We start from the raw sequence: 72,089 nt of genomic DNA on the forward strand, positions 1-72,089 counted from the left end.
ATTATATTTGATGTCACTCTATGTGTAAGTGTGCAAGTGAAATCATTGATTAAATGGAGTGTCTACGAAGTTTTGGTTACACAGTGTATGTGTATGAGTGTTTACCCTGTGCAGTGAAAATTCAGAGATGTTTCAACATCAGCACAGTGGGGCTACAGGTAGTGTCACTTTTACACGCCAGGGTCCTGGGATTTTGAGCTTAATCCTTGACTGGGTCACTGTCTGAGAGGCGTTTGGTGTGTTTTCCCTGTGTCTGTGTGTGTTTCCTCCAGTTAGTCCTGTTGGTAAGGGGATTGTCTGTGCAAAAAATGTGCATAAGTGTGAGTAAATGTGGGAGAGATAGGATAAGTATGTGACCCTGTAATGAACTGGCACTGTGTTCAGAGTGTGTTCCTGCATTGCACCCAAAGATTCCAACGTAGGCCATGGATCCACCGTGACCTTGTACCGGATGAAGCAGATACAGAGAATGAATGAATGAATGACTGAATGAATGAAGGAAGGAAGGAAGGAAAGAAGGAAGGAAGAGAGAAATTAAGACTGGCCTTGCTCCAAACTACAACCCTCTGTGGAATATTCTTACCGATGAATGTCTGCTGAGAATATGAATAGCTTTCTTTTAGGCAGAGCGATCAATCTTTATCCTACCATTCAACAGCATAAATCATGTCCAAGACCCTTAAGGAAGTGCAAAATAATGTCTGATTGGAGCACTTGAAATGCACTGAAGGGGAAAAGAAAATATCTACTATATTTAATATCGAGTCCCTCAGTGATTTATTTCAGCACAATCAGTGCACACTGAGGCGAAAATCTGAAAATGCTTCAGTAAAATGGGCTTAAATCTGAGGCAATTTAAACTGGAACAGTACATCGCCAATTCTGTTGTAGAGGGAAGCAGGTCAGCGCATACATCTCAAATTCACATGGGCCCTGTGACATTCACAACTATTAAACAGTAAATTCACTTTACATTCTATGTTTCAGTTCAGGGCTGGACTGAGGGATTTATGGCCAAATTAATTTCAAGCAGAGAGCACCTTGAACTCTGGGGGCTACCTGCAGTTAATTTGAGTGCACCGGAGTCACAGGAAATGATCTGAGTTTGTGTGCATTAATAGAATTACAACAAAAGGAGCACACGCTTATCATGTAATGAACAAAGTCAGTGAAACAAAGATGATTAATCACAGTTAGACACAGACACAGGTCTCTGATTCTCTACACTTACTAATGAAATCATTTCATAACTGTAACTAAAGTAAAGAAACAGCGAATTAGTCGTGTACCATTTTTTTGGTTGCATCTACTAATTTAAATTACACATGGTTCTCAGCGCCCTTTCTACAGATCTGTAAAAACTAAATGTTGAGTTAAAGAGGAAGCTTGTCTTACTTCATATTTGAGCTTTTCTAATCTTGTATAGTGTTATTTAAAAGCCCTTCAGGCAGATAATGTTTAAATGCAGCTTTTCTACATCATCAGAATGAATTGGAGGCATTGTTTTGGTCACTTAGCAACATCAGAGACATCACTTCTGCCACAGCCGATGATTACCTTTGAATGATGCAGGCATGTAAAGTCAATTAAAATGATTCAATCCCCTAGCCTCCTAGAACGACTTTTCATGAAAAAAGTAAGATGCTGAAATCATTACAAGAAACATCTGAATCACTTGATGATGGCGCGTGTGTGTGTTTACAATGGGTGTATTTGGTTATAGTTTAATTAGATTCAAAGAAATTATAAGACAACTCATAGGCCAAGGAATTCGTTCTAAGCATTCATCACTAAAAATAAATAATGAACTGACTTAATGTCCATCACTGATGCAACAATAGAACAGCAGCACAATTTTTAGACCAGTACACCACGTAGGTTAATATCTGTGGACACCTGCTATTCCAGCATTCTGAAATGAATGGTATTAAACTTGTTTTGACCCAAGTAGCTACAGTAAAATCCTCTATTCTTTTGAGAAGGCTTTGCACCAAATTTTGATGTATACATCATGCAGAGGATTCAGCCACATTTACATATGCATGAAGCCACATTAACATTACTCTAGTCAGGAACTGATGTCATATGTACATTTTTTTGTGTAATTCACGTATACAGTCGGCATGCAGTAATATTTCCATATTACCTTCACTATCTTTTCTATTCTACCCTCAAACCCATATTTAATATGTAATATCCCTGTATTGAAGTTCAGGATATTTTCTAAACTTCCATTTGTTGATCTGTGATCCATCTTAAAGTAACTCCAAGCACTGCTGCCAGACCTCCACTCTCTTTATTTCTCTCTCTAACCTGCTCCATAATTCAGACTGAGACATAAAGCATAAAAAGCATAAAGCAGCTATAAAGTCTGGAGTGCTATTCCTGAAGTGTGAAGGTTTAAGTGTTATTTCCGGAGAGAGAGAATGCAGTGAAGGAGAAAGGAGAGACAATGATTTATCTACAACCCTAGTTATTCACTCATAATGGATTTATTGATTTCCTGCTTTAGACTGTTTGAGTGAAAACTGGTCAATATCAATGCAAAGGACTGTTGTGGACAGTTCTTTTAGCTCTGTGTTACATATTAATTCAAGAATTGTTGCTTCATGTTTTGATGTGGTAAGTGATAAATAGTTTAAAGCATTTCATTAGCTCCATAGATTTAAATGATAATGTCCCTGATTGACAGGAGTGCCTATATCTGAGGTATAACTGATGGGAAATATAAGGGCAAAGGTAACATCCAATCACCTCACCTGGAACGTCCTGAATGAATTCCTTTTTATTCCCAGAAAAGCACAGCCTTGGGAGTTCGCTGCCCTTTTGCTGGATGGTGAAAGTCATGCTATTTCAGTTGCTTTGGGACCAGTTGGAAATAAGGCCTGGACAGTAACTTTTAAAATGATTAGAGCAGCTTATAGAGACATAATCAGAGGAAAGTATGGATGGACATAACATCTAGAAAGGTCCTGTCAGTGTCTTTGGCCATCTGAGATTTATTGGGACTGCAAGAATTTTTATGTTTTAAAAAGCACTAGAATATATAAGATTGCGATGCCTGAACATTTTCAAACCTCTCCTTGAAGTATTTGCAATTAGCAACCAGGAAATAGCTGGCAAGTACAAGTGGTTCCATTGTAAAGGTGAAGGCCATTTCTTTAACAAAAACTGACCTTTGAAATAGTGAAAGACAGTATCTTTGTAGTGTTCGTGTCTGGCTTCTATTCCTTGTTTGGCTTCTTATATTACAGGTGTAATTTTTAAAATCCTGTCTGTACAATACCAATATTTTTTCTAAGGAGTCAAAAGAACAAGAACAACCTCAAATGTTATACAGTTCTGCTGAGATTTAAATGATTAAAGGTAATATTTATGATTGTATATTCATTCATTATCTGTAACCGCTTATCCAATTCAGGGTCGCGGTGGGTCCAGAGCCTACCTGGAATCATTGGGCGCAAGGCGGGGAATACACCCTGGAGGGGGCGCCAGTTCTTCACAGGGCAACACACACACACACACACACACACACCCCTACGGACACTTTGGAGTCACCAATTTACCTACCAAGAGAATTGGCACCTGGAGGGTTTGGGACTGTGGAGAGGCCTCCAATGCCAAAAAGCTTGAAATGTGTTGAGGATGTTGGTATATGTATATAATATTGATTTATTTTTGCTGTTACAAATGACTTGAGGTGGAACAGACTTGAAATTCAAAAGACTGCGAACTGCATGAAAATAAACACAGACCTAAAGTGCTATAAAACTAAACAAGTTACAAATGTAGTCTATGTGGAAATTCAACTGGATAAAAACTTACAGTTCAGCTTCAGCCATGTACAGGCTATTGTCCTCATTTCATACTCATACATCCCATTGCACTTTAAAGATGTGGAGCTTCTGAATGACAACAAACAGTAGTGTCTGGAATGAATAAACTCATGCAGTGTTTGAGTGCCGTGGCAAGTCAAAATAAATAAATAATTTTTTATACACACACATGCACGCACCAGACTTTTGCACTATACTCTGTAAGAGAGTTGATTCTATGCGTCAGAGGGTCAAGATTCCTGTGTGAATTTGCATAATAATCCCACAAGCTTTCAGCACCTCTGCTCTCACTGTTCACTGTGTGAACGTATTATTTATAAGACATCTGATGGCTGATTTTAGGGTGGACACATCAGAATGTCACCTAAAGGAAAGCCCTCTGGACCTGCTCTCAGGATCTAAACAGCATCACTCCACCTGTCAGTTTCTCCATAGCCATTCATTTGCCAGTCTTCAGTGAGATTACATTTTCATAGAAGCTTTCGGTGCTTTGTGTGGTCTGTATTTAATGTGAGTCATAACTCTCTAAAAGGCACTCATCAGCTGTTGGCCAAGACAGCTTGAACTGCTCACCGTGCTGGAAACGTTGACATTTGCTCTTTCAGCCGTCCCGCAAATTGAAGGCTGAAGATGAATTTACTGGCTTCAGGCTCATTCATCAACTTGGAGGCTCAGCTTTAGGATTCCACGCGATGGAAGGAAGAGTAAATGCAAGGCTGAACAAACTGATGCCGAGCTTGGCTTCGTCTTATGATCCGTGAGTCTATATGTGAGTTTAGGCTGACATTCAGAAAGAAGGAAAAGGACAGAGAATGGTTACTGGCCACTGGTTTTCAAAATGTCTGCAACAGGAGAAAATGTTCTTCCTGAAATGCTTTTTTTCCCCCCCATTATATATATTGACTTCTATTATAGAGATCTGTGTGCTAATTAATTAACTATTTGCGGTATCTACAAATCAGGGTGGCATGGTGGTGCAGCAGGGAATGTCCTCAGAGACATGCTTTAGCAGAGTTTGGCATGTTCTCCCTGTGTCTTTGTGGGTTTACTCTAGCTGCTCTGGTTTCCTCCCATCGTCAAAAAACAAACACTGGTAGGTGGTTTGGCGACTCAAGTGTCCATAGGCGGAGTGTGTGTCACCTTGTGAAGAACTGGCACCCCCTCCAGGGTATGTTCCCAAGTTAAGCCCAGTGATTCTGGGTAGGCTCTGGACCCACCGCGACCCTCGACTAGACAAGTGGTTATAGACAATGAATGAATGAACGAATGAATAAATGAATATACAAATCAGTGGCAGATATGTCTAACCAAAAATATATAATAGGGCACTCATAAGGCCCTGTTAAGAAGATCACCTAGAGTCATTCATTCATTATCAGTAATAGCTTATCCAGTTCAGGGTCGCGGTGGGTCCAGAGCCTACCTGGAATCATTGGGCGCAAGGCGGGAATACACCCTTGGGCGCCATTCCTTCACAGGGCAACACACACACTTTTGAGTCGCCAATCCACCTACCAACGTGTGTTTTTGGACTGTGGGAGGAAACCGGAGCACCCGGAGGAAACCCACGCGGACACAGGGAGAACACACCAACTCCTCACAGACAGTCACCTGGAGCAGGAATCAAACCCACAACCTCCAGGACCCTGGAGCTGTGCGACTGCGACACCTACCTGCTGCACCACCGTGCCGCCTCACCTAGAGTCACTACCAGATATTTAAGCTTTCCTATTTGAGAGAGACAAGAAAATCAAGCTCTGCCATTGCTTCAGATATGAAAAAATTCACAGATGTCTCTGTTCATCCTTCCATTCCATGATGCGCATTCAGTGCCATATCTCCGTAAAGATTTCAAGAAAGCATCATGGTGAAAAAGCATCAGCAAAACAACTCAAAATCAATCAAAGAAGCTCCTGGTGTTCCTCTTATTACACTAAAAAGACTTCAGAACGCAACACCACTGAATATGTTTGGGATTATTTGGATTGTGTGGACCACAAAAAAAATAAAAAAAAGCAACCAACTTATTAGACTGAACTCGGGACTGTAACACACATGACCCTGCACAGTTCTCTGAAAAACTGAAAGCAATGGTTGTTGTGCAACATTATAATTTTTTTTTCCTTTACCTGAAGCTGAAAAATGAACAGTGTTTTCTTAATTGCTGTTCTGACCGGCAATGAAATGAGTGAAGGTTATTCTCTGCCTTTTGCATAGCAGTGTAAATTAAAATCTTTGTGCTAAAAATTAATTGCAGGCTAGGTCATGTGAATTGTTAGTTCTTGCTCAGGGAAGCTGCAGAGCAGTAAAGAACCATTTATCAAAAGAAGGAAGATTCTTTTGATATCTGTAATGAGTCAAATATTCTTAATTAGAAGCAGGGCATTAGAATAAAACATGCTACATGAATATAATAAAAGTTCATAGTCTATTTCATACCTGGCGGGAAGCAACAGCAGATGTTTGGGAGGATTTTAAAAAGGTATTTGTACCTTGCAATTTCAACCTTTTTTGTAATATCGTTGTTTTGGGTGGTGTGTCTAAAATGAAGCATCCAGAGGCAAACAAAAATAATACGAACAAACAGGCAGAAAAAATACTTATAGACCCCAGGCCCCATGATAAGATAATCTCATATTGTGTCTTTCATTTTAACCTGACTATGAGCAAAATGGACTGAGAGATATCAGACATACCATAAGCTGAGGCAAACACTGTGATGTCCACATAGATGTAGATACACCTTGTGAATTTGGCTATTTTAAAGTGCACCTACTGCAGACACCGATATTCACACATATTGTATGAAATATGAAAAACAAAAAAATACTTTGACAAAAGACAATCTGGAGCAGTCACAAATGTCTCAGTCACAGACGCTGCGCCCAAAAGTCGACTAAGAGACTTGATAATTTCACTGTGTTAAATTAGGGTGACCAGATCTGAAATGCAGAAAAAGAGGACACGTCTCGGGGGGGGATGGAGTGATGAGCTCTCGCCCCTCGCTGCTGTTGTATGCTTAGCTGAACCTATGTGTGCTTTTAGGTGCTTTACACCTTTATTTGCTACACAAAACATGGAAATTTCTTTTTTAATTCATCCGAGAACTTACATTTATGTTTCGGCATAGCTGCTCCAGATGAGGGTAGGTACATGAGCTTTGCCTGACGTAAACAAGGACTACTGACGTGCAGACTGACCAATTAAATGTTTACAGAGAAGGTTATCGACCAATAACGGTAGCTCTACAGGCAGACCGTCCAATCAGAATATTTTAGGCTACTTCACCACGCCCCCTTCTCACTCAAGCGAACCAATCGGAGTAGGGGAGGGCGGGACTAGTTTGTGAACGAAACGTTTCTCAAAATTCTATGTAAGCTCTAGAAAAACAAAATCCCAGACGTTTGTGAAATTCCGCCCGGACATTTTTTTAAGTCTAAAAAAGAGGACATGTCCGGGTAAAAAAGGACGTTTGGTCACCCTAGTTAAATTGTCCTCAGGGTTAGGAATCCTCCATGGCACTGGCATTTTGATTGGCTCTCTGCCTCCTTCTGCATGTCATGCCAAAATAGTGATTTGTGATAGTGAGCTTGTGATTCTTTCAAGACCTTTCTCATGTCGGTCAAATTTCTTTTCCTGCAGTACTAGGTGGTTCTTGGCCACGTTAAGCGATGAAAGGTACCAGTTAGAAGAAGGGGATGACTTCTCCTGACACTGAGCTATGGAGGAGTCAGTGGTGTAACCAGAAATTGAATTTTAGGTGCATCTGGGCATAATTATTCTTCCAAAAATATCAGACAAATGCAAACATTAGGGGTGAGGAGGAATTGATTTTGGCACTGGTTTTGGTGTGCAGATGTGTGTTTTACACAGCGTCTCCTGCTCGTGTGCCTTGCGATCCCATTATGTCTTGGGTTGTGAACTTTCTGTAATCGAATTAAGGAATGCAAGGCCCAGGGGGAGCCTTTCTGAACAGCGGCAAAGCAGAATCTTTCCATGTATTTTACAAATACTGTATAACTATTGCACTATTTTAAATTTAAAAATGAGATCTGAACTGAAAACATCTTATAGGTTTAAGACAAGTCTAAAAGACAGTCTCATGTTCACTTAATTACAATATTTAACTTATACATCCAGTAAAAGTGTCATATAATTAATGAGGTGAAAACACATTTTCTGCCATTCCTGGATTCCTATATTAGTCGATATTTGTCGCAGTTTGTCAATGTTACTCTTAGTCTAATATTAAATTTACTAATGTGATTTTTGTGTGTAAAGGGTTAGTTTTAAAGGTCAGTCAGTTTTATTGTCATCAAAGTGAAATGAAATGTTTCTTCTCCATAACACGGTGCTAAAATTATTTCTATCTAAAAGCAAAACTGTAAGTTCTCTTAGATCCGCTGCAAAACAAAATACTGTAGGAGGACCAAAAGGAGACCAAAATACTGTGACTCCACTGACTGCAGAACTAAATGATGGACAGCTTACTTTGACTCCTGCTTGGCTCCATAAAAGTGACGACCAATGAGAAGTGCATTCTCCGTTTGGCAGTCGTGGAGTATCTGCCCCTTTCTCTGGCTGAGGGAGAGCTGTGCGGAACAGTTAGAAAGGAGCGCGTTACCACATGTGCACTCACACACAAGGAATTATCTCTGGGTGGTTGCAGAGTTGTGTTTTCTCCAGGCCTCTAGGAAGAGTGGAAGAGCACAAACTAGTGTCTTTAGGAAGAGCTGCAAGTTTTCTGATCCAAATTTAATCCTTCAATAACAGAACCTGACCTCAATAATGGTCTTGTGGGTGAATGCAATCAAATCCTCACAGAAATGGTCCAACATATAAAAAAAATGCAAATAACTTAAATAAATATATAAATCAGTATACACCAAATTGGGTCTCTATTATCAATATATAAGTCTTCCTTGTACAATTTAAGTAGTTCACAGCAAAGATGTCTAATGCTCAAGAGGAAAGGCTGCTTCTTTTGAGCAAATGTAATAAGAGAACCTATGAATCCTAGAGAAACTTTACATTACAGATTCCAAAACCACACGTGGAGCCATATCGAGTTCTTTTCAGAAACCATTAGTCAGTGTACATCCTACATTAGACGCGTTGTTCTCTAGAGACCAAAAGCTCCATTAGCATACTGCTCTGCCTACGAATGCCATAAGGACCAATTAAAATCGTATTATTTACTTTAAAGTAATTACATGCATCTGTTGAATGGAAAAAAAATCTCTTCGGTCAAAATTAAAAGATATTAAAAGGAAATTTCAAAAGCGAATGGGAATGAATGAACCCTTTCATGTGTGCTGCCCACATACTGCGTGCAGACAGTTGATTAAAGGCTATTATAATTAAAAAATATATGTACAGCTTTGATCTCCTTGCCGCAATAAAACCGACCATTGTTAGCTTCACAATGACATCTGAAATCAGTACAGTCTCGCTGCGGAGCTGAACGGAACGATGCTGATTTGTAGAATATTTCGCAGACAAGAAAATGAAGGCAACAGATTTCAGCTTGTCACACTTTTAAAACCTGTTTCCTGGAGGAAAATTACGCCTTTGAAATGTTCTCCCTTCCCCTGAATTCCACTGCCATGCTGCTATCTGTTCAAGTGATAGGATCAACTGAAAATCGACGCCATTGACCTCAGAGTCATTTGGGACAGATTCTCCAGACCCTTTTACTGTGGGGTTACACAAACCTGCATCCTGAAGGTCATATGTCTTTATGTTTTTCTTTAAATTTGAGATGTGGAGGATCCAGGAAAGGCATTAAGTGTCTGCCTGCGAATTCTGTTTAAAGCAACCATATCAGGTCAACACAAAGAACATACTACCAGCCACATTTGCATTCAGCAATAGCCATCAGCTACTGTGGCCTACGGTTCAGCTAAAGCATATCAATGAAGACCATAAAAGGCATAATGATCTTAGCTTACTTATCAGGCGAATACGGCCATTTTTTCCCCTTAGCCCCTTTTTCCCCCAGAAATAAACTGAAATGAAATAAGGGCATACATGCCTAACCTCACTAGCATTTAATACTATTATTTTAGGCAGTTTCTATTAGCCAGTTGACCAATCCCTTTAATACCGCTCAATTCTTCTTTTCCATTTTGGTAAACCCAGAATGCAAATAGACATAGCACAAATACGACATAGCCAAAACGTTGAGGTTAACATTTCCCATGAAATTCTGGAATGAAGAGTATTTATTGAGAGTGTGTCTTCGTTTTGGAAAGGATTTAAACTAAACAGTGAAAGCTTTTTTGAGGAACTGATTGCATTCAACCACATAAACGTTTGCAAGGTCAGGTACTAATGTCGGTGGGATACTTCCAACTCATCACACATCTATGGATGGTAAACAGCTACATCACTGCAGAGAGCATAAATCTCCTGCTCTCCGGCCTAATATGTCCCTCTAGATGTATCTTGAAATTGAGAATACGGGCCTTGTGCAGCTGATCCACAGCTTCCCTTTCTATTGGCAGTAACTTTCAATGGAACCCTATGTGCACAGCAGTGAGTACATGTTGAAACAAAAGGCATGACTCATTAGAAGAGACAAAGTAGTAGTAATAAAGACTCAAATGTTGTCATAAATACCCTGTTAAAATGACACATTTCTCCTTTAAATACAGCCAAATCAAATCTGCTCCACCTATGTGGAAAGCAGCAAGTGCGGCCAGCTGTCAGTCAAACCATCAGTTGGTGTCAGTGACCTATGTACTACATTCTTTGCTTAAGGAAAGGCTGCTCAATGGAGACATTTGGTATTTAACCTTCAAGAGCAGCGCAGCACTAAGGGAGCCGGGCAGTAAATGCCTTGACCTTAAAGTAAATAATGCATTCCAACACCAACTTCCAAGAAAAGTAACAACTGATGAATATAACATTATCTTCACTGGACTTCCCTGCAGTTCACTCACTGGGGCAGGATACCCGAGACCAGAGGGGTCAAAGCAGCACTTTATTTAGAGGCCTTTGCTCTCATCCCATTTAACCCTGAGCCACCCGACCACTAGGCTTCTTTACATTGAGATAAAGAGCAGCGCTAACAGCATTCCCACAGTAATCACTCACAGAGCCCCACTGGACCACCCCCTGTCAATACCTCCACTTATCCTCACCCACCGCCTCAGTGACCGCTGAAGCAGCAAGTTCATTAACTGATCAATACCCCTGCAACTGGGACGTATGCTAAAGACCCATTCTGTCATTCCGGATTGAGGACCGGTCTAAAGTTTCTAAACTCTTCATCCGTGAGAAAGAGAAAAAAATAATCTGTTGTGCATTATTTTCCCATCTTCACACTCATAAAACAATTCCTGCAAAAAGTCTAATCCTCAGAGTGACAGAGGCCTCAATTACCAGCTGCTTTCTTTTCTTATTGATCTCCACGACTCCCACCTGGCAATGTTTGCTGCATTCCTATTATCACAAATACATCTCCACACAAACCCTGGCCTCGGAAATAGGAGCCCATCTCTATAACCTCTGCACATGTTTACTGTAACTCTGTGTAGGAAGAGACAAAGACAAATAGCAGCTATACCAATACATATCTACAGACGGGCAGAGCTTGTGTAATTGAAGAGCACACAAAAGCGGTTCCTTGTGTAATTCAAGAATAAACTTCTAGCCATTTGGTGGCTGCTTATTTCAGCCTTTCTGGAGATTTATTTGGTTAAAAGGGGTTTAGCAGTTTTTTTCCCCCGTTTGCTTTGCAGATTGTAAATTTGGATTGTAAATCATTTGATTCACCAGTTTGTCGTTCAACTGACCAGTGCTTGAGCTTGCTTTTGTTGAAGGGTTTCCTATCTTCTGTTAATATACTTTTTGATTAAATGTAAGCTGTGTTGGAAATATATTCATAACTGACCAGAGAAGTTCCAAACATTGCACTTCACTCCATTGCATTCTTCATTTACTCGTCTTGGCTGCATTTCCGCTGTTGCGTTTACGGAGCTACATTCAGGAATTCCAGAATGTCTGTTCTGTGCCATGATTAGTGTTTCCATGTCCTATAAGTACAGAAATGTCTTCACACACATTTAATAACACAATGTACCTTATTCCCCATGACCCCTTTCAACTGTTTCTTTCTTCTGGATTTGTGTTAGAATTTCTGGTAACTACTGGCACACAATACTAAAGTGTAAAGTCTGTATTGTGTATTTAAAAAGACGAGAAATGATGAATAACTTTAAGATTAAAGATGTAAAGTCTGTGTTTTATACAAAGAAAACCAGGCATAACCGAGGTATTAAAAGGATAAAATCTGTGCGTTTTTATTTATTTATTTTTAAGTTAGGAATACCATCGTGAAAGGTGTGTTTTATGTGGTTTACACGAAGAGAGTGATGAATAAAAGCGGTATTAAAGGTGTCAAGGAATCAAACGTGTAAAGTCCATGGCTGGTGTGAGGAATGTTTGTTTGTTTTTTCCAAATGCTAACTTCAGCCTGGCACAATCGCCTTTTTAAGGTGGAACGGAAAATTCCAATAAGAGACAACGCCAATACAGGGGGTCCTCGATTTACGACGTTGATCCGTTCCTACGTCGCGTCGTAAACCGATTTTTGGTGTAAGTCGGAACATACGTACATACTGTACGTAAATAACATACTGTAAGCACTTATCGTATCCTAACACCTATCCTCCTCGGTCCCGAGCCGCGTAACCGTGTATTCTTCCGCCGCGCACACCACACACGAAGTTCGCGTTACGCCGTTTACGACGCAAAACCACTTACGTCGAAACAAGGCTTACAGTAAATGGGAGATGTGTCGTAACCACGAAACATCGTAACTCGGGACTGATGTAACCCGAGGACCTGTATTTGTTTCGTAATCTGACGCAGTAAGATGGAAATAAAGGTTTGAACATGAAAAATCAGTATAAGAAGCAAACATCCGCCTCCTAAAATAACAAATAATGTGGAACGGAAAGCAATCGATTATGAAGATAATATCAGCATATAGTGACTAGTGACCAACTTTACTCAACGCGCCCTGTTGGTTTGGTGTGGGAGAGAAGGCAGCGCGGCGCTCAGAGTCAGTCACAGTGGGTCAAATACCTGTGAAGCTGTGTAAATAAGAGGCTTGTAAATAAGCTTAACTTTTGTAGTACCTTCTTTTGTGTTCTTCTCCATCCGAAGAGGAGCCAGTTACTCCTCCACCTATACGTTACTGCAACTCTTCTGTTAACTTTTAAGAAAAGCGTGTATTATTGCTGTGGCATCAACGGTCTCACCGGAAGTTCTATTAAAAAAGCCGTTCCTACGAAAATTCTTAGTGAACACATATTAAACTCATTCATGCAACCAGATAATGATATCACGTAACGTTAATTTTTGTAATAGTAGCGTATAAGTGGCAAAAGAGTTTAGAGTTAATTTTGAGACATTGTAAAGCATGTTATAACACATTATAATGAAGGATTCCAAGGATATGTCACTGTTGATTGTTTATTTGCTCTCTCTCTCTCTCTCTCTCTCTCTCTCTCTCTCTCTCTCTGTTTTCTAAATGAATTTATCTCAGCTAAACCAACTGCCAGTTATTATACCTCAGAGTCATTTTCTCCTTTCAGGACATTGAAATTGCCAGTATTTTAATTATGCCATCCCCAAAATAATATTCAATGCTTCTTTTGTATTCTTTTCTAGTATCTTCCTAAATACTTGGCTTTCTTGTAGACAGCTTCGTACATGCTGAGGTTTCTCCATGTTGACACAACAAAAGCGGAGGCATGCTAATATCAGTGGGTTGCAAGAATGCTGTAATTATTGAGTGAGAGCCTGAAAGGGTAACTTCAGTATGTCCAAGTCAGTGTTATTTTCTTGCTTGTGTTTAATGATAAAACTTAACAAGTCATTAACACATAAACAGAGGTTTTAGAGCAGGCAGATTTCAATATGAACAGGCATCAGAATTGCAGGGATTGGAGCTGGATTAGGATCCTATTCCCAGTAAGTAAATCAGTTAAAAAAAAAAAACAATAAAAAAAAAAAAAACAATATGTCAGTCAGATATCCACTGACATGTATCTAACACCTTCCTGGAGAACTGTTCTGTTGAATCTATTGGATATTTAAACTAATATCAGGCCATAAACTAACACACGTTAGTCTGGGTATTAAAGTGTGATGGCAGTTTTTAATTTTTTTTTTATTCATTTCATTTTTTAAAATTTTAACTCTGAAACGAATCAGTTAGAGCAATGTTTGTCAACAAATGTGCTGACTTTGTGATACATCGGATGTCCTCGGGCCTATGCAGTGGTAGGCAGTATGCTGGTGATGCTTGTATTTATCATAAAATATCTCTCTAAATTAGTAGACTCAATAAAACAGGAATATTTTATGTTTTCAAATTGTAAACAATATTAACGCCAGCGAGCTTCATCTACTTCTTCACTGACTCTAAAAGTGAATACACACCCCTGCCAATATCACTCTTCAGCTTGGAGTAGTTTTGTTTTCTTGTGGGCTTTCACGGTTCTTAATGATATATTTAACGGGTTCTGAGGTGGAAACTTTAATGCAAACGGAGTAAAACGGAAACATATTTTATCCTAATAAATAATTCAAATAATTTTAAATATATCATTCATTATTTATTATTATTCTTTAATTTAGCGACATTTCAGTGGACATAGGCTACCCCCAGGCAGTCGATCAAATCACACAGATGGCGGCTACAGAGCACTACTTTAGGCAAACTCTCTTTTATATTATTGTTTCAGTAATATTACCACATAGCTGAAACATTTACTTTCACAAGTTCTTACTTCATTAATGCATATGATTTTCCATCCAGACCATCCTAGTTTTGCTGGACTGCCATCAGCTGCAAAACACTGGTCATAAAAGTATGACAGATATTTCAGTAATAGGGAGGTAGTCATTCATGTGGGTCCATAATACACATACTTCTTATCCTTGAGAAGTCCTTAAGAAAAATGTTGATTTGTGGGTTATACCATGTATTTTGAAAAGTGGCAAAAATATGGCATCTGTTAAATTTCATGTAACATTTTATGTGACGCTGTCTAATAAAGGACACAAGGACTCTTGCATTGTCTCATCCCTCAACAGTGAGGTGCCACTGACTAGTCATGTGTGTGTGTGTGTGTGAGAGAGAGAGAGAGAGAGAGAGAGAGAGTTCACTGCCACAGAGAGGTTACATGCTGAGGCACAAATCCCTTGTATATAATGCAATTGGAATTAATATACTTTTTTTTTTTTTTTTTTTTTTTTTTTTTTTAAAGAGGTTCATTTGAAGAAGTAAATACTGTTGTTTTCTCTTAAACTGTAAACCACTTATTCATATTTAATTAGAATTATTCAACAAAGAACAGAGGTTTACGTTACAAAATTGGAAAAGAGATCCATTCATTAATTAAGTGTGTGTGGGGTGAAGTTGTAAATATACAGTAACTTAACACTAGTGCTGTAAGACTAATGACCCAACATTAAAGTTTGTAATGCTAGTCCAGTGTTTAATGTCCGGCAGAATGGTAAATATGAAGTTCTAGTGTGGTTAAATACACTCTAACTTGTCATCAATGTCTTCTACATCTCATTCACATAAAAGCACTTCCCCATCTGCCATTTTCTGCAGTAGCACCAGTGATCAGCGAGCTTCTCTGGTGTATTAAAAAAATTTCTTATTTCCATTCCTCGAGCTACCCAGAGGTGGTCTGCATAGCTACTCTGGAGTTATAAAGCCTTTATCGGTATATGTGTAACTTGCCTGCGAACCCATGTCTGGCCAGAGAGACATGTTTTAAAAATCTAAGTCTGTCAATCAGGCTTAAATGGCTAGGAGGTCAGGCCAAAAATGTATTGGCGGCTTTAAATTAAGGTGTACTGAAAGCATTTTCTTCAAGCGTATTGGCTTTGGCTGCAATTAGCAACAGCCTGATGGACTGAGCACCATTGACTGACTGAGCATTATTGTCTTAACCTTCTGTCAAGACCACAGTCTCTCAACCACACTTTCATCAAAGACTGAGACTTTGCAGGGAAAATGGGAAAAATAAATAAATAAAAAAACAGAATTGGGTGTACAGTGAAACCCTTGTGTTTTATCTGTGTGCTTCTGCTCTCTTTGTCCTCACTTAATACCTCTTTGAACTAAACCAATTCTCATTAGTCTGCAGGTCAGCATCCCTGACCTTTCTAGCTTCCTCCTCACGAACGTGTGGCACAGTGGAAGTGAAAACATGCCTCTTTTCACAGCATGTTTATGTAGCTCTGGATAGCTTCTGTTTAGTGAGCATGGCCCCGCTTTCACTTAGAATTTGTGCCTAATTAACTGACGTGCTTATTTAATGCTGTTATTGTGTCAAACGTAATTAAGGGTTTGGATACTGATTTGGTTACAGTGAAGAACAGAAAGAATAGTAATGCCCAATATTGCTATGAATAAAATCCAGACATGGATATTAAACCTCAAATATTCAGCCTTTTAATTTGTTGCTGCATTTATATTTTTTTAACTTAAACATAGTGTACATCATTAATTCTCCAAAATAATAACTTTACAGAAGGTAAAAATGCTCTTAAATTTCAATGCATGTAAATATAAAGATAATTCTACTTGTATAGTTAGAGATTTTATTTCTACAGTTTAATTTACCATTGAGTTATTAAATAATTTAAAATGTATGAATTCTTCATACATTTATAGACATGATATTTAAACCACCGTCCTACACTGTGTTGTTACACCTGCATCAGCCTCACCTCACACTGATCACTGCTTTACTGGAATCTACTCTTAATCAGGCCTGCTAAACATCACTGTAAATAGTGTAAAACTTTCCACAAGGACTTTGCAGAAGTCTTGCATTTGAATTGCTAAGCATTTCAAGTCTGTTTCTAGTTTTCCAGCTACTGTGATGTCATGTTTTCACTGTCCTAGTTCTTTATCAGCAGTTTTCCTCTCCACAAAATACCACACAGAACAAAGTAAAATAATCTGTGTGGCCAGAAAATGGGAACTGGCCTTTACTGACTGGCCATCAGTCCCGTTCCAAAGGTTTTTGGTACAGGTTCCAATGAATCAATAGAACATAGTTAAGCCTGAGACACTTTTGTGTTTGATTATTGTTGCAACTCAATCCAGTAAAAGTCATTAATTCATTATCTGTAAGCGCTTATCCAGTTCAGGGTCGCGGTGGGTCCAGAGCCTACCTGGAATCATTGGGCGCAAGGTGGGAATACCCCCTGGAGGGGGCGCCAATCCTTGACAGGGCAACACACACACTAAAACCTACGTACACTTTTGAGTCACCAATCCACCTACCAACGTGTGTTTTTGGACTGTGGGAGGAAACTGGAGCACCCGGAGTAAACCCACGCAGACACAGGGAGAACACACCAACTCCTCACAGACAGTCACCCAGAGCGGGAATCGAACCCACAACCTCCAGGCCCTTGGAGCTGTGTGACACTAACTGCTCTGCCACCGTGCCGCCCTCAGTAAAAATCATCAGATTCTTAATCACCATCATTATCAACATCATCAAGCATTATCACATCAATACAAACTGCAGCAGAAAAGAAATTAATGTGGAAATCACACATAATTTACAATTCAAGATGTTCAGTATTAAAATGGGACATCTAATGAAAGATACTCTTAGTTTTTTCAGTGTGTGTGTGTGTGTGTGTGTGTGCGCACGTACTTGCATATGTGGGTTAGGGTGAAATAGGACAACCCAGACAGAATTTGTTGGCTGCTTATGTCAGAAAGCATGAGCTCAACAAGACTTTCAGATTTGTCTCCCTTCCTGATGTCAGAAGAGGTTTCATTAGAACCGCATTTTCTCTGATTATCTGCAATTACAGAGATTTTATGTGAGACTGTGGAGTCAGGGTTAAACTGCACAAAACAACAAGAGCAGAAATATGAGAGCTAAGGAAAAACTGTAAAAATGATTTACATTTGTGAATCTCGCTAACGCTCACTCAGGGGCAGAGCTGAGCAGTGGCTCCTAATCATTTAAAGTAACAGGCTTTAAAACCAGATATTCTGAACAGGGCTGTTTAGTTGGTAAAATATAGTGTTATCCCAGAGATTAACTCCATTTCACTGCTTGGATGGTATTTAAAACCACACAGCATCATTCTGAATCTTTCCTGTATGTTTCATGTTTTTGTAACAACAAAATTGTTCACTTTAACTCAACCTTAAAAATGCCATTATTTTTTACATAACCATTACAATAATACAGTTCCTGATCCAATGTTACACCAATGTATGTCAAATAGATAAATATTTCCCTCACAGGTTATACTGCATAGTCAGACACATTTTCAGATTTGCGAAGAGCATTTCACAGCAACCATATGACATTCACTCTTTTGCGTGACAGCTGACTGTTGCTGAATCCATTTATTCACATTCCCTAGCAAGCCATATACTGTAAATATAGATGGAAATGAAAAATACAGCAAGATACATCAAAAACTAACCCTTATTACCATATCCATGTTCAGAACTCCCTGTTATCACTTTGACCAAATTAAATTTTTTCACACTGTAGTCACACATAAAAGAAACCGGGTGTTGTACTTATTAAATCCCAGATGAATCCCTGTTGTTTTCCAAAAAGGAAACTACAAGTGTGGCTTTGAATGATTTGCTTTGTGCTTTGAGTTTTTCTCTGGAATATTTCAGCATTCCTGTCTTTTAGGATTCAGACAAAAGCAGCCTTGTTGAGGAGCACATTATTGATAAATTCATCTCTCCTAAGGCACTGGAGTTGAAGTAAGAAGAAAGGCAAATAAGAGATGGCAGATAATTCCTCCCCTGGCTATTTTACTGTTCTCATTTCTGTCATTCCTGGGGCAAGAGAATATATTCCCACAGTACCACAGTGATCAAAAGAAGAACAAGTTTTAGATGTCACAAGGGGGCAGATGAAATTGTGTTCAGTAGAGAATTTTTGGTGTCTCTCAGAATCAGTTACAATGAAGGGTAGAAGGAATCAGACTGTGTGGATGAGAGCCACAGATATGTACAGCAAAACAAATCAATACTTTGGGCAGATAAGTCAAATCCCTGCTCATCAGTGCAATCCTGGGGGATCACTGAACGCTTCCCGACCCTCGCCACCCATTACCACCTGATTCTTCCCAAATCCCGCTCAATGCTCACTCATCCCAGCACAAAGCCTCACCCGCCAAGCCGAAGACCATCCCTTAGAAAGCTTGCAAAAGCTTGCGTAAGCAACGTCACTTTCACCCCAGTGTCCTATTATGAGGTGAACAATGCACAGGCATGGCATGTTCACTCTTCACACTCTCCAAACTGTCCGCTTGAAATGGATTTAAACCATTCCATTCCAACCTGATCTCATGTCCCAAACATGACTGCGCTTCCAGGTTGTTCCAGTCTATTTATCATTGCAGCAGGACTCTCGGATGTACATGGCACCTCTTACAATTAGTGAATTCAGATTCTGTAAGGTGCATTCACTGTGGACAAAATAAGTTTAAAGCTTTTCAGATCCATCATCTGATTTCAGTACCTCACCTGACTTATGTTTATGTGCATGAATTCCATTAAATCCTCCTCTGAGTAAAACTGTTATTGCAGCAAAGGGGACAAACTCCTTAACATCAGTCTGACCTCAGACAAAAATTCTGAAGAATTTCTACCCAGAAAGTAGCACAGTGAAAGACAGGGGGAGAAAGAGAGCAGAATTGAGAAGGACCAATTATGTTCTGTTGGACTCCAGGACACGGATGGCTGTGGTTTCATTGGGATTTAAGCTGAAGATAGGGCCAACCCTTTAAGAGCTGCATGCCTCTGGGGAGCTGATTATAGCACTTTTTAAACCAGTTCAGTGAACAAGTCGTATGACCTGGAGTAGATTGCATTCTACTTGGACTAGCAGAGATCACTCTTCTTTCAACTAATTTACAGTCAAAAAGGCAATTACATAGAAGTTATTTGTTTCTCAGCAGATCATGCTGATGAGATTAGATAGAGATCACTAGCCTAAGGAAGAGGGATGTCAAAAAAAAGAGATGTGCAAAATAAAGTTTCTTAAACTGGTGTTAAAAAAAGACAAGAAAAATGAAACTCATAACAAGACACAGGAGGAATATCAAATCTACAGGTGCCCAGAGAACAAATCAGCGCTATGGGTCTGCAAGCATTTGTAGCAGTCATGATGCAATTTATTTATCAACACACCCACCCAGTCACTCACACACTTACACCTAAAGGCTAAATTGCATACACAACCTACCTACCTGTGTAAGGAAACCTGAAGAGTTGGAGGAAACCCACAGAGAAACTGGGAGAACCCTCAATCCTCACAGACCTTGACCCAAAAAAAAAAAAAGATCCAACCCAACTCGAGACCACAGGACAGTGGAGTTCTGTGGCAGGGACATTACCTGTACCACCACACTGTTACCCTGTTAAACACCTATATTCTTTTCCTATACACTACACACTTTTCTCCTCATTCATTATCTGAAACTGCTTATCCAGATCAGGGTTGTGATGGGTCCACAGCCTACCTGGAATCATTGAGCGCAAGGCGGGAACACACCCTGGAGGGGGCTGCAGTCCTTTACAGGACACATACACCCATATATACACACACTTTTGAGTTGCCAATCCACCTACCTGTTTTTGGACTGTGGGAGGAAACCGGAGACACAGGGAAAACACACCAAAACCCTCACAGACAGTCACCCGGAGCGGGACTTGAACCCACAACATCCAGGTACCTGGAGCTGTGTGACTGCGACACCAACCTGCTGCACCACTGTGCCACATAACCTTTGAGTAATTAATATAGATAAAATACAGAATAAAAAAGGTTTCACATTCAGTATACATCTCCCACCAGCACTGAAAGAAAGTAGATACATTCAAGTTTTCTCTCATCAGATTTTCCATTTGTGATTGTGGTGCGGAGGTTGCATTATTATTAATGGACTCAACAGAATAAACTTCTTGTACTACACAAAAGGTGAAGATATAGTTGAACCTACCTTATGTAGAGTGTTTGCACGGTGATGACGTTTCACACATTGTTCTGTTGTGGATTCAGAAACAGGCACAAACTTACTTTCTATATTAAATTTCTTAGATTACTGTCGGAGTTAGCAGACACTAGTGCTGATGTCAAAGGCTCAGCGATCACAAAATTAAAGACTTATCAGTTGTGTTAGAGGATGTGAATAAGGACACACTGCTTTGATAAAGTCCTTACATAAACCTCTGAATGACTTCTAGCCTGTGTCGCTTTGGAGTGATATCCTCATTCCAATAAAACTGTAGATTCAAAAGACAGATATACTATCACATTCCCCAATTACTTACAGTGTAATCTGAACTCTGAACAGACGGGAGAGCGCCTTCTCCGAGCGTTAAACGCAACCGACTTCTAGCGAGTTCAAATGTGCCAGACTTTCATTAGCCATTCCGGCACTCTACATCTGCCTGCAGCTACTGTCTTTTAATCAACTCTACAGTCCTTATGGACTGATTTAAGTGCATCAGGCTGATGCATATTTAGACCTGCTTCTTCCAGAAATCTGCTGTGTGCTGTATGGCTCCTCACCAATTTCACTACCAAGAAAAAAAAAAAAAAGGAAAGCACAATACGGAGGAGACATAATTGATAGAGGTTCAGCACTAGAGGTCAGTGTCATTTGTGAGGACAGTTGGTGGTATCTACATGCTCATAAGACACCACTCTGGCCTTGACTTTGCATGATTTATAGTGGAGAAACATGATTATATTGAAAATCGCTGAACTTTGAACACAATATTATGGTGCGCCTGCTTAATATGGTGTCTAACAGCTTTGTAGATACACATATATGCCACAACAGTATAGCTACTGGAGGGTACACTCTGTTAGGTATAAAATATATGGCCATGTGTTGGCACTTCTCAGTGCATTCTGACATGATAAAATCTAAAAGAAGCACAGGGAGGGGGAACTATTCTGCCTTTCAATTCTATTTTTAGCTTCACCAGCTTTGCCTCACCATTTCCCCTCGGGGAAGCCTTGACCTCATCTTAAGGGCCGTTCCATCCCTGTATGAACTGAAGTGAGTTGAATGAGCCCACAGAGCAGCAAGGGAACGAGTCAACACTGATGTCCACTTAAAAAGCAGCACTTGCCCAGAATGCATTGCAGTGTGACTCAGTTTCCATTGCTACAGTGAATACAGGGTTGAACAAAGCAGTTGATAACTGTAGAGCTGAAACGAAATGATTCATAATGCTTAAAATGTAAAAGAAAACAAACAAACAAAAAAACCCGTAATACATCATTACAAAATATTTTACACTGCTGTTAGATTGTAACTGAAAAATCAAAAAATCACATGTTGAAATCTTGGCCTTTTTGACAGTGTAGACAATCTGTAGAAGACAATGTGAAAATCACCAAACGAAATAGATTCAGCTGGATACAGGTTTGTTTTTGTTGCTGTGGGTGAGTGTGTTCTGACTGAAAAACCCATTCCTCCTGGGCCTCCTTCTTCCCTTTTATGTGAGTCGCCATTTGTGTGATGTAGGTGCAACGAACTTCTGAGTGATCAGTGGAAGTGTGAGAGGAAGTTGGGTAAAATTGGAATTGGAACACAGCTCTAGTTTCACTCTGTTTGTGTTTACTCTCCACCCTTAAAACTCACAGTACTCTGATATTTGACAACAGCTACAATGCTTCTGAAATGTATATACTTTGTTGCCAATATTCTTTCTTTACTTATTTGTGACATAACTCCTACAGATTCAATTTTATATATTGTAACTACATTTGTGTAGATACAAATGAATTTGTGTGAAACTGCACAGTCACTGGAGACAATCACTGTATGTGATCATTCTGGTTTTGTGATATACTTTAAACATGGATTTACTGATCTAAGACTTCTAAGATTGGTGTTGCATTTTGTAGTTGCTTACATTTCTACAGGGCCATTACCTTCCAGGAAACATCAAAATAGCTCATCCAGCCTCACCTGCACCTCCTTGGTCTTGTGTGTGGGAGCTGGTAAAGGGGAAACGGGAGAGTTCCTCTCTGTGTGGCTGATATCAGGGAACAGACACCTGCTCTTGCAGCGGAAAGACCTTGACCAATTTGTTACATGCTGTTCCACCACAGAAAGCTGGCTCTATTGTACTCTGTACCAGCTTGTTTTCTGATATGCTTTTGTAGTACAGGCCTATTGGGAACCCTTCACAAGGTCTTTGAAGTCCAGAGTATCAAATTTTTCTTCATGTTCTCACACCCTCATCGGACCATCTGTATTGCAGCATGTTTTAATTGCTACAGTGATCGTATGATGGGAGATCAGTTGACTGGCAGCTTCTTTATTTTTCACATTTTCATCCAGTCTTTTCCCCAGAGTTAGTTATAGCCAGTTTCCACCTGCTATCTAGGGCATGAACGGTTATGGCAGAGCAGGGACTCTAACTCTGGTCCTGGCGATAGGATGCAATACCCGTAGCCAGTTGCACCACTCTGGGGCTCGTGATTGGCAGCTTTCAGCAAACCATTCCATCTCTCACTGGCACTGACAGCAAGGTTCGTAGACTTTTCTGACAGCTTCATGCAAAAGAGGGAACTATGTAGAGTACCACGTACACAGACGTATGTGAATATTTTTATTGCTCCTATACATTACTTATACACTTTATAATTTTTTAAAAAGATATTTTATTAATATTAACACCAAAAACTTTATTTCTATTGTAATTCCACAGGAGACGGGAAAACAAGACGTAGCCTTTACTGCAACCAGGAAACTTTATTAAGCGTCTTAACAAGAGCGCTTAACAAAGAGCAAGTAAACAGGCAGCTAAATGGGCTTGCTTTGTAGCAAGATGCAGAGGTACAACGTGCCTGAAGACGCCTTCTCTGGTATGATGAATCCCAACACAACACTACATTTCGCCGCACACAAACACCTGAAGTCGTTAACTTCCCTAAAATAATCCCTAGACATCAAACAGTGTGGCCGCTGAGCATGCTGGGAGCTCCCCCTGTATTTAAGTGCTTCCGAAAATATCACAACAGGTGATATCGGTCCGGTTTACACTTGGGATTTAAATGTGCCCAGCATAGCTATTGTCCCCCAGGTGTCAGGGATGGTTGCCTGCTGCTCTGGGTGTATGTTCACTGCCCCTAGTGCACTACTGTGTGTGCATGCATGTGCGTCTTTACTGTCACAGGCTGGTTAAAGGTGGAAGACACATTTTGTTGTACATAGTACAATGAAAAATAATTTCACATTTGTATTTGCACTTAAAAAGAGAAGTGTAACCACATTTGTCACCGGAAAGTGTTGGGATGTAATTGAGCTTCATCCCCAGTGCAGAATATGCATTATCAGCTGTGAATTATCTGTGTGCATAAACACACTGTGATCAGTGCTCAGCCCTCATTTTCTAGGACTGATCCCGCCCTCTGTTTGTTGCTGAGAAGAAAATCAGCCATGAAGCACACGATTTAATCTGAACACTGGGGGAGAAAGTCAGGTCCAATCAGTATCTGGATGCCGAAGCTGCATTTGGAAGTTCAAGTGTGAACTCGCTGTGTCTTCATGGGATGATAGTGCTCCGATCATGGTGAGCAGGTGTTAAAACAACAAAATGTGCGAAATTACTATCCAAAATGGTTTCGGAGGCAGCGCTTCTTTCGAGGCCGAAGGAATGTAATTGGTTAATAGCCAAAAGGCAGAGAATGTGATGGGTTAAAACGGATTGGGCGGAGATTTTGTAATAAACCAGTAAAGTTCTACATAGACCCTCGTCTTTGCCTGCTCTGACCGTCAGAAATGTCTTTGAAATAATAAATGCGCAATACATTTTTATTTTGTTACTATATTTTTTACTGCTGTAGACTTAGTTCTGTTTCATACTTTTTTACTGCTTCCATTTAACCAAAACAAAATACTGACATTTTTGCAACACTCCTAATGAACTATGACAGAGAACTAAATGTGCAGTATATTGCACGTAAATATCCTCCACTTCTGACAGTCACAGCATGCAAAAACAAAGGTCAATGTGGAGATTTACTGGTTTGTAGTGCAGTATTTGAAAGAATCCACCCAATTCTTTTTACCCAATCACGTTCATCCCCACCTGTTGCCTGGTACCATTTCTGTTTCTTCTGCCTTGAAGGCAGAGCTGCATCCAGAACCATTATGAGTAGCACTTTTGCATGTGTGTGTTAAAACGGTGTAAACAGGACCTGTAATGGCTGTAGTTTTAAGCTTTTCTGACCTAAATAAATAAGCAATAGCTCGCAATATCTACCGATCTAATGAACAAAGCATATAAACAACACACTCTACATTTAATCATATTTATTCAGTCCCTCTTTTTTTCTAAAATTGTAAATAAATAGCTCCAAATTTCAAGATTTTTGGTTACTCTTTGCATAGGTTACACAAAGGCATTAGGGAGGAAAGATGAGGCCTCTCCACTGCTCTCACATTTATGCTAATGTGTGATCTGAGCTATTTCCCAAAGTTCTTGACTGAGCACAGCGTTTGCTATGTTATGTAAACTCTGCACATGAATATGCATCTCATCCAACCTTGAGGATCAGCAGCTGCAGCTACTTTGCCTCCAAATTGATTGGGTTACTGGAATCCCAGAAGCATCATGGCCTTGAATATGAGGGCATCAGATGCACAGTTCTGGATCATCATCACACTGGAGCATTGAAGAGAAAGCATAAGCAAAATTTCTCATTAAATATCCATATGTAATTGCACAGCAGCACAGTTTATTTGAGTTCTGGCTCCAGCATTTTAAACTATGAGGTTAAAGAATACAGATGGTGTGGTACAAATTCAGCTCAGTGGTATATACATTTATATTGGGAAACCAGTATTTTCATTTGTTTATTATATTTTAACAACTGTTTTTGACTAGATTTGGTCTCATATCCAATGAAGCTAACGTCCAGAGTTGATTCCAAGCATTTACATTTGGAGATCAGACGTGTCAGTTCCAGGAAAATCACTAGGAAGCTGAAAATCAGAATAGCCAAATCAGAAGCAAGGTGCATCACCCATAAATATCAGCTAGGGTTAGGGTTGGTCTTGTCTAGTGTAAATTTTTCTTTCTTTCTTTTTTCTAATCAGTGAGAATCCGACTGAGTAGCTGACATGTCAAGCGTAAAAAATTTCACTTAGACCTGAAATACACCACTAAGTCACTCTCTTGTTCTTCAGCGCTTCAGGCACATCAACTTGACATTGAGGGACTAACAATAATGATGGCCAAACATCACCTTCCAACACTTTGTTGTCACTTCAAATTGTTTGTGAAAATTTGCACAGAATAAAATCACAAAAACAGCTCATGGCTAATGTACAAACACTTAACGTGCTAGTGTAAAAATACACTCCTTAACAAGAGGTGAGAGAAGTCTGAGTTTGTAGTCTGTCAGAAAGGAAAGAAAGAAAAACTAGAGGAAGCTGGGGGAGGGAGGAAAGAAAGGATATCTGGAATTTGTTTTAACACTAAAACATTTAGGGGTGGTTTCAGAAACACCTAGTCCTGGACTATACAGCATTATGAAATGTGATGGCTGACTCGAGACACTTTGCACTGAATTAAACCACAAAAACAGTCCATGGTTGACACAAAACTACTGATGTGCCAGTGCGAAAATACTACTGTTGAAAGCAATTTTAAATTACATATCCAGACTATCTAAACAGCCAAGCGGAAATCTTCCACTTTGCAATCTGACAGAACTAATTGAACATACATCAAAACTCAACATTTTTTTTTGTATTTATTTTAAATTTCACCTGTTTTCATTCTCTCTCCCTCCCTCTTGCTCTGTTTGTTCTCTGCAGGTTTTACGGGAGGAACTCCTCGTGTTCACGGCTGTGTGGATGGCAGTGGGATTCTTCATTCAACAGCTCTGAACAAAACTGAATAGAGCCACTGGGGTGTATTTTCAATATGCATTATTTTTAGCATCTGTCACTGACTGATCATTACAGGGGGCTGCCATCAGTTTGTTGCACTCAATTTTAAAATTTGGTTAAAAATATTAATATTGAGAAAGTCAAGAGTCAAGTTGCTTTCAGTTCTTGCCAATTTTCTCTGGCTTTTTATGGTTCATATTGATATCTGAATTATATCGGATTGACTAATATTAAGAAATATATTGTGATATAAATTTAGGCCGTATCGTCCAGCTCTAGGCGGGATACATTGCAAAATATGATAATCAGACACTTAACAACTACCTGGTATTATGTTTTGTCTGACAAGAGGAAAAGTCCATTTAACTAGCACTCTAATTAGCCACAGAAACAAATTACAACTTTAAAACAGAGAAATACAATAATCTTGGTTCTATTTTTAAACAAATATATTTCATTCAGTTTCATAAGCTTGTGTATATTTCATTTCGATAATTCAGACTCTTTATTATACTGATTAAGTTACATTATTATACATTGTGCAATGAATGAATAACAACAGCTCAAGTATAAAAAATAAGAACCCTATTGTTTAAAGAATCATTGCTTTTTTTTGTCCTCCTGTAAATATTTCACTTTCCTTAACTTTGTCTGACCCCAGTGAACTGCGAGTTTCACTGAAGCTTGCTGCACTACAGTAACTCACAACACATCTCTTCTACATTCATCACTGGTCCTCACTTTTGAGTCTCAGCTTAAAGAAGATTATTTCAAAAATGTCTACTTTCAGATGAGTCTGAGCATTTGTAAAAGCTTTATAAGCCCCCTGTTACAGTGCGATGACTCAGGGGGTTCCAGAGATGCCCCAAAAACATCAAAACGGGCTGCTTTACATTTAGTGATTTAATTAATTGTGTCAGTTTTAGAATCGCAGAGTAAGTCTGAGCCATGTGAGACTCACCTTGCGCAGTGCAATAGTCTGAGAAAGAAAAGGTGGCACAGTCTCTTGGCTAATTTTAATAATGTGCAACATCAAGTTGTGTCTGCCCAAGGCTTCACCTGTTCTCTTCACCTTACAACAAATCTTTCTTTCTCACTGCCAAGGAATTCTGCTGAACCAGGGCACACCGGAGGATACTGACACAGAGATAATGCAAATCTTCTCATGTGTGTGACAACTTCATTAATGAAGCATCGAGAAAAGGATCCCCGTTTGACAGGAACGTGTTATAAGTGAATGCCTCATCTAATTTTTCACTCAAGGCTTCAACGTTGGCAGTCCCATGAAATCTGAGCAAAAAAGTGAATCTCCTGTAACAGCTGAAGTATTACATTAATATGCAGACACAGAGGCAGACTGCTCTGAGTGATGAGTCCTCCACTTCCTCCCTTCAACATCTGATGCAGGGTTTCCAGAGACACGCCCAATCCCACCAGTACAAAAGAAAATATATACCAGCATTGATGTTTTTGTGGTATCCAGGTTTCAGATCCATCCCTGGCATCCATAACAGAAAGATCCTGTATGAGCTTATTGATTAGTGATGTCTTAGCCAGCCCCATTTCTATTTCATCCTCACTTAACACCCTAGGCTGATGTGATGCTATTCTTACGCGGCATATCTCTGTCCTCTGACATTGCCTGCTCTCCTTTCAAGTTTATGAATGACAGTTTCAGATGCAATAGAGTTTGTTGGGGTTCCTGAAGGTGACTTTACAAGTCGGATCCTGAGGAAGCTCTAAATTTAGTTCTGACAGAGAGTAAAGGTCTCTCTTTATCTATTGTCTCTTATTCTTACAGCTGTTTGACAGGTTTAAGGGAAAATACAAAGACAATATATCTACTCCAGGGCTAAAGTTTATGCCAGTTTAAAGTCTGAAAAGCTGGCATCTACACGGAGGCAATAAAGCGAGGAATGCAGCACTGATCAAGGCTGTAGGTTGACAAGAGTATCTCAAAACGGAGCCGTGATCAAAGACATAAAGCGTGAGTGTCCACGAAATGTTGACATGCTGGCGAACATCACAGGCGCATACTCGCGAGTGCGTGACACAGCAGGATCTTGATACAGCGCTGCTGTTAAACTGATGTAGGCTGATTTAATTTAAGATGGATTTTTATTTGAAGATGGGTGCGTTTCTCCCTTCTGTGAGTTCAAGCCCATTTCAAACCGAAACGGGCGACAATGCCGTCTCTCTAAGTTTAATATCCTGTTGGAGAATCAGTTCAGGTCCTTCTGTTCGAAGTCAAAGCTGTTACTGACCTAGAAAAGCGCTCAGACCTCCATAACCGGTCCAGCTGTGAAAGAGGTGCACCCAGAAGGAACTCATGGTCAAGGGTGAGAAACCAACTAGGACAGGCAGGTAATTTTATAAAGAAACAAACATTAAGGAAGATGGGTGGAAGGATAAAGAAAGAGGAGGAGAGGATGTTCAGCCAAGCTTCAAAGTCAGGAGGAAATACGCTCTGCAAAGGCCAAGCACAAAGAAAGAAAGACTTCACCTCAAAGACATGGGGAGACCAAAGAGAAATAGGAATCAAAGAGGAAAGGTAAGTTGTGATGAAACAGGGGAATCGACCCTAAAAGCACAGATACGCTTACCATCAGCTGACCAGCTGAAAGCCAGATTTCTGCCCTCACAGAGAAAAAAAGGGACGATTGGTCCAGGCATGTTTTATGCTTGTGATTTCACTGTATCAAATCCAAGAGCCACTATATGGTACAAAGCTTAAATGGACTGGCTCTGAGAATGCTTAGAGGTGTCTTTCTCCAGGGCGTTTTAGGGGAAATGGCTTGGACTTCACCCTCAACTAGATCTAGTCATTAATTTTACAGGCTTTTAACTCCGCTCATTACTCTGGATGCAGTTTTGATGTATTATTTAAATGAAGAAGTCTTAGAAACCATTCCAATTTCCTACAACATGGTTCCTCTGAACACCTAGCAGAACATGTAAATGGAACAGATGATTGGTACTGAATTCATTCTAATGTGACTAATAAGAAAACCAAGAAACCATAATTTGAAACAATTTACCTTCATTGTTTACCAATGTACCTATTATTAAGCAATTCATTAATGACCTGCATCTGCATAAGAGCAAAGCCGATGGGATTAAAAACTTGTATTTAGCCAATGCACTTGTAGCGTACACAGAAATCACTTCAATACACACCATGATACACTTACGGGGCGGCACGGTGTCGCAGTCACACAGCTTCAGGGACCTGGAGGTTGTGGGTTCGATTTCCACGCCGGGTGACTGTCTGTGAGGAGTTGATGTGTTCTCCACGTGTCCGCGTGTGTTTCCTCCCACAGTCCAAAATCACACGTTGGTAGGTGGATTGGTGACTCAAAATTGTCCGTAGGTGTGAGTGTGTGAGTGAATGTGTGTGTGTGTGTCTGTGTTGCCCTGTGAAGGACTGGCGCCCCCTCCAGGGTGTATTCCAGCCTTGCGCCCAATGATTCCAGGTAGGCTCTGGACCCACCGCGACCCTGAATTGGATAAGCGCTTACAGATAATGAATGAATGAATGATACACTTACAAAAGAAAATATCACTGACAAATATGTAGCATGTTATTAGTAACAGCTCACTGTGGCAAACTGTTTTTTTATTTTGTTTTTCACATACAGGAAGCCAGTTCTGAAATATTCTGTTTTTAGATTCCCTAACTGATTTAACTGTCATATGATTCCTTAACTGTCATAGATTCAGTTTCACTTCTTTATTATCTTTCTTTATGACAAACAAGAGGGGAAAAAACAAACACAAACAAACTACACAGAGAAAAGTTAAGGAGAAATTAGTGAAGGCACCTAATTCTTCACAGAGCAGAGTGGCAGTGCAGTATTCAGCGATCAATCTCAGGGGGAAAAATGTTAATTGTTTCCTACAGAAACCAATTAGCTGTGTCAGGGAAGCATGGCAGCTCTACACTAAAAATAATGAACAGCAGTTCACTTAACTACCTTGTTAAACCATCAATTGACAACCAAACTGTTAAGGAGTAATGAGTCCTTAAAAATACCATGATATATGTATGTATATATATATATATATATATATTTAAACACCACATTATGCAAAACGAGCCCTCGGAACAGCAGAACATCATTAGGTCTCCAAGTACAGACAAGTTTTATATTGAATGTCAGTTTATGTTAGTCACGGAATGAGTTTAATTTAACTCTGTTTTAATCACAACATGCTATGATCCAAACGCAATGCAAACATGACGTGATCATATTTCAAAAGTTCTGACTGACTTACAGAGTTATTATTGGAAAGTGGAGTTCTAAATATATGTGGCCTTTAGTCTCAAAAGAGTAACTTTTATTAAACCGACCCAACCCCTGCTGCAAAAAATCAAAGTGAAAATCAGCATGCTACTGTAAGATTGTAGGACTGTCACCTGTGAATCTTACAAAATCCGACCCACACGTTTATTCAGTGTTCCTAATTAACGTTCACACGGGTTTTACAGTTTTCTTGTTCTGCAGGTGAGGTTTTACACTTTCCTGAATGTGAGGTAAACCACTTTCTTATTATCTTCTTGCCATTGTACACAAGTACAACACATCTGATAGAGAAAGCCTAGTGATGTCACTAGTGAGTCTTAGTATATGGTCATCATTTAAATAGACACTGCATAAGACCTAAGACCAAGTCACCAGCCTCATCACACACTGAATTGTGTTATCATGCATTTATAGCTATGGCATTTTATGGTGTTTACGATTGTGGGAAAACACATTCTCTCTGTTTTGTTCATGTTCTGAAGTTCTGTGTCTTTTAAGGTGGAGTTATATGTTTGAGAAGAAAAATGACACCCACACACACAGAGGCCTGGAAACAACTGTTTATCAAATATCCAGGCACTTTCTGTAGAAGGATTTAAAGGAGAAGTCTACGATTGAAGGCAACACTGTTGTCTCGGGTTTACGTTCAAATTCTCCACTTCTTGTAAGGTGGGACGGTATGTTTAAGGACAGTTCAGCGATCGCTCCACCTTAATTGATCTGATACAGCAAAAATAGGTCAATATTACCCTCCTACAGAGCGGGAGTAGAGCAATATCTTCATCTCTGTTTGTTTGGAGTTCTCTCCATTGTCTAAAAAGTGACAGATGCCTTTTCTGTGCCATGAGCCGAGAGAGAAAGCCGAGCATACTGGACAGAGGCAGCTTGTTGCTTTACATGTTTATTGAAACCGGGGCTTTGTCAACACATTAGACTGGGTACAAGCTTGAAAATAGACTGGAGAGATCACAATTGGCGAGGAAACATTTTCTAAATTTGATAAAAACGTTTTTTTTTTTGTTTTTTGTTTTTTTTTTGCATTTTTGTCAGATAACTACACAAAGTAACTAAATATATTTTATTAAAATTTTCATTTTGAAAATCTGCAGAAATATTCTTGAAGAAAACACTAAAAAAACTGTACAAGGCAGTGAAAAGAAAGCAGCCAAGTGTCAGTCTAAGCACTGCACACACACCAACGTCCACTTTGTCAAGAGAGAGAGAGAGAGGGACGGATGAAGGAGAGGAGAGTAAGAGAAACAGAGTGTGAGAGAAACATTTACTTGTCTGTTTCATTTTCTTGCCATTGTCTTTTTGAAAGCTACACACCCTTTCAGGCCCACAGCATCAAGATGTCCTCTCACAGTGATTAGATGTGAGCTCATTGAAGAGAAACAGCGACACTTTTAGGAGAAAGTCACAGCTGTAGCTGGTTTAACACTAGAATTGCCAGGAGTCCGTAACTACTAGAATGAACAACATGGTCATTTTGACCTTCTAATATATGCATATTTGTGTATTAATGATATCATACAGTATATATAAATTAATATCTGAATTCATTTTGTTACAATAGGTCATAAAAGGTCAGAAAGACAATAATAAATTGTATTAATGATTTATTCATTTGTTAACTGTAACCACTTATCCAGTTCAGGATGGCGGTGGGTCCAGAGCTTACCTGGAATCATTGGGCGCAAGGCTGGAACACACCCTGGAGGGGGCACCAGTCCTTCACAGGGCAACACACACACATTCACACCTACGAACACTTTTGAGTCACCAATCCACCTACCAACATGTGTTTTTGGACTGTGGGAGGAAACCCATGCAGACACGGGGAGAAAACTCCTCACAGACAGGCACCTGGAGCAGGTCTCGAAACCACATCCTTCAGGTCCCTGGAGCTGTGTGACTGCGACACTACCTGCTGCACCACCGTGCCACCTCTTAATGACTATTTATTTACTGATAATGTGTAGTACTAGTTAGTATACTATTTCAATATATGGATATATGAGGTTTTACATCACATATAGATTTACTGTAAAATAAAAATGTTAACAATAAAAATGACTTGGAATTATAAAAAAAAAACAATAAAACTTAAATATGGTTTACACAACAGGTTATGAAAGCTTATGTTACAGAAAGCTTATGTTATATATATAATGCATAATGGTGGAGTGGAGCACTGCTTGCGCATTCTTTGCTTTCATGTGTTTCTCATGAAATGATTCACTCTTGTTTGTAGCTAATTCAAGAACACAACGTTTTACAGGATGCTTTCTTTCTGAGGTAAACTGTAGCCTTGTTGTTAAGGTAACGACTGACACGCTGGAAGAGGAATAATAACAGCTGGCTTAAGGAGATGAGAGATCGTTCATAATGCAAGCGGTCAAAATGACCTGGTCTTTCCAGGTTTACGTGCTTAGAACACAGCTCTTTGGGGGTGGGGGAGTTATGTGTACGTTCTTATATCTCAAAATTTCAAAAAGGTCAAAATGACCGTCTCTTCCTTTCTAGTGTTACGGACTGGAAGGAGTGAAGGGTTAAAGTATATCAATAGATTGCGGGGCTGTGCATAAATTCCTTTGACAGACTTTGACAAAACCAGAATTGTGTGCGCTCTCTGTCTTTTGAGGACAGCTTTTACAGAACTGTACACAAATGGCCAAGTTAAAATACATCTTTTTTTTCACAATAACTATAAATAGATTTGACAAGAAAACAGAGGAGTTCATATCCTCTAATTTGGACTCCAGAATCTCTGCATTCGCTCATGAGTAATGGGTTTGAACTCATATTTCAGAGCCAGACACTTTTATGGAGAGCCGGATCCCCTCCTCTTCTCTGAAGCTCTTCCCTCTCACTAAGCATGAATCCTCCCTGGAATAAACAAGCCAAACTCCACAGCAGAGTTCATGCTGTGAATTCCCAGGAGTTTCGGTGATCAATGTTTTCTGTCTGCAAATTCCCCTGTGTCCATTTTGCAAGGATAATGATAATAGCGGCTCTGCATCTTTATCAGGAGACTACTCCTCAGTCTGGACATGTACACAGTCTTAATGCTGTAGGAATTGTTTGCCTTTCATTATGTATGAAGGCTGGCATGAATTAGAAACCCTGGCTCCTGCCTCAGCCTGATTGACTATAATGTATGAATATACATTACATAACCCAAAAGTTTGTAGACAGCCCTCACAATTAATGACGTGACCCATGTTCAGTCATGCACACACAGCTTGATTAATCTCCAAAGAAAGCCAGGAAAACAAAATGGCACATTCTAGAAGAGCCACAAGCATCTAAGTTCACCATGCTCAGTGCAAAGTCGGCAAGAGGGGTATAAACCCCCCAGTATTGGGCTGTGCAGCAGTGAAACTGTGGTCTCTGGAGTGATCAAACATGATTTAATAAATTTAGGATGGGATTGTGTGGTGTTTGTGATCCAAATCTAATACTCAAACATCAGTATCTGGGCACTCTAATACTCCTATAAATGCTGAATGCAATCTAATCCACATAGAACTGTTCAATATCTATTACAAAAAAAAAAAACATCCTGGAAGATCAGCGGCTGTTATTGTAGTAAATGGAGACATAGTACCCATTAATACCTTTCATTTCTGGAGAAATGGTTGAATCTGTAGGTGTCCAAAACTTTTGGTCATTCAAAGTATATGCACAATTGTGATCAGTCAAGCAGCACTGTATGGAATTATAAACGGGATCATGAAATAAATATACATGTCCTTTTTCTACATTCACAAACTCTGCGGTTTGAGGGCAGTGGACCCGAGGTGCCAGAGACAGAAGGCCTGAGGTTATATTGACAACCTTATAAATGACAGAGGACACCGTTAATTGGAGAGAAATTGCAACAAGACATTGAGCCCATATTGCACGTATAACAACACTTCAGTGGAGGACGACACATCAATGTTTTATGAAGCTGTGGATCAAACACAGAGCTGGAGCACGATTCCAATTCATCTGAAGTCTCCAGCTGAAAAGCTATTTCCTGATTCTGATGGAAGAGCATCAGAGAGAAACAGAAGCCAGAACAAACTCCACTGTCTTATCACTTCACTTATTTGCAGAGGCCGCTTTTACTCATTTCAATAAGATAGGAGCTCATTTGGATCCTTCGTCATAGATATTTTATATATTTACACCTAAGGCTAACCAAATTCTATACATTCTGTATAAAAAAGTATTCAGATACTCTTTCAAACGCGTGATTTCTGCTTTTTTATTGTTACAAATCTAAAGGGTGCGGCATGGTGGCACAGCAGGTAGTGACCTGGAGGTTGTGGGTTCAAGTCCCTTGGAGGTTGTGGGTTCAATGTCCATAGGTACGAACGTGTGACTTAATGTGTGTGTGTATGTGTCGCCCTGTGAAGGACTGGCACTCCCTCCAGGGTGTGTTCCTGCCTTGTGCCCAATGATTCCAGGTAGGCTCTGGACCCACTGTGACCCTGAAATGGATAAGAGGGCACAGATAATGAATGAATGAATGAATGAAATATAAAGGGTGCATTTTGATGCACTGAAAGATGCATATGAAAGTGGGCAGAAACCTGAAACCTATATTTATTTACTTTCTGAGATGTGGACAAACGTGACATAAATCAGGTTTCCGTGTGGATTTGACTGCATTCAGCCTCCAGAACCTCAGCGATGTCAGGTTCTGATTTTTGGAAGGAATATTTGTACAACACGAACACCACTCCAACTCACCCCAAATGTACTGGATCACTCCAGAGAATGCAGTTCCACAGTTATAAATGTGTACAGCTGAATTCCAGTTCTCAAATTAGTCTAGCAGATTAGTATTTTGGATGAATATGGGGATGAGGGAACATCAGGGTAGAGCAAACATCACAGAGACAGATCAGCCTTCATCAGTGAAGAGAAATCCAAATCCTTTCATTACATTCAATTAGAGTTAGAGATCTGAGGACCGGAGGAATCAAGGTTTGTAACTTCATCTCTGTGTCTTCCCTTCTCACTGCTATGGCTTTACAGTGAGTCTGCCTCAGGTGCAGGAGATCTTTGGATTCTTTGCCACTGTTCTCCATCTGTGTTCAGTGATTCTGCTTTACTCATCTACTTCTCTATTACCCCCACTCACACTGAACCCCACACACAGGTTGAGTTTTAGGAGACAAATGAGATTCGCAGCTCTGGAAAGAAACATTTATTTAGGGAGAGAAGCTTTTAGATTTTTCCTCTGTTCAAGAAGAATGAAAGATTCGATCCTTTCTTTCTAATAATATTTCCCCAGTATGTGGATTGGGCTGAGTTGGGTGTGGAAGCCCATTCCCTCTCATTAGAAGAAGAAAGGCACTTTTCCTCATTCTGTTTCTGGCAGCAATGTGCAGGTTTGACATATATCTTAATCTCTCACAATTACACGTGTGGTGCAGTTCCTAGGCTTAATGGGTAGTGTGTATGTCAAGTCAAGTCAAATCTATTTGTATAATGCTTCTTACAACCTGATGGTGTTATAAAGCAGCTTTAAAGAAGTTGAGAATTAAAACAAAATGTAAATTAATATCCACAGTTGAGCAAGCCAAAGAAGACAAGGAAAAACTACTTCAAAGCTGGAGGACTAAACCTTGGATAAACCAAAACTGGGTGAGTGAGTGAGTGAGTGAGTGTATGTGAGTTACCAGCCAGTTTCATTAAGTGGTGTGCATTTAAAATGTAGTTTTCTAATTAAATATCTGAGTGTACAAAATGACTTTGTATCTCAAAGTAACAACCTGCAATGCTGTAATACATTATTCAATTACTTCAAAAAAAATGTAAATTAATATCCACAGTTGAGCAAGCCAAAGAAGACAAGGAAAAACTACTTCAAAGCTGGAGGACTAAACCTTGGATAAACCAAAACTGGGTGAGTGAGTGAGTGAGTGAGTGTATGTGAGTTACCAGCCAGTTTCATTAAGTGGTGTGCATTTAAAATGTAGTTTTCTAATTAAATATCTGAGTGTACAAAATGACTTTGTATCTCATAGTAACAACCTGCAATGCTGTAATACATTATTCAATTACAAATTTTAGTGTATTACTAAACATTTTAACAACATTAACAGTTATTTATGTTAAAATTATAAGTAAAAAAAGTCATTATGACACATGACACTTCTACCAATTTTAACTAATTACTTTGTGATAGTGTAAGTCAACATTTTGGTTTGGTACATATGGCTGCCAAAGATCTTTCTTTCTCTAACTGGATGGAATAGACATTCATAGTCTTCAAGCTACAGCGAAAAATTTCTCAGTCATACGCCAAAATGACTGCTGGGGTTTCAATCCAATCCAGCAGCAGCTCAGTTTATTTCACTTACTGAACCTGCTGGAGTCAGTCATGATGAGCTGATAATTATATGAGGTGAGAATATGAAGTAGGAGTGCTCTTGTTACAATGAAATTCATATTGGTCATGACCGGGCAGCACTACCGTTGTTCCTTTCTCTTATTCAGGTGAGCAGTGGATGCATATATTATTAAGAAAGACCAAAAATGAATGTTATAATTGCTGTTTTACTGTATGACAGACAGTTTATGATAATGTTACTTTCTACATGTTGGCACTGCTGGTCATTTATATTTATTAATTAATCATGTCAAAACCAAACATGCTTTTACCAAAGAGTTTTATATGAGGGGGGGGGTTTGTTTAAACCAACTTTTTACCAGTGTGTCTCTGGCCTGGATATAGAGATGTAAACTTAGAGGCTTTAACAGATTGTCCTCTCCATGTGTTGACATGCCTGAGCAGTGTAAGACTGGAATTCAGACATTTTGGGTGACTTTTCTGAAGAGATCACAGCACAAACACCATCATGCTCTGTAAAAAAGAAAGTGTACAAGTTGTCATGTTCTCAGTGAACCAATAAAGCTGCTACTATTAAAAAAAGAGTAGTCAAAGAGCTGTTAAGAAAGTGTATATTCTAATAGTGTTTACGATACAAAAACTTTGTATGTACAGGGAGTAAAGTGTACAACAGAAATATCCATAGAATAATCCATTATCTGTAACCGCTTATCCAATTTAGGGTCGCGGGGGGTCCAGAGCCTACCTGGAATCATCGGGCGCAAGGCGGGAATACACCCTGGAGGGGACGCCAGTCCTTCACAGGGCAACACAGACACACACACATTCACTCACACACTCACACCTACGGACACTTTCGAGTCGCCAATCCACCTGCAACGTGTGTTTTTGGACTGTGGGAGGAAACCGGAGCACCCGGAGGAAACCCACGCGGACTCCATAGAATAATATTACTGTATATAACACAATACAGCAGAAGTGTGTAAGTATAACAAGTAAACTAAGTTATATACAGAGTATACAATATTAACAATGGTGCAGTATGTATAGCATTGCCCTGTTTCACTGGTGAAAGTTCAGCTGTGGGATGCTTGCTGGAAATAATTTAGAGTACATAATAGACATCCATCAGTGGCAAACATCTATAATAATCCAAATAAACCATGCCTTTGAGAAACAAGGCCCAGGTCAGATGTGATGTACTGCAATTTCCTTCTAAAATATGATGTGTAATCAGACAGAACGGACAAAGCACTGATCTGACTGTTTGTCTGCCGATACGTCTTCTTTCATACAGAATACGGCCTGCATGTGCAATTAAACAATTTTATTGAACCTAGATTAAAGCTGAAAATGTAGCTTTGGATATTTTCACCAATTCTAAGATTGAAGGGCTGTGCATCATCTTACACTTTCTTCAAATCTATCCACAGCTTTTCTATTATACTCAAGTCTGGATGTAAGTTTGATGCAGCGTCACATCACACTCCTACCATGATTCAAGTATTTCTGGGCTCATCGTCACTACCTTCAAAGGCATTTATACATTTCAGCCACCATCATGAAGGAATCTTGGGTGGACTTAGTTAGGCTGGAACCTGGTAACACTACATCTGCAGTTTTCAAAATTAATCTAATCTCCTGCTTTGACTGAAACTATTATACAATACATATAAACTTTTGATTGGTTGAGGAAAATATTTGTCAAAAATGGCTCCTAAACATGATCATCTAAGAGGGGTAGAGTGGGATTTCTTCAGGCTATACAACATTACTATAAGTGGCATCAGGAATGCTGTATGAGAAGAGGAATACTAGGAAGATTCTAATGGCCTGTGACTGACAGGCACCCTAAAATGGCCTGTGCTGGTAGCATAGTATGGCCCAATGTGATCTTTTTTCATGGGGCCCAAAAAAGCCCTGCTGATACCTCTCTATGGCATACTGACAGAAAACCTAATGAAGTGGAATTTGTACCTTGTGGATATTTCAAACAGTGGTGAAGGTATTTGGCTGTCTCACAACAGGTTTGGAATCTGTTATAAATGGGTCTGCAGAATCATGCTCAGCCTTAAAGGGTTAGAAATGTAGATGTCAAAGGTACTACTTCGTGTCATTTTCTGTAGCACTAAAATGTGTTTCAAAGTGCAACACAAGTCTCATTAAGAACGGAAGGTGTGAGGTTTCTATGTATAGTCTGTCTCAAAGCTTAAATGCCTCAGTACATTGACATGTGTGAATCTGTTGTGCGTAGGCCTTTAGGCTTACAATTTCACGAGACAAAACAAGTAAAGCTCTGTGCAAATGAAACGTTGGCTGCCTTAATTATTTATTCAGTTGGAAACGGTGTTGACGTGTAGTCGTTTTACAAGCTTCATGCAAACACAAATTTTCAGGAATGATTTTAAACTTGCAACCATCCAAGCAAAAAATCACTCTAACATTGCAGAGTCCACAAGCAAATTGCTCTGAGGAAGTATGTTGATATAAACTCAGTCTAACCGTCCTGTACATACAGTATATAGAGCTGTTCTGGACTCATTATGGTCAAAGCTACAGTTGTATAGAGGCCTGGATGTAGCCTGGCATTAATTATGGCTAAAAGTCTGTAGACACCTGCTAATCCATCTCTGAAATTAAAAAGTGTATTAATAGGGAGAGTGGGCTTCTATACAGCTGTAACAGTTTCTGCTCCCTGGGGAGGGGTTCTGTGATCCGCATTTGTGAACATTAATGAAGGCAGGTACACATACTGGATCATTTGTTCTGGATAACCAACATGACTCCAGCTGATCCAAAATACAGTGGTTGGTGCTCCATCACTCAGCCCAATTTGAGGGTGATGTTTCCATTTCCATTTTGAGGTATGTGACAGTATTCTTCAGGGGTTGCAGCATGGAGCGGAACTCGAACCTCCAACCCCAGGACCCTGGACCTGTTTAAGCCTTTACCACCAATGGTGAACCATTGTAAATTGGTTTCCAAACCAGAAAATGTAGTTCCCAGCAGGAACCAATAAAAAGTAGGTCCATCAGAGTAAGCAGTGATTTTGTGTGTGGATGTGACGTGCTAAAGAAACTCCAGTAAGAACTCAGAGCCTCAAATAAAGTGTTATCACACAGTGGAGCTGAATGGGGTCATTTGCAGCATGTTATATTGTCCTCGGTGGTGTAAAAGACCAGAAAACTGGTCTGTATACATTTTTGTTTGAGATGGGAAATAAAACCAGGAAAATGTTGCATCTGTGTGTTTTCTGGGGCTGTGGTTAACATGGCACAAGATGTGTTGGCTACTTTAACCCACTGTTCACAAGCTCAGCTGGACCTCACTACAAAATATTAGAGCCTTAAATAACAACCCAGCACTGTTTCCACATGTGTATGATATATCACTGTGATCTGAATCTGCTGTAAACAGAGAATAAACCACTACTCTGACCTGACTCTATCCATTTATACCTGGCCCTGGAACTAAATTCAGTCACAGCAACTCTGGAACAGAGCAACCCAGAATTGTCATTGTCAGCCGCATTCTATTAAGCCAATCAACATCAGGAGTTGTTAAACATTTCACACTGCAGCAGCCACTCATCTGCTCTTCCAAACGAAGGCAGTAACCATGGCACTACTGGCCAGAGTCTACTGGGTAAAAAATTAATCACTAAGGGCTGTAAGGACATGGACATTACAGTATTAACGGGATCAGTTGAGTGTTAGATGTTTAAAATGTCCACCCACAGGGCACAGATGCCTGTGAAAATGAGCTAAATTCACTGTGTTGTCTATATAACAAACTGTTGGACATATAGTGTACATGCAAATTATGGACTCATCCAGTTAATGCGGTGACAGAGCATATGAGGCACTTGTGGATCACAGGCTATGAGAATCTCTCACTCATAATCACACCATTCTGTTATTTTCATCAGCTAGTTAATCAGCTCACAGCACAACCCCCAACAAATTCGCTGCCTAGACCACACACACACACACACACACACACACAAACAGTTCTCACAGACCACGAGAATCTCAGAGAGGAAGAAAGTGAAAGGGATTGGCTGTGATTGATGTGGGAAGTTGCGAAAGGGATATAAAACAAGACAATGATGGCTTACCTGAGAGCTGAAACACTCCCTTCCAGCACATTACAAGAGCTGCACACAGACATCTGGAAATAAGCATGTTTCACTGTGGTTTGGGTCTGCTCAGCCAATTAACATCCGCAGAAGAACTACGGAGATCTGATGATAATGAAACACTCTAAGATTCTTATTCAGCATCCATTCTCCTCCCATGTGTTTATATCAAGAGAATGCCAGGCTGGAACTAAACAGATACGACCACAGACTAGAAAAAAGCTGGGACCGTATAAATGACTTATATAAATATAGGAAACAGGTGTTTGTAAAATTTATCACTGTGGGTAGGGTGGGACTCCAACACCTGCACCTTCTTCTGGTTGTGGTTTGGGTTGTAGAAATACACAGGCATGTCCTCAGAATAGATGAGGCACTGAAGGCTGCATATGCTGCATGTTCTGTTGTGTGAAATGGTGCTGTCACCGAAGGTCCCCTTCTTCTCTGGTTCAGAACACACATTATACTTGAAATATATAGTTATCTGATCACAATACACATTTCCACTGTGTGACCATCCGTTCCTGATGCCTCCAAGCACAGAGAAGTGGACAGCACTTTTGGACATCATGATCATAAGGCTTCCTTATGGCACAGTTAGATATTACTGGCATTTTTTTTAGATGTAATTACACATGACTGTGCTTGAAAAAAGGTTTTCCAACATAATCACGAGTAATCCTAAGAGTTAATACTTGTGACTAACACTGAATAAATTACATTTCTGGATTCATTTCAGTCTGTGAGATCATATGCCCTTTTCCTTTAAGCACTGGGATTCCTAGAATACTTTCCATTATTTTTATTTTTTATTTTTTTGAGGAACATACATTTCAAACATTTTCTCATTCATTTGTTTAGAAAGTGGTAATCCTCAGACATTTTAGCTGCTGAAGAACTAGGACTTTTAAACCAAATCATGATTGCGAACACCTCATGACATCACCTTTTCATATCACATCATTATTTCATTATTTCACCTCATCATTGACCCTAAACTGCGCTTGTTCCAACGTTTTGGAATGTGCTGCAGGTCAGAATGGATGTACAGTAATACCTTGACTTACGAGTTTAATTTGGTCTGTGACTGAGCTCGTAACTCAGTTTGCTCGTATATCAAACTTCCCCTATAAAATGAATTGAAACACTATTAATCTGTTCCGGCTCCCCAAAAACAACACCATTTTTTGTTTTGTGTTTTTAAATAAGAAAAATGTACTTTATAAAAAACAAATAATGTATAAAAATAATAATACATAATAAAAAAGAATATCAAGAAATAAACCGGTTGTATTAAATGAAACCGATGAAGATGCTGGAGGAGGTGGAGGAGCTTGGTGGAGGGAGTTGGGGGAGTTTTTCTTTTTGTGCTCTAACACTTAACTTACTTCCTACACACTTAATGCTACAATGCTACAATAAAACAGGGACACGAAAGAGATGTTTGCACGGCAAGATAAGAAAGTGACTTGCTGGGCTGCTTAGTGTCGGGTGGCATAAGCTCGTTCGCTCGTAACTCAGATCTCAGTTCGCATCATAAAGCAAAAAAATTGACAGAGTGATGGCTTGTATCTCTGAAACTTTGTGAGTTGATTCACTTGTAAGTCAAGGTGTATTAAAAATGCAACAAACTAGTTATACAAAATTTACACATCCTTACATGCGGAAATACATGTTTTGTTTTGTCTGTGATAGTCAAATATACACAGCAATTATTTTTAAAAGAATTACAGAAAACAATACGCCAACAGATTAGACATTGTTGCGTTTAACTGGTTTTATCTTTAATGTATTCTTATGGCGTACAGTTGTTGTCCTTCTTTAAAATCAGGCCACTGCCACCACTTTGAAAGCCCCTAGGGGTAATGTATAAGGCTGGTGTTTAAGCAAACACATGAATATCTCCTTACATTTCTCCATCTACTCAATGCTGTTGGCTTCCATAAAATGCTAAGTGAGGGGTCTGACACGGGAATGAATAAATGTATGAATATCCAGAAAAAGAATTAATATTTTATTACCTAGAAATAAACATCCACATAAACACATACATTTTATTTAGATGTGCTTGTTTATGTGTGTGTATATGGGGTGGTGTATGTATTATTTACATGCACACACTCATCCAGCTGAAATTGGTTTGTGTGTGTTCCCCTTCTTTTAGTCTCCATTTCCTCTGTGGCTAATTTGTAATTCCTTATCTCACTTGAATACATCTGGAGTGTTTAGAGAACAGCTGAAGTGTGACAGATGACATCTGTATTTGCAGAGGAAGCAGTTTCTTGGCTGTGGCTGGCACCTGTGAATGTCTCTCAGTAAAACATCCCCTCAAAGTCAATCAGGCTTCAGTGGAGCTCGGTGGCTCGGGCCGGGGCGCAGACGACCCTCCAGTGAATTCAGCGACAAGACTCTCCCCTCCTCTCTCTCAGATTATGTGTTAATTAGCACACACTCTCTAACACAAAGCCTCATCCTCACACGCTCTTGCTTCCTTGTTGCGTCAGTGATGTGCTTTGTCTTTTTTTGTATTTTTTTTTTTTTTGGAGGGGTGGTTCTTCACATATGCTTGTTTATTTATTCATGTATGTGTATGCTTTTTTCAGATGCCTCTCCACAGTCAAAACAAGGGCAGAGTGTCATTGATATAAAACACTATGTGGTTGCTAATGGCGCCCCCTTGGGATACATCTTTAAACGGCTAAACAGAAGTGAGTGAAGAAGTGAGAGGTTCTCCATAGTTCCTTGGTACATACAGCCAAATAGGCTCTTTCACTGGCTAGGCCTCCAGTAGCTGAACTGATGGCCTAACATGTCATAAGTAGGTATAGAACATAATTAGGACCTCACAGTAGGATTAACTAATGAATTCTAGATTTTCATACGGTGCGGAAGATGTTGCAAAGCATTGTTGAAGTAATACTAGAGGCCTGGCCAGTGAATATCTAGCATGTATAAAACAAACAAAAGCAGTAGATCTGCCCCTAAAAGGTTAAATAAAGTTCATTATTACATGTTCCAAATATCTGATTTAATTCAGGATGCCCACCAAATATATATTTTTCTTGTTTTTTTTTTACCTGAGTTTTGACCTTTATGCCCCAGCTGAAGCTCTAAAAGTCTTACTTTCCCCTCTGTAAAGATCCAGGCTTCTCCTGACATCACTAATCCTTGCCACTAAACTAAATGTCTACCTCACCCTTTATTGTGTCCTTGGTACAATTTTTTTTCCCACTCAAGGCTTTGAAATGCAAGTCAGTAGCAGAGGATTTTCCTCATATCTCTAGGAACTGATTAATTTTTGAAGACTCCTGTTTCTACTTATTAAAAAGCTCTTAGGGTATATCGGAAAGGTTGGGTTTGGTGCCTTCATGATATGCTCCACAGTAATGCATCCTGTGATCAACATTTTCATCCTCGCAGGAGTCCTGTGATTTCCTGAAACCTCACGTCTCCACCAACATCACCTTATAATTCAAGATGGCATAGACTAAGGGTAATGGGAATGAGATGTGGATAAGGGAGTGCTTTGGAGTGCTGTGTTTATGTGTGTATGTGAGTGCGTGTGCTTTTTACACAGCTTGTTTTGTGTCATTGGGTATTAACTTTGCCATTCTGTTCAGAGAGCAGAAAGCCTGGGGGATCAGAAAAAGGCATTTCCTAGATTTAGTGAGTATGGGTTTTTTTTTATGCTGCCTCCACCGAGTCAGGCCTTCTGCTGTGTGGGTGTGCCACACAAATCAGTTCTTTGTGGAAAGAGGGAAAGCACAGATTTTCAAAGAAACTGTAAATTGGACTATACACATATTGTTCAATCTGTTCCCTTTGACGTTGACCTTACATGCCATTAAAAAGGTAAGGCCATTCCAAACATTCCAGTTATTTTGTCCTTCATCAGTATAAAAGACTGCTTTTCACATGCAAAAGGAAACACTGATTTCTGCTTTAATTGAACTACAGTGACCTGTGTGACACATCTTTACCGGAGCTTTTATAATAACTAGGTCAGTGTGTTTATCTGTTTTGTGAGCGTTTGCCATAGATCTGATAATATATCTCTCCTGTCAGCTCAAGCGCATAGGACTATCAGCATGGACTACACGGGCAGTAAATTAGTTTTAATTTAGTTTTTTATGTGGGCTCTTGAGGAAGGTTCACAAAGGTGTAACTCAAGGGCATCTAGGACTCAAGAAATGTATATGATAGGGCCAGTTATTGGCCATTACCAATACACATTTATATAGCAAAGCAAAATATGTGTGAAATAAATATATTGTTTCATTGAATTTGGATAACATTTTAACATATGCTTAATACTGGGGAAGCAATCATTCATGTAGGTCCATAATAAACTTCCTTCTTTTTAGTTTTTAAGAGTAATTTGTGGTTAAATTCCTGGACAGTGTCAAAAAAGTGATTGAAAAATGGCATAAAATGTGGAATCTCTTTCACATTTTCACACTTCACTGTTTCAACTGACACATTTCATGCAGCATTTCAAATGATCCTTCCTAATAAAGCACACAAGGCTTTCCCACTGAGCCAGAAAGAGCTTTAAATTAACAGGAGAAAAAATGCATGAAAATATGAAGATATTTCAAAATTCAAAAATGTTAAATTGTGAATAACTCTCAAAAATTGTTTTCTTTTTTTAATTTCTTCCACTGGGATTTGTGAAAGTCATTTGTGTTTCCAGTGGCATTTATTTATTTTTTTATGGCATGTATTTCCTGTTTTTTGCAGAACTGTGTACCTAATTATTAGACATCCCCAGTTCCACACATTGCTGACACCTTCCTGATTGCACGCCATGACACCAGCTGTGGGGTAGGGGTGAGAATACGTTTCTGAGACATGTGGTGCCAACTCCCTGGATCTTTTTGAACGGCTAACGCAAAGACACTAAATAGCATAACATGCAGGAAAAGAATACAAACTACCCAGATCTGTCACATCAGCTGATAGATGCCCATGTTGGCACTGTGAGTAGAGAAGTGGAGGGAGAGGAGGGATTTTCAAACCAGTGATCTCCAGATTATAGGGCCAGCGTTGTACCACTTAAAGCAAAACGATTGTTTGCCAACACAGTGTGACTGCAGAAAATTATATAGCATATATTGCTTATTATTTAGTTACTTATTATTATTTAATGAAAGAGAATTTAAGAGAATTACATGGAAACCATTCAATTTTTATATGCCCCTATTTCTTCAAGGACATTTACTCCTGCCTCTGTCTCATAAAATCATCCATGCATTTTATATTATTGCTGTGTTATGTACCATACTTATTAACTATAACTGTATGGTTTTAATGGTTATAATAACTAATTTATCCTTAGGTTATGCAGTGTTATATGATCAGCTAATAGTGGAAAGTTTACTAACAGTAGGGGGAAAAAATGGACACATATTATAAATATGTGAATGTAAAACAGCCATTATTTAATGGAAGTGGTCAATCAGAAGAAAGAAAGACAGAAATATGGGAAGTTTAGATGGAGGAAAGTAAGAGACTGAGAGAGTACACAAGGCCACCCAACAGTTGCTGACCAATCAAACTGACCACATGCTAAGCAACACCCCCCAAAAAAAACACGGCTCTCCAGTCACAGCAGTAACAAGAACCACACAAGCTCTTGGATGAACACAGCATTGATATGCAGACTCTGACTGCTATTGACTATTTAGGGGCAGATCCTGTGAGAAACTCAGAAGGAATAAAGTAATCTTTTTGGGTTAAATTTTATACTGGATTTTGGGAAACAAAATTATTTGACTTTGACTTGTAGCTTGGAAGGTCATCCTCCCAGTAGGACACTAGACTTTGCCATAATTTAGAGGCCACAGGGGTCCAGCAATCAACTTTTGCCATACGCTGACACCAAAATAAATGAATTTGGTGCTGAACCGCTCCTAGGCAAAGCAGACGTGATATAATTACAGTTACAAAAGGAGGGTTCATGTTGGAAAGATGGATGGGCAGGTTGGAGATATTTACAGGTAACTTAATGACTCTCACTAAATAAAACACATCTAGGTCAGTGAGGGAAGAATACTGAAGAGGTGATTAAGCCACAGCTAAGTGTCCCATTAGGAAAACCAAAGAACATAAATTCATGGAAGTAGGTTGTCCCCTACTGAAACACTACAGTTAATGACATGTGGTTCTGAGCAGACTATTAATTCATGGATAGGAAACCAGTAGGAAAAGCAAAGGTACTTTAAAATCCTCTGGACAAAGCCGTCTCTTGTGGTTCTAAGGCAGTTTATTATAAAGGACTACTGCAAAAATCATAGGAAATATTAATGTAAATATACTATATATGAGGTCTTTAAGTTTGTAAATGTGGGACATGGGGATAGGCCATCTCAGGTGCCTATTAAAATGCATCAAAATCTAAAATAAAACCACCTATATTTATCCCTGTTGATTATTAACAGGATCATGTACTGCACTACACAATGCATATATTTTTTTTAAAACAGTTACCTGAAATTATCTCATGATTAACATGTTTTTAGACTGTTCTACAGAAGGCTGTTGAGCCATGCTGGTTAAACATGATACCTGCTGTAGGCAGATAGCCTCCTAGTACAAAATTCCTGCCATATTCTGGCCTACCAAAGGACCATCACAAAGCAGGTATTATTTGGGTGGTGGACCATTCTTAGTGCTGCAGTGACGCTAATATTGTTCTTTACATCTACAAGGTGGACCCACAAGGTATGTGTGTCTACAGTGGACAGTGAGTGGTTGCAGTGTTTAAAAAATTGCAGCAGCACACACTAACCTGTTAGTCTGTGGATAAAGAAAGTATAGCAACAAACAAATTACATTCTGTAACAGTAGAACTACAAAGTGCTCCTGTATAGTCAGTGGAGCTGAAAGAATGGAAAGTGAATGTATAGAAATAAGGAGGTGGTCATAATGTTATGGCTGATTGCCCTTTATTACTAGATTTTTTACAATTTTGATGTTGAATTAACAGCGACAATGTACTACAACAGTCACTGCACTTTTATTGTGTTCTTTTATTTGACAAAAAATACAAAATAAAAATATTAATTAATTAAAAAGGGTTTAGCTGTCTACGTGTCTGCTTCAGTGTTAGGATCTGCCACAATCCAACACATTAAACGTGTAGATTACCATTTCCTTTTGTTTGTTTAATTGTTATTAGCATAAAAAGTCCACACAATGTCATACCTTTCCCTCCTAGATTCATTTAAGCTGTTTACTGTGGCCATATTCAATTACATTACCTAAAAATAAAGCCCTGGTTCTTTACATTCTGAGCAATCAAAACTCCCCTGTGTGACTGAGGAGAAAGTATTTTAAGAATAAGAGCTGCATTTCTCATAGTTTTCCTCTAGTGGTAATGTAACATTTTGCCCTTTCACATATTCTGCTGCACCACCTTAGAAAAGCAACACCTTAAAAATGAATAAGATGCTGGAAAAAAGTCTCTCAGCTGAGCTCTGGCTAGTTTTTGTAAAGGTCAAATAAAGCGAGATCAGACAAGGGCAGTTAAATACAATCCATTTTGGCAATGTGCCACGTAACAGTTGAGATGAAGACAGAGAGAGAGAGAGAGAGAGAGAGAGAGAGAGAGAGAGAGAGAGAGAAAGAGAGAGAGAGAGAGTGTAAAGCCAAGTCCACTCAGCAAATACAACTACACTAGATGGGACAAGCAACCCTCAGAGTCCCTGCCTGCACAATGTCACAGAACTATATTAAAAGTTTAAAGAAATGCACCTATAAATAGCTTTCATGGTCTCACTCCCTGTAATAATCAGAGATCCAAACATCCATTCAGCGCTGCTGACCATGGTCCAATCAGATTAAACCAAATGATCAAACATAGCAAAAACACACATCTGTTTCACTGGAACAATGAAACTAAAACAGTCTAAAATACAGTGGTATTGGGCTGTAAATAGAGAGCACAGACTAGCCGTTTCTCAATACGAGTTCATGTCTGTACTTGTGTTCTCGTGTTCTTGGGAAATGTCATCAGTCTCAGCCCAAGTACTGTTCCATTTAAAAGTCCACATCTAGCCAAGTACAGTTCAAATACCTGGATGTGTTCTTGCTCCACCTGTATTATCGAGGATGCACTGGGACATGGCTTCTGAAGATTTGAGAGAGTCTGATATCCCAGAATGCATTTCACTACAACCTCAGTTTATTAATTTTTTCGCGCCACGGAGATGGTGACTCATCAACTATGACAGCATTCCAATTACATAATCACCACAACCTCACACCAACACCAACTACACACTCCACTGTAGAACCCCAATCTCACACCAACACCAGCTACACACTCCACTGTAGAACACCTGTCTCACACCAACACTAACTACACACTCCACTGTATAACACCTGTCTCACACCAACACTAACTACACACTCCACTGTATAACACCTGTCTCACACCAACACCAACTACACACTCCACTGTAGAACCCCAATCACACACCAACACCAACTACACACTCCACTGTAGAACCCCAAACTCACATCACCACCAACTACACACTCCACTGTAGAACCCCAATCTCACACCAACACCAACTACATACTCCACTGTAGAACACCTGTCTCACACCAACACTAACTACACACTCCACTGTATAACACCTGTCTCACACCAACACCAACTACACACTCCACTGTAGAACCCCAATCTCACACCAACACCAACTATACACTCCACTGTAGAACCCCAAACTCACACAAACACCAACTACATACTCCACTGTAGAACCCCAATCTCACACCAACACTAACTACACACTCCACTGTATAACACCTGTCTCACACCAACACCAACTACACACTCCACTGTAGAACCCCAATCTCACACCAACACCAACTATACACTCCACTGTAGAACCCCAATCTCACACCAACACCAACTACACACTCCACTGTAGAACCCCTATCTCACACCAACACCAACTATACACTCCACTGTAGAACCCCAAACTCACACAAACACCAACTACATACTCCACTGTAGAACCCCAATCTCACACCAACACTAACTACACACTCCACTGTAGAACACCTGTCTCACACCAACACCAACTACACACTCCACTGTAGAACCCCAATCTCACACCAACACCAACTATACACTCCACTGTAGAACCCCAATCTCACACCAACACCAACTACACACTCCACTGTAGAACCCCAATCTCACACCAACACCAACTATACACTCCACTGTAGAACCCCAAACTCACATCAACACCAACTACACACTCCACTGCAGAACCCCAAACTCACACCAACACCAACTACACACTCCATTGTAGAACCCCAATCTCACACCAACACTAACTACACACTCCACTGTAGAATCCCAATCTCACACAAATAATAACTACACACTCCACTGTAGAACACCGGTCTCACACCAACACCAACTACACACTCCACTGTAGAACCCCAATCTCACACCAACACCAACTACACACTCCACTGTAGAACCCCAATCTCTCACCAACACCAACTACACACTCCACTGTAGAACACCGGTCTCACACCAACACCAACTACACACTCCACTGTAGAACACCTGTCTCACACCAACACCAACTGCACACTCCACTGTAGAACACCTGTCTCACACCAACACCAACTACACACTCCACTGTAGAACACCTGTCTCACACCAACACCAACTACACACTCCACTGTAGAACCCCAATCTCACACAAACACTAACTACACACTCCACTGTAGAACACCTGTCTCACACCAACACCAACTACACACTCCACTGTATAACACCTGTCTCACACCAACACCAACTACACACTCCACTGTAGAACACCTGTCTCACACCAACACCAACTACACACTCCACTGTAGAACCCCAATCTCACACCAACACCAACTACACACTCCACTGTAGAACCCCAAACTCACACCAACACCAACTACACACTCCACTGCAGAACCCCAAACTCACACCAACACCAACTACACACTCCACTGTAGAACCCCAATCTCACACCAACACCAACTGCACACTCCACTGTAGAACACCTGTCTCACACAAACACTAACTATACACTCCACTGTATAACCCCAAACTCACATCAACACCAACTACACACTCCACTGCAGAACCCCAAACTCACACCAACACCAACTACACACTCCATTGTAGAACCCCAATCTCACACCAACACTAACTACACACTCCACTGTAGAATCCCAATCTCACACAAATAATAACTACACACTCCACTGTAGAACACCGGTCTCACACCAACACCAACTACACACTCCACTGTAGAACCCCAATCTCACACCAACACCAACTACACACTCCACTGTAGAACCCCAATCTCTCACCAACACCAACTACACACTCCACTGTAGAACACCGGTCTCACACCAACACCAACTACACACTCCACTGTAGAACACCTGTCTCACACCAACACCAACTGCACACTCCACTGTAGAACACCTGTCTCACACCAACACCAACTACACACTCCACTGTAGAACACCTGTCTCACACCAACACCAACTACACACTCCACTGTAGAACCCCAATCTCACACAAACACTAACTACACACTCCACTGTAGAACACCTGTCTCACACCAACACCAACTACACACTCCACTGTATAACACCTGTCTCACACCAACACCAACTACACACTCCACTGTAGAACACCTGTCTCACACCAACACCAACTACACACTCCACTGTAGAACCCCAATCTCACACCAACACCAACTACACACTCCACTGTAGAACCCCAAACTCACACCAACACCAACTACACACTCCACTGCAGAACCCCAAACTCACACCAACACCAACTACACACTCCACTGTAGAACCCCAATCTCACACCAACACCAACTGCACACTCCACTGTAGAACACCTGTCTCACACAAACACTAACTACACACTCCACTGTAGAACTCCAAACTCACACCAACACCAACTACACACTCCACTGTAGAACACCAATCTCACACCAACACCAACTACACACTCCACTGTAGAACCCCAATCTCACACCAACACCAACTACACACTCCACTGTAGAACCCCAAACTCACACCAACACCAACTGCACACTCCACTGTAGAACACCGGTCTCACACCAACACCAACTACACACTCCACTGTAGAACCCCAAACTCACACCAACACCAACTACACACTCCACTGTAGAACCCCAATCTCACACCAACACCAACTACACACTCCACTGTAGAACACCTGTCTCACACCAACACCAACTGCACACTCCACTGTAGAACACCTGTCTCACTCCAAGAATAATGGACCATATACTGGCCACAGATACGGGGAGGCAATGCAAAGTCTGGCTGACCAGAGAAGACTTGTTCTACACCCACCACTAAACTGGAGAGAGACAGAAACAGACAAATATTTACTTCTTTCATGTTCAAAATACAACAAAATCAGGGACTCAAAATTATATACAAGACCTCCACCTTCCCCACACTGCCAGAGACTGACCACTGACCAAACCCCCACCTTCCCCACACTGCCAGAGACTGACCACTGACCAAACCCCCACCTTCCCCACACTGCCAGAGACTGACCACTGACCAAACCCCCACCTTCCCCACACTGCCAGAGACTGACCACTGACCAACTGTGGGAGCGACACAGACACACACACACACACGCACGCACACACACACACACACACACACACACACACACACACACACAGATTGATAGAGACCATCCAGTGTTGCTCGCTGCACTGTTTGAACTGTGACTTCTCTATTGCTCATGATGGGTTAAATGCCTTAAAGTTGTCAAAATTGTTGAAGTGAGTTTAACAGGGTTCTCTCATCCATTTACATTGCTAACATACATTAAACTAGGAGGCTACATGTTAATGAGCTACTCTATTCACTGCATTGGAATGATAATATTAAATATAGGTTTAGATGTCATCTACATTTTGGCTCCAACTTGGTTTACAGATTAAATTTAATGAGGATGGAATGTCTGTGTATACACAATTCACTTATACATACATTTTCAATTAGTGAGGCAGCTCACAGGGTTCTAGGGTTGTGTGCTCAACCCCCACCTTGGGGTCACTGTCTGCGAGGAGTGTGGTGTGTTCTTGTCTGCTGTTCTAATACTTTGGCAAAACTGTATCTAAATTTAGTCATGCCCTAAAACGTACAAAAATGAACATTACATTTGATTCAGTAAAAGAGAGAGAGAGAGAGAGAGAGAGAGAGAGAGAGAGAGAGAGAGAGAGAGAGAGAGAGAGAGAGAGCTGTAGGTGTAAGGTAGTTTTTGCTCGTGTCATGTTCATCACTATAATGATTGTATAATTGGGAGACTTTTGATGGAGGCTGCTGGGAGAGTCATGGTCTCAGGCAGTAATTACACTGAGCAACTATGAAAGGTCAGGCCAAACACAGAGAGCATGGAGGTAATGGAATTCTCATCCATGAGCTTCACTTGGGCCCATTTAAACAAATTACAGTGCAGTGAATGAACTGATTTAAGCAGCTGGAGATAAAACTGCAGTAAAGTCACACCTACTGTACAGCGGGGCACAATCTGACCTTGTGGTTTGTGTGGGCGTGGGTTTCCATTGTCTCATTTTGGGAATTGAAATCACACATTGACGCCTGTTCCCTCCTGACAGCTTTAAGGTGGAATGAGTTTGCACACACCAGGGGGCCAAGCTTTCTGTTGTGCCAGAAAACTGATGATTTTGCAGAGAGGGCTTCAGGCCGGGCAGTGGTTCGGATAGGATTGTATGAAAGGAGACAAAGAGATTAGTCTATGAGAAACTACTTTGTGGATGTAAGATACACACACACGCACACACACATTCTCCCTCTTCTCTTTCTCTCCCTCTCTCTGTCTCTCTCTCTCACACACACACACACACAAACACACACAAACACAATAGCCCCTTTTGAGGCTAAAGTCTACAATAAGGGAATGTAATCTACAGAGTCTTAGTGTGGTTCAGTCTCTGCTTTATGCTTTCTGTCAGGTAGACAAAGTTGTCAGTCAAGTTGGCAAAGCTATTTTCCTTTGTCAATAGGACGGAGGGGGAGAGTGGCGAGGGTCTCAATAGAGGAGGAGAGATTAAAGTGTGACTGAGCCGAGAGGAGCTCAATTCTACCGCTGATATATCGACGCACTGCAGAGCCCCATCCAAATATTTCTCTCCCCCTCCACGTTTTGGCTCAGAGCTCTCTTCAGGATGGTGAATGGCGGCGTCTGCTTTGTGTCTGAACTAAAAGACGTTATATAATCAGTTTTTTTAAACATCATGCCGATATATGGCCAAACATTTATGTTCTTTAAAGACTGCCCACATTTGCGGTCTTTCTAAACTGATAGGAAGTCTACACACTGCAAATGTCGCTGTGAGGAACTGATTGCGTTCAGCCATGCAAATGTCATCTTTGAATGATTTGTTTTGGTTTAAACACCACCCCTGCTTATCCCAAGGGTGTTGGGTATATAGCTTCAAGACTTTAGAGAAGATGGTTCCACTGATTTGCAGTGGTTGGGGGCTTTAAACCCTTCTATCCCACACGTGACATAGAGCCTGGTGACCTTAGTCTCATGTGCAGTTTTTGAATGGGGATTATAAAAGTTGTGTCTTATACCTATAAGGAGTGCATCTTAAGGTTAAAAGGGGTGTGTTGAACATATGGTGGAACTCTTTCTACTCGTTTTGAAGTGAATTACATTTACATCATCACATAACTGAATCAGTAAATCAAACATGAGATAGCAGTTACCACTGGTGAGAAATGAAGCATGGTATAATTGGATGTTAATTGCTTCTCACACTGAAACAAGCAGACACAGTCGAAAACTGTGTTTACCTGTTGATGGTAGGCGGTAGAAAACAAACCAGTTATTTTCATTGTAATCCAATGGAGCATTGAGAGAAACCCCTGCAATTGCCAGCAGTGGTAGCACCACGAAGGTCAGTGGAACTTTCCATCAAGAGTTCAATATTCTCAATTCTTTCCAACAACTCCAACCATGAAATGAACCAGATATTGATATTTTTTTGTGATCCAAGGGCTATGAAGTTCAGACACAGCCAATATCATACAACAAAACATGACTAGTGTGTGTAGCCTTCTGCCTTTTGTCTCCCTTAAAATCGGCCTCAGTCAGATTTCAGAACTCTCTTTTCTTCCAAGTGAATGTTTCCAAGTATTTCCAAGTGAAACAGGCAAGAAATAACTACAGGAAGGACACTGATTTAAGATGGTGGTTGTTTCACTCTGTGGTATGTAGGTGTGGTGAGGGGGGTTGGGGGCATCATGGGGTGAAATTATTAGTTATAATTGGCCTTGGCCCAGAGCGAAGTGGTGAAATGTCAGTTGGTTACTAGAAGGGGGCTAAAATTAAACCCACTAAAATTAAATAGAAGCCAGAATGTTGTCTTTTGAATAATATACTACAATGAATCTTGTGTAATATGACCAAAAAATGATCTAACTGTAGTACTGGTTTTATACAAGCACAAAACACTGTTAGAGACCCCTTCAGTGAAAATCCAGTTTTTTACTTTGTTAACCTGCCCGTGGTGTGTTGTTAATGAGCTAGAAGACGTATCGTGTGAAATGAGCAGTCAGTGCCAAAGACACAGCAGTGGTCCAAAGACAATCTTAAACAAGTTCAGGCAGCCAGGGTTTGTAACATCATAAATCTAAAGAACCAATCCAGTCAACAGGAGGGATTGGGTTTTTGAGTTGCAGGTGATTGGTGGATGGGTGGGTGATGACATAGGCAGCGGCTAATTGCATATTTCAAGATCTGCGCATACTGAATGAAGGCACAGGTTTGAAGTTACCACTAAGCCATTTCTTAAGGCATTAGTGGATTGTTTCTTGTAAGCAGATTGTAAATGTGCAGTTTTGGTAAACAGAGAGGAGTTATTATGGGTTATAAGAGTTATATGAGTTATAACTGAAGGGACACCTCATATATAGCGTAACTAATAGCTATTCATTTTGTTGTGGATGCTGTCCTGATGCTATAGTTTGCTGCATGCTCCTGTTGGCCACACACTGTTGTGAGGCATAGACTTAACTTTTTTTTTCAACCAAATTTATAGAATAACACATAAACACTGTGTTATGAGTGGGCGGCACGAAGGTGCAGCAGGTAGTAACGCAGTCACACAGTTCCAGGGACTCCAGGTTGTGGGTTTAATTCCTGCTCCGGGTGACTGTCTGTGAGGAGTTGATGTGTTCTCCCCGTGTCTGCGTGGGTTTCCTGTGCTCCGGTTTCCTCCCACAGTCCAAAAACACACGTTGGTAGGTGGATTGGTGACTCAAAAAGTGTCAGTGAATGTGTGTGTCTGTGTTGCCCTGTGAAGGACTGGCGCCCAATGATTCCAGGTAGGCTACAGACCCACTGCGACCCTGAACTGGATAAGCGCTTACAGATAATGAATGAATGAATGAATGTGTTATAAGTATGTTCTAAAATGTTCTGGGTTTTTATATGATCTTACTCTGCAGAAAAAGGAAATGTCTATTATATCTAACATCTGGAAATGGGAAAATGATATAATTGCAGCTTTAATTTTATTGATACGGCTTTAATCTAATAGAAATAAGTTTAAATACTGACCAAAAGGATGCTAATAAATCAAGACTTCAAAGGGAAAATGTTCCCAACACTTTAGACACAAGATTAACTCTGAATCAAGGGCACAATGCCCACCTGTGACATCTTAATTGTGCTTAATCAATTCCATTGGCAGAGCACCAGGATTACAAGCTTTTATGTCGGGTAAAAGTGCAAGTCCAGCACGCTGAACCAAAGACATGGTGTAATCTATTTAGCTGCCAATAGGTGAAGCAAAGTATCAGCCCCCCACCATGTTCCTCCTTCTTACTTTAATGAGTGTGTCAGCACTTTTCCCAGGATCCCCTCCACACAATCCTCCTGGGCATCAACCTTAACTATCCACAAATTATTTAATGATTAGCACAGATGCTAATGCCATATCATTATACTTGCATATAAATCTATATCTTAGCACGGAAAACACCCAGAACTGGCGGTATAGCACTCAGAGCCTCCCTTTAAAGTAATTTATCTTAGCAGTAAGATTGTTTTATTAATATATAACATTATTTTTTTTTAATATAAAACAATCCATCCATCCGAAATCACTTATCCAATTGAGGGTCACGGTGGGTCCAGAGCTTACCTGGAATCATTGGGCGCAAAGCAGGAATACACCCTGGAGGGGGCGCCAGTCCTTCACAGGGCAACACACACTCACACATATGGACACTTTTGAGTCACCAATCTACCTACCAACGTGTGTTTTTGGACTGTGGGAGGAAACCAGAGCACCCAGAGGAAAGCCACACAGGGAGAACACACCAAACTCCTCACAGAGAGTCACCCAGAGCAGGAATCGAACCCACAACCTCCAGGTCCCTGGAGCTGTGTGACTGTGACACTACCTGCTGCGCCACCGTGCCGCCCTAAACATAAAACCTTCTTAATATATTTTTTAGAGGAATACAGTTAGAAAAACACACGGTTCTTCATTTTCCGAGAGCTCAGGCATTTGTCATTTCAATATCTGACTAATGATGGCTTGATTAATATATTAATAAAGTAATCAATAATCTTCTATCTATGAATATTGTAATAGGTGTGGTTTCACTTTGCAGCAATAACAGGGTCTACTCTCCTGGGAAGGCTTTACACTGTAAGTTTCAACATTGCAGTGAGGATCTGATGGGATACAGCCATTAGAGCATTACTGAGGTCAGGTAATGTTGTTGGGTGATTATTTTGGGACCACAAAAGCAACTCTCAAAGATATTGGATGCATCTCCATTAGAGAACAAATTTCCACCGCTCCACAACCAGAGTCTAACATCAAATAAATATTAGATCTGAGATGAAGTGTGAATTTATTTTCACAGCTATATAATGACGGCAGTATAACTGAGTTCAGTGTGTAATGAGACCCAAATGCCTACACCACTGATACAGAGTCCATTACACAGACCATCTTAAGGTTCTTAATAGAAACACAGCAGCACTGCAGTGGTGCAGAATACTCCCAGAATATATAGGACACTCACGTCTGCCATTGTTAATGTCTGAGATTACTTTGTTCATCTTGGTGCAATCTGAATGTGTCTTCAGAACAAGTAAAGTCTGATTCTGAGCTCATGGACCAGTGCTGATATTCTTCCAATAACAAGACTGTAACAATATAAAAATGTTTGTATATATCTAGACGTCTTTGAATGTTTTCATCTTTGTACTGCACTAATTTTCAGTGAACATGGTGCTGTCATTCTCCTGTAAAGCTTCACTATCTGATGCTCTCTGACTTTCATGAAGACCGTTTAAATAATATACACACACAAACTCTGCAGCTCTCCAATAAATTGATTAAAGTAGAATGCCCACTTAGCTCAGTAAATGATCTTGTTATCCGTGTTTACAGCCTGAGCAGCAAACATAGGTGGGTGCACACAAATGACTTGGTGGTGCATCATTGCATTTATTCATTCATTCATTCATTCATTATCTGTAAGCACTTATCCAGTTCAGGGTCGCGGTGGGTCCAGAGCCTACCTGGAATCATTGGGCGCAAGGCGGGAATACACCCTGGAGGGGGCGCCAGTCCTTCACAGGGCAACACAGACACACACACACCTACGGACACTTTTTTTGAGTCGCCAATCCACCTACCAATGTGTGTTTTTGGACTGTGGGAGGAAAACGGAGCACCCGGAGTCTGTCTGTGAGGAGTTGGGGTGTTCCTGTGTCCGCGTGGGTTTCCTCCAGGTGCTCAGGTTTCTTCCCATGGTCTAAAAACACATGTTGGTAGGTGGATCGGTGACTCAAGAGTGTCCGTAGCTGTTAGTGTGTGAGTGTGTGTCACACTGTGAAGGACTGGCGCCCCCTCCAGGGTGTGCTTCCAAACAATGAATTGATGAAGGAATATTACAATCAGAGCTTCAAATCTGGCAGTGTGTGCTGTTTGTTAGAGAAGAATGTGCATGTGAAACTTGAATTCAATAGTGGGGTTCCAAACTGGGTAGTTTTTTTTTAATATATCTGGCTTTCGTTGTTTTTCTTCATTTAATTCAGTTGGTTCCAGTTAGTCTTAGTTTATCATAATTTAAAAATCTTTTTCAGCCAGGTACCTCTAACATTGATAGAAGCAATATTTGCTTTTATAAAATCTTTTTATAAATATTTATGTGAATATGACATACATATTTCAATACATTAAATTTTTTGTTAGTGCATACTTTAAGAATGTCCATATGATAAAATTCCAGGCATAATTTTCAAAAGCAAAGAAAGAAGTGGAATAACTCAGTGTTTCAATTTAAAGTGAAGTAAGTGAATGTTTGAACAATGGTTTGGAGCAGGGCTAACGCAGTGTTTTACAGTGGTTGAGAGATATGTGTGAGGTTTTCACACTAAGGCCTGGGCTGAGGTAGTGGGTTAATTTGACATCCCAGTTAAGGTGTCATTTCAAGGCCATAAATCCTGAGCAAAAGTGGATCGATAAGCTGTTAAAAAACGAAGTTGGCTAATTACCGCTAGTCCATTAACGTATATTAAGTTCAGGGCTGCTTTTTTGTACTTATGCACATACATTTCTCATTTTAAATACCCCTTCGCCAGTTTTACTATGGCCCATTATCCTCCATCTCCCTCGCTGTCATCATTTACATCCGCCCTCCTCCTCCTCCTTCTCCTCCTCCTCCTCCTCCTCCTCATGAAGCTCAGATAGTGACCTTGAATATCTGACAAGTGCACTGCTGCAGCCTCCAGACACCCAACAATAATGAATCAATCAAACTGCCCGAGCCACAATTTAAAGCCCTGATAACCATGAGAAGAGCTCACAAACAAGCAGACATAATACACACACACACACACACACACACACACACAGCAGGCTGAAAGGTCACTGTGATTTCAAGATATTAAAGTGACAAAAAAAAAATCCCAGAATGCTGGTTGGTTAATTTATTAAGGTAATGGGGTTGGGGCTATACAGGACAAAGCAAACATAATTCAGGAACATTGTAACAAAGCCACCACACTTAGAAATATAAAAGCCGTTTATGAGACATTAATGATTTTCATGTAAAAACAAACACTCTGAACATTAACCAAAAAAATAAAAAATAAATAAATAACTAGTATAAAACAAAACAAATAAAACAATGTGGGGAGTGTTTAGAATGTTTTAAGAGTCATTTTGGATGGGAATGAAATTGATTCTGGAACAGATTTGTTAATATTTGCTGTTGCAATTGTATCATATTTGAACCCACTCCGGGTGACTGTCTGTGAGGAGTTTGGTGTGTTCTCCCTGTGTCCATATGGGTTTCCTCTGGGTGCTCCGGTTTCCTCCCACGGTCCAAAAACACACATTAGTAGGTGGATTGGTGACTCAACAAGTGTCCATAGGTGTGAGTGTATGAGTGAATGTGTGAGTGTGTGTCGCCCTGCGAAAGAATAGGGGCCCCCTCCAGGGTGTGTCCCTGTCTTGTGGCCAGTGATTCCAGGTAGGCTCCAGACCCACAGCGACTCTGAACTTGATAAGTGCTTACAGACAATGAATGAATGAATGAATGAATGAATGAACGAATATCATGAATTACTAATTAGGTGACGATAATATGAGTGGTCATGGTTTTCTTTGCTTCTTTTCCACATTATATACATATTTATGCAAATCTCCCTCTCAGGGTGCTAACTAGAGTGTGAAGAATACAGTGAAACTCCAGTTTCCAGTTCACCATGGCTCATAGTAAACACTGATTACATGGCTGAGTAAACACTGGCTGCAATTTTCAGTATCTGTAAATGAAAGTTTTTAGAATTAGAATTAGATTCAGAATCACTTTATTGGCCACTGTGCTTGCAGACAGAGGAAATCGTTCTCTGCATTTAACCCAATTAGTGCAGTGAAACACACATTTACACACACTAGTGAACACTAGGGGGCAGTGAGCACACATGCCCGGAGCGGTGGTGCTAAAGCTATAAATGAAGAGTGCATCTCATGAGTATAGACATTCACTTGTGTACACAGTTTGTGTTATCTCTCTATAATTTCAGGAAATAAAACTCCACTTCCTGGAGCTGATGCACATGATTTTAAATTAATTATACTCAATGCCAAGAGATGGCTAGAGGGGTATTAATCCTGCCAATTATGGGCTGTATTACTGATTTACCGATTTCTACAACAACATTACTCTATTGATTAATGGGCTCAGTGGCTTCTGCAAACAAACTGGAGTCTATATTGAGCTGGTTATATGTTAATCATGAAGTTGTGCCTGTATTAATTTCCATGAAAATCCGCCGTAGATAACTCACTAAATTGCCTCCCTTCTCTGACTGTCTGTAATTAGCGCCTTCTTTAAGAAGACTTCCCCTTAGTTAATTAGTGAGGAGTATTAATATAAATACAGAGCTCAAGGGCAGTAGTAAAATATCAACCACAACAGCAACTGAAAGAGAATTTACATCAATCTGTCCATATTAATGTATGACGGGTATAATGAAGGACACAGAATTGATCCAGTTCATGTACCTCCCTCTGTGGCCCATTATAAAACACAAGCACAATGAAAATGAAAATTAGAAACAGCTCAAAATATTGCTGGGTCACACTGGCTAAATGGATTTGCTGTTGTCTAGGATTCATAATTTTAGTGTTGTTCACCTTTAAAAATCATAATCTGACCCTGTGGTAAAGTCAATGCAAACAAATGCTAAGTCGATGTAAAACTGGAGTTGACCACAGAAATAAAATGAGCTCCACTCTGCAGGAGACAAATATACCCTCCAGGCTACACCTCATCCAAATATATTCAGATTCAGGCAGCAGAGATGGACAGAAAGACAGACTGATCAGAAAACCCAGAGTGGGCAAAACACAGGTCATTTGCAGATCATTTACACCCTGGAAATGAAACATAATGGTCAGACCTCAATGCTGCAGGGCATGTGTCAAACTATTTCTGGAGGGTCACCAACCACCCTCCCGCAGAGCTGTGCCCCAAACGCCTATTTCACTGGGATCCAGCTAATCAATGCCTTCACAAACCCCTGATTAGCTGGATCAGGTGCATCGGATTAAACCTGGAAATGTAGGCACATCGAGAATAGTTTGCCAAAGTAATCTCTAAATGATATGCAAATGTGACAGTGCTGCAGAAGAGTGTCCTTTTCCCAAACTAAAAGTGTCCATCCAACAGCAGACGAGGACCCTGGACACTGTATGTTCACTTCTACAGGTTCCTTTGTCCTTTTGGCTGCAGGTTCTGCTCTATTCTGGATATTGGCAACATTGTGGTGAGGTTTTGACTGCATTCAGCCACAAGGGTAATTATTAAGGACAGGTTTTGATGTTGGATGATAAGTTCTGGACCATAAAATCACTCCAGCTCATCTCAGAGTTACTTAATGGAGCTCCAGTATGACCCACAGACCAGTTCTGAAGGGTTATGTACCCCTCTAGCAGACTCTTGGCATTGATCGTGGTGATCTTCTTCACACCCTATCCAATTTAACAGCTCCACTGACCATATAGGTACACTGTGTAATTCTCCATCTACAGACTGTAGTTCACCTGTAGCTCTGCATACTTTGAGAGCAGTGGTCAAGATCCCCAGAAGACCACCACAGAACAGGAAATCTCCGACTGGCGGATCGTTCTCAGCGCTGCAGTGGAAGTAACATGGTGGTGAAATGTCAGTGACAGTGCAGAATGAGAACACCTCAATAATATCTGCACTGTAGTACTCCTGATCATTGAAGAACAAGATGAAAGTAGGATAAAGCATGCAGAGCAACAGCCGCACTACAGTTCGTAGTTGTAGAAGGACGAGGTGCACCTACATGGTCAGTGGGGTTAATTAAATGCATAATGAGAGTAGAAACAATATGCGATTTTCATATTATGGCTTTCCTCTGCAGTGTCCTATTGTGCTCTCCGCAGGAAATGTGTACATCAGTAAAACCTGATAGAGAGGTGTAGTTGTAGCTTGGAATTGAGTTGTAATGCACCACTCACTGGGAAAGGGCCTGTTTACATTCCTCAGGTCATCTCTGTGTAGATAAAGCTCATGGAGGCCCACTGCGAATGCTCTTAAACTGAAATTATGGGCTGTGCTTGAAAAGGTCATGCAGGGATATTTGTTACGGGGGATTGTGCAGTAATTTAATGTGATGATAAAGCTGATGACACTGACATGTTACAAAGATGCCTATGAAGCTCCAGCCACCGGGACTAATAATGTCTCGTATGCTCTACACTAATGCTGATTGACAGAGAGAGTTCACAGCTAGTGATGTGCATATACCATATACTGTAGCAGAAAGAAATGTGCTTTACTCATCTCATCTCCATACGCACCCCCCCCCCCCCCCCAACCTTTCTCTTTCTCTCTCCCTCATCTCTCGTTATCCCTCACCCCCACTCTCTTCTGACCTTTGTTTTAATGATGGTGGGAGCTGAATACAGAGAGTAGGTTCGTCATGTGCAGTTAGTGCAGGGCACCGAGAGTTCAACAAGCTGCTTTTGCAAAGAGAATGGTTATTTCTAAGGGCAGAAACAATGGCTTTAATAGAGGGCAGCCTATATTTTCAGAGACCATAAAGTACAACACTGCCATATATTATCAATCCCTATAATTAACTCCGCTCCGATCATATTAACACTACAAGAAATAATGCCTTGTCAAGTGAAGTCACCTTAAAATTTTGTCCCCATATCATTGCCGTCCAAAGGAAAAAAAATGTATCTCCATTTTTGTGAGGTTTTAGTTCACCACATTTGAACACAGCAGCTGCCCTTCTCATTCTGTTAAAATTACATGGTGAATGGACCCATAGAAATGCTCAAAAATGACTTGGAAGAAAATCTTTTTACACTGACTTCCATTAAAATTTAGGAAGTTTTTTTTCCTGTAAAGTTACTCATTTGGAAATATATACGTCTCATTATGAGAGTGTTGTAAGAGTTTAATAGAATACTCCAGCTATTTCTAGATGATTGTTCTTTTCTATAGGTAAATAATTCTAAAGATCTGCCAGTGGAATAAGACTAATTCTCTGGATAAAAACACTTTAAACTAAAAAGGCAAATAGACTAAAAGCAGGTTAAATAATCTTATAACATATGCTACACTTGCAAACTTATAATAAGGAATATTACCCATCCTGGCGAGATTTAAGAAGCTTTATCTTAATGACATATAATTTTCCAGGGCATATTACTATAAGAAAAAAAAAAAAGATTGCATCCAGTATGTGACACCTACTTCGATTATAATTCAGGTGTAGCTTGACAAACATACGAGGTGGCGTTGAAGGTACGCATAGCCAATTACGTGCCATCAGTCACATCTCTATGCCCTTTTATTTATTTATTTTTTACAGAGTTGTTTTTTTAAGTTAATGAATTCAGGCAAGGCATGTAATGTGATTTGACATCAGGACACTTCCCATTACTCTGCCAAAGTCATACACACCTTTATTCTATTTATACGAGTCTTTTATTCTGAGATGAACACATCTCTGTAGTTTCCTGCAGAATGGCACATAAACATGCGTTTTTCATTTTTATTTAGCCTTTGTTTAAAGTTGCACTAAGACTAAATATCTCTATTCCATATGAGCCTTGATCAAGGAGGTAGTGCACAAAATTCAACAGATAAAATGCTAAAATACATTCAGTGATGAATCAGTGATGATTCTTTCATTTGGGAAGAATCCAGAGTATCCAGAGGAAACCCACACACAGAGAGAACACAACGACCACCTCACAGACACTGACCCGAGGCAGGGACTGAACTCACAACCCCACAAACCTGGAGCTGTGTGGCAGCAAATCAACGTGTTATGCCACAGTGTCTCCCTAATAATAACAGTTAAAACTATAATACAAATCATTTGCTAATGTTTTGTGGTTTTCGAAAAGTAATTTCAAGATGACAATGGTGCATTATTTTTCAGCAGCAGTTCTGTTTAATGAGTGAATTTAGCTACTTAAAGCTGCACACTTAAAAATGAAGGTGCTACAAAGGGATCTGTGAGCGATGCAATGTAAGAGCCATATTTGGCTCCATAAAAACACTGTTTAAGAGATGTGTGAGTGTGAAGAACCATTTAAAGGTATAAAAAAACCTTCCCTTGATGTAAAGATTCTTTACCAACTTAAAAGTGCTGTGGCATTGCTCATAGAAGCCTGTTTAGCAATATTTTATTTAAGAGTGCATTGCTGACATGGGTGATCAGCTGCACACAGTTTGTACAACTGCTGTAGAAATAGACAATTAATAGAATGTAATGCTCCAGAGAAGAGGAACAAGAGCATAAGGTCACAATAAGGCGGGGGTGGGGGGCGTGGCTGTGGCTAAGCAGAGAAATGAATTTCCATTTATCATCATTATTCATCCAACACCAGTACCTGACCTGTCTAATAGCCAATATGTGGCTGAATGCAGTCTCATCCTCACAGCAAGAGCACCTCACAGAGTAATTTATAGCATCCATACTGAGAGAAAATGCTGAATGGGATTAACTCTGACCTTCCGGGCCTTGAAACCCCAAGGCCAATCTACTGGTGACTTTGACCCCACTCTGACCTCTGTGTATAAACTGTAACTGTGAACTCTTTATCATCCTGTAAAAATTCTATCTGGCCTCTTCAATTCAAATGATAGGTGGGGTTTTGTGTAAACTTCATGTTGACTGTGCTGAGGTCACCGCAGGTTTAATGATACTATCATGCCAGTGACCTGGAGTAACTGCCCAGACCTTTATAGAGCCCCATCCATGTATTACCATTTAACTGTGGTCATGGTCACTGTCCTTCTCAAGGCCACTCCCCTGAGACAGTGGACATGTTATTCATGTGTGGTCTGTTCTTTGACGCTGTCCTTCACCCTTTCTCCTTGACTGTAGCAGATGAGAGCGAGGTCTTGCCCTGGACTTTATTTTAAACTGTTGACAACACATCACCTATGACCAGCTAAATGGCCACCTACAGCTGAAGGAAAAAAAAAAAAGACCATTTCACACTGACAATCATATCGTCCAAGTTTTCCTTTCATAAAGCAGTGAGAGACACTTAAATGGGGGGTTCTGGAGGGCAGAGGATAGCGGTGGCAGGGTGATAGTGTGGAACAAAATAACAACACAGACTAGAGTACAGTTAACAGTGGCCCAAATGAGACTTTCTCTGCAAATCTGAAAATTTGATGGTTTAGGTTCCTAATTCACTGTCACGGCTGGGCAAGGAAGACGACGATGCTGACGTACACGCAAGGATATGTTTATTTACAAAACAAAAGCAAAACCAACAGGGAAAACAAACATGTGTAAGGAGGCAAAAACACAAATTAGGATAAACTGGACAAAACTAAACAGGAACCAACAGGGGACAGCCGTGAACTGGTGTAGACATAGGTAAACACAGAGACACGGAAACACACATCCACACACAAGACCAGACCAGGGAGCACTGAATCAAAGGGGCTGTAAATACACAGGACAAACAAGGAAAACCTGAGGAGCAGGACCACAGAGGAAACACAGGTGGAGACACTGAGAAGAGGGCGGAGCTAAGGCAGAGACAAGGACCAAAACAAACAGAAAGCCATGTGCTGACAGAGCACATAATATTCATTCATTCATTATCTGTAACCGCTTATCCAGTTCAGGGTCACGCTTGGTCCAGAGCCTACCTGGAATAATTGGGCGCAAGGCGGGAATACACCCTGGAGGGGGCGCCAGTCCTTCACAGGGCAACACACATTTGTGGACACTTTTGACTACCAACGTGTGTTTTTGGACCATGGGAGGAAACCGGCGCACCCAGAGGAAACCCACGTGGACACGGGGAGAACACACCAACTGCTCACAGACAGTCACCCGGAGGAAACCCACGCGGACACAGGGAGAACACATCAAACTCACAGACAGTCACCCGGAGGAAACCCACACAGACACAGGGAACCCACACCAAACTCCTCACAGACAGTCACCCGGAGGAAACCCACGCAGACACAGGGAGAACACATCAAACTCCTCACAGGCAGTCACCTGGAGTGGGAATCGAACCCACAACTTCCAGGTCCCTGGAGTCCCTGGAGTCGTGTGACTGCGACACTACCTGCTGCGCCACTGTGCCTCCCAGAGCACATAATAGACAAAGGAAAACAAAGACAAAACATGAAAGCATGAGACAGGGCAAGGGCGTGACACTATGTTTCTTAATGTGACCTGCATCTGACATGATGTGGCTCCAGAAATGAACCACATTAGCTGAAGAATCACCAAACTGTGGTCAGTAGCTAGCACCAAAAACAGTCCTTTACTCTTTCAGCATCATATTTCCTTAACAGCAGACAAAAATGATCTGTGCAAAGTGCTGCTAAATCAGGAGAAATTTCCATAGGCCATGATTACCAAAGTGCAAAAATTGTAAAACAGTACAGTTCAGTTTATTTTAAATACAGAAGATGATCTAACAGACTTTTCAGTAAAGTGCTCAGTTTCATTTATGGACCATGCAAAAGGATGGAAACTCATTGACTAAACAGCAATAAATATAACTCCATCTTAATACCGATGTGGATGGGTTTAATTTGACACGGGGAGCTGGGGTATTGCTATTGTACTCTAGGACCTCTAAACAGATAAGAAATCTTAAGTGGTTACTCAGTTCACTCATGGCTGTCCTACCATTTTCCACACTGCAGTGACATTGAAATGATAGTAGTAGTGTTCATGGTTTTTACAGTGTGTACCATACACAGTAGTTCTAACAGAATATTAAAAATATAATAAATAAATTATAATAATAAAAAAATACAGCCCTCTTAACTAATAAAGGGTGAAATGACTACTCACTCGTCATTTACACAATTATAATAACTGCTATTTTAAGTGGTAATGGAGTAGGATGCATGTTTATAACATGCTTGCAGGCGGCTACAGTGCACAAAACCCGCTATAAGTTCTCAGAGCGATCCTGTAGGGCTTTTTGTGGGTTTGAGGGTGTGTGTCATTCAACACCGGGGGTTTGCCATGCACTTAATTAACTCCTATGATTTATGTGATATATTACATCACTAAACACTTCCTTCAGGACCTCCATTCTGAAGAAAACCCAGTTTTGATCAAATTTTCCCTCATTTTCATTTCATATAAAATACATATTACCTGAGGTTATTTTACTGGTCACTTTACAATAGGAAACATGGCCAGGAATCTTTCCTAAAATGGCAGCACACACTCGAGAGAAATGAGTAAAACAGTGTATTGCGATGGAAGAAAAAAAAAATGAAATACTCCAGTAATAATTACTTTGCCCAAGTTCCACAGGTAAAACTAATCCCAACAGGGCTTTAGTGAACTGTAACTGCTGTGTCTCTCATATCCTCAAAGTAAATGTGAATTTGCAAAGGTGTTTATTTGATCTCTCTTTTTAGTGTTTGGGGAGGTGTAGTATGTATAACTGTTACCTTCTGTGCAGAAGTCTTTGGTTCGATCTCCTGCCTGAGCAAGAACAACAAACCTCCCTTTAAGTGTTCTTTGGTGAGACCCAACACTACATTAACACGTCTCAGTAGCACAATTACAGTATGATTTACAGGATTTAAATTACAGCATTTGCCAAATGCTATGAATGTAAATGTTGTTTTAACATATATATGCAAATGTGTTATCCATGAAGTGTAACCATAGTAACAGCCTTTTTAATAATGTAGACATGTTACGGGGCTGACTAGGCCTAAATGTAAGAGAAGCAGAGAAGACTGAAAGGTATCCAGGTTGATCCAGGTGAGTAGTAGGATATACTGGTGGTGGGGGAGTGAACAAAGATCATATTGGGGCCCACACATACCCACAGTGTGAAAACAGAGATACTGGGCTCCGAATTGAGAAACGTAGCAGCTGTAGCTCCACATCATACAGTGTTTGACATAGAGATGTGTTCTGTGTACAGCAGCAGGAAAAACTAAAGGCAGTGGAAATACTTTGTGGATTCCATATCAGCTCTCTCCAGTTCTGCCGTGTGCGTAGGTGATGGGCTGGGCTTCGTCAGGGGACTCTGATTCACCTTGAGCAGAGCGACAAGCTGCTGTACCCACAGTCTTGTTAGACAGATAAACGGCTGAGGAACTCCTGAGCGTCTGGGAATATCATCATTACTGTCTCAGTTTAATACACACTCGGAGTCTATTCCCACACCAAGGCACCATTCCGTTGACTAAGCTTGTTATGAATTATTGAATCTGGTGTTGTTTTAAGCATGACTAATTTTTTATTTGGTAAAGAGCCATGTTGATGCTGAGGGAGAGCGCTGTTAATGAGACCCTAAATGAATGCCTACTTGCAGACAATTCCTCAAAAAACACAGTGGTTACTCTGCAACTTTTGACTGAGAATCTGGTCAGAACTGTTACTGTTAGCTTAGATGCTTAGATAGCTTCTCCGACACTGTCTCTGTGAAAGCCAGGAAGCCTCTTTATGTCGTGCTGAAAGGACTCGCGCAGACAGTGGTGAATCTTAAATAAAAAATGAAGCCACACTAACTTTTACATTTCATAATAGACAGGAATGTATAAAACTGTAACTTTACAGAAGGAAGAAATGTTTCTAAAATTTTAAACAATGCTTACACATTTTGTGTGAATATTATAACCAGGGGGTGAAGAGGGTAAAGACACACAACCTGCTGAATCTACACTGCTGTAAAGGGGCAACTAATCAGAAATGTCATATGATTATTATCTCTACTCTTTAAAACTATATAAAAAAGCGTGTTGCTTTAGGTTTATTTCAAGAACATCGCTTAGCTTCTAGCATTAGCACAAAAACTGCTAGCCCCCGCTAGGCTAACTGCAAAAGAGACTATCTGGAGTTAACTAATTATTTTAATTAATTAATTCTGACACAATACAGTACAGAGGAAACACACACACACACACACACACACACACACACATATATATATATATATATATATATATATATATATATATATATATTTCATTTTTTTTTTTTTTTAACTCACAGATTTCACATGTGGAATTTTATAATGAACGTTTCTGCTATGGATTTTACATGGAGTCTACTGTGACATCCAGTTTATCATTATATGTTTTTTGAGAAGGAGGGCAGAAAAAGAAGATGAATAATGTCAAACAAACTTTAAATAACTTCATTCATTCATTCATTATCTGTAACCCTTATCCAGTTCAGGGTCGCGGTGGGTCCAGAGCCTACCTGGAATCATTGGGCACAAGGTGGGAATACACCCTGGAGGGGGCGCCAGTCCTTCACAGGGCAACACAGACACTCACACCTACGGACACTTTTGAGTCGCCAATCCACCTACCAACGTGTGTTTTTGGACTGTGGGAGGAAAACGGAGCACCCGGAGGAAACCCACACAGACACAGGGAGAACACACCAACTCCTCACAGACAGTCACCTGGAGCTGGAATCGAAACCACAACCTCCAGGCCCCTGGAGCTGTGTGACTGCGACACTACCTGCTGCACCACCATGCCATGACATTAAAATTAGTTCAGTACTCCTACACTTATTGTTCTAGCAAACAATGTAAAGCAAGAAAGTCTGTTGTGGTAAACACACAATGCACGAACCTATAATGAGGGTAACTGATAAAATGGACATAAGGTAATTTTAATGTTATGGCTGATGACTTAGGTCTGTTTTTTTTTTCTCAGCCACTCTTACCATTTCTTGAGTCATTATTTTACCCAAATAACAACATATTTACTTGAACATAGATTCTGGCTGCTCTACCCACCGCTCTCTGCTGTCCATGCACTGCTTTTGAATGGTGGCACGTTTTCACCAGGTGATAAGAAATAAGAAAATGACACCTTTGTATTGCAGTGGGTTTCTCATTGTTGAGGCTCTGCTTATCTATCATGTTTGGCCTGTTCCTCTCTGCTGCTCCCTAGGATTGCAGTGTCCAAATCCAAACCAATCGGGATGCAGTGTGTTACACACACGCACACGCACACATACACAAACACACACACACACACACACACACACTTCTCTCTTTCTTTCTCACTCTCTCTCTCTCTCTCTCTCTCTCTCTCTTTCTCTCTCTCTCTTTCTCTCTCTCTCCCCTTCTCCCAACCTCCCATATCTCGGAGTTCCATGCTCTCAGAAACCCACACACACGCTCTGAGGGGACGGAGAGAAACCTGTCCATAGACAATAGCATAATGGGTTTACAATGGTTCTGATGAATATTTCATTGTGTGTGTGGACAGCAGCGTGTTGAAGGTCCAGAGCCGCACACATGGCGTGTGATGGAGAGCTAATACACAGAGAAACTACTGAGAGCTTCTTCTGCTCCCTGCCTCTTCCACATCGCCCCAGTGAAGGA

The 72,089-nt window shown here is 40.3% G+C and overlaps 1 long non-coding RNA gene across 1 annotated transcript; it reads right to left on the bottom strand.

Moving 5' to 3' along the window:
- Window positions 1-8,361: 8,361 nt before the first annotated feature.
- On the bottom strand, window positions 8,362-13,097 carry LOC136690871 (uncharacterized). The gene is made up of 3 exons (XR_010801797.1): window positions 12,983-13,097; window positions 11,734-11,875; window positions 8,362-8,428 (listed from the first exon to the last, which is right to left on the bottom strand). It is a non-coding gene; the product is annotated as an uncharacterized lncRNA (long non-coding RNA).
- Window positions 13,098-72,089: the final 58,992 nt, after the last annotated feature.

Source organism: Hoplias malabaricus, chromosome 3, assembly GCF_029633855.1.
Source record: "Hoplias malabaricus isolate fHopMal1 chromosome 3, fHopMal1.hap1, whole genome shotgun sequence".
NCBI lineage: Eukaryota > Metazoa > Chordata > Actinopteri > Characiformes > Erythrinidae > Hoplias > Hoplias malabaricus.